Below are 72,089 nucleotides of genomic sequence, written 5' to 3'. Positions count from 1 at the left end.
TAACCCCCTTAGCTCTTGTACTAGCCAATCCTTTTACTAGTACGTAGGTGCCGACCTACTGAATGCTGCAACCTTCACTTGTTTTCCAGCTGCTACTGGAAGGGAGCTACCACCCCCTTAGCTCTTGTACTAGTTGATGTACTAGTACGTAGGTACCGGCCTACAGAAGGCTACAACCTTCTCTTTCTTCCTCCAGGTACCATGTTTCATAAATTTTCAGATTGGATACTCCTGAAACACAACAGCATAATATGAAGGCTACGTTTCATCAAATTTTCATACTGGACCCATCAATATCATTGAAGCACACAATCAATCAACACTAGCATCATCAATCTCTGAATCACCCAATACTGAATCACTGAAACCCTGTCAACAAACTGCAGTCACCAGAACACAGAGCAGAACACAGAACTCTGCAACAACATTCAGATCTAACTGTATCATCAAAAATCATGCATCAGAGTGCATACGCTACTTGGAAGAGCCGAACCAGCATGTATACGCAACTTCACCAAAGCGAACCAGTGTATATGTCATCAATTACTTACTTATAACTTCGCTGCACTTCCTGACTTCAGACATACCCAGATCATTACATATACAAGGATAATACATATGTTAGCAACCAAATCTAGTCCATCAGATCACATAAAGATAAGTCATTATGATCCTAATCCATTATAGATCTCATCCATCAACACTGAAGCTAAACACAATCAACCAAACTGAATATGCAGAATACTGACACCAGTAAACAGTCATCAGAACTCATCAACAACCAGGACCACCTGTAACTTCAAATATGATAGCCCATATGGTATACGCTACTTAGATGTATCTAACATGCGAATGTATGTGCTTTTATCATAGTCAACCAGCGTATACATCTGTAAATATTCATTCATGATTTGCAGCTATTCCAAACATGAGTTATACCCAGATCATAATATATACAGAACATTACATGCGTCAGTATACAGATCTAGACTTAACAAGATCAAACCGTATAGGGATGATTCATTCCAAGCCATTAGATACCGATCTATCCTTAGATCTTGTTCTCCATCAACCACTGAGATTCTTCGTTAGCTCAGATCAAGCAAAGCATCATGAACCCATAACCTGCATACTGGATCTCATACTTCGTCAGACATTCAAGATTTTCTTAATGACTTTGCCTAATTATCTTCTTCTCCTTTTATAGTCTTAGGCCTTACTCAATACATGGTCCAAAACCATTTAGAACCAATAATAGGAACCCAATACCTGGGTTCAATACTTCAGATGCAATACCAAGGTCCAAAACCATAGGTCCAAATACCACGGACCTAAAACTTAGTTTTCCAACATGTACATGCCTTTCCTTGCGTGAAAGTGCATGTGTACGATATACGCGCCTTCGTATATAGTGAACCTGCGTGTATACACCACTTGGTATATAGCAAACCTGCGTATATATGCGACTTGGTATATAGTGAACCTGCCTGTGTACACGACTTGGTATATATTGAACCTGCGTATGTACGCGACTTGGTATATAGTGAACCTGCGTATATACTTTTCTTTCTTCATCACACCTCCATTCACAACTCCAACACTTCACCGTTTCATCATGCATGACACAACCTACCCAGGTCGTTCGTCCGCACGATTCTTCATTTTGCCGTGCACGACGCGCCCTCGCCTGGCCACCCATTCGCACATCCACCCGCGCCTTCACCCAAAATCGTTCACCTGTGTTGCCACATGACTTCACCCATGTCACCCGACAACCTCACCCGATTTTCCTGAACGACTTCACCCGGGTCGCCCGATGACCTCACCTGGCTCACCCGAACGACTTTGCCCAGGTCGCTCGATGACCTCACCCAGCTCGCCCGAATGACTTCACCCGGGTCGCTCGACGACCTCGCCCAGTTCGACTGAATGACCTCACCTAAGTTTTCTGCCCGATGACCTCGCTTGAGTTTTTTTCCCAATTACCTCGCCTGAGTTTCCTGCATGGGTTTTTCGCCCGAGTTTCTCACCCGAGTTTCTCACCTGACTTTCCCAAACAAGTTTTTCACCTGAGTTCTTCCCATCGTGCGGGCTCATCAACGCACTGTAGAACTCCTTGTTCGAACTCATGTTGGCTGAATGATGATTGAATGATGGTTGTTTGCCTCCAAACGCCCTCCAATATATATGGGCGGGTGGCGGGTTATGTCACTCGACCGACCCACACCCAATGCCCAAGTTGACTCATTCAACATGTTGCCTTCGCCCAAGTGGAGGGTCGATCCACCCAACTCATGGGACCGCCCTCTCAACTCGCCCAACATCATATAAACTTGTCTCTTCGTCATTCACTTCGCATTTCGCACATCCTTCGCATGGTGGAGTCGCCCTACCTGTCGCACAGACCGCAGGTCCTTACATCCTCCCCTGCTTGAAGTCATTGTCGTCCTCGACAATATCTCATCCCGACAACCACATGTCACCAGGATATCCATACCAAGGCATACACCCCACCAGTATGTCATACATCGAAAATCATCTCAATCCATGATCATCAACCACCCTGTCACAATCTCCACATGTTGCTCCCCATCGTGGAAGGTTGGCCCCTCCATCTCAAGCTACATGCCCACTACTACATATCATATCGACCACATCATGTGTTGTCATCGTGTGAACTGCTGCCATCATACTCCAACATAATGCTAACACATCTCTGCACACTACGCGTCCCCATGTTTGAAATAGTTGGGTAGCTAATCCAACCGTCATGTCCAAATCATGAGAGTGAACATCCTCATGCCATCATCAGTCGTTTCTCAGAACATCCTATTACATCCTCAACTTGATCAAGAATCCATCTTCATATAAGTGTAAGCCATTCTCAGGTCCATGAATTAATCCTCATCTCATCTGCAACATGCTTTCCATGATGTTTGGTGTCAATGTGCTGCATGAAATCAGCCGCATCTATCCCAACATCATCCATCTCAAAACATCCATCTCCTCAAGGTGAAGAGATCCTCAAACTCCAACTCTCTCGATGTGCGACATCCAGGTCCATGAAGCTACCATCATCACATCTATAACGTGCCATCCCTCAAGTATGCCATAGAAACAAGTACACACCTGTCTCATCTATCCATGTGCTGCCCATGATCATAGATCAATCAGCTCCCATGTGTCAAAAGTGGTTAAGTCTCGGCTCAACCCATGCCCAACTGTTGCCACCAAAGCATCATCATCATAGTAACTCCATCACTTCAAAGTGTCTCATATCGATCCTCCACATCAAGTCACTCTTTCAAGCCACACCCATACATGTACTCGAAAGTATGCACCCCATCCTGCATCAAAGTCTTTGACCTCAGCTCCTCAATCATCATGAGCTCCATGAGTCATCTCCAACCAACATCTAGCAAGCATACAAGTCTCGGCCCAAAGGTCTCTGCAAGATGCCTCAGCTCTCCATGTAGGAGGAATGCTCCATAGTCTGCTCACTACTCCATCCAAGTCCATGGCCTTGTTGTACTGAAGTGGACAACCTCTCCATCGGCTCATAATTAAAACATCCCCATGTCACACCAGCAAATCCACCTGCACAACATCTCTACCATGGCATGCCTCATTGGATGCCCATAAGTGACACCTCTACAATGTCCCTGCATAAGACTGTCATGCTCCATGTCTCCAACCTGATGTCCATGACTAAGTTACCCATGTAGTCCAACTAAGTAGACCCATCAGAACAATCAGTCATCCTCATCCAAGTCTGCAATCTTCAATCTAGTGAACTCGGTCACCCAACCATATCATCATCACATGAGTCTTCTCATCATATCTCCCCCACTAAAGGTTCCACCAAGACTATCTCTTGGTCTCGGCCATGAGAAGTCCACCCAAGCAACTCAAGTGTGTGCCCTCCAATCTGTCCATGAGTCATGACGGGCACTGAGCCAATCCTTCATGTGGCTAAAGCATGACCCAATCGTCCGCAACAATCATCATATTCCTCCCTTGTCATGGGCCCTTGTACCTTCTACCATAACAAACAACCCCAACAAGTCCTATAACAATCAACAGTCCTTGCTTCTCCATACAAGGTCTCATCATAGACATCCATGGTAAGATCCTCCCTAGCATCGACAAACTGCTTTTGCTCTTCCCAGCATATGGTTCATCTCCAAAAAGCTCAAATGAAACACAAGTATCAATAGTACTTACATCATCATCATGAGGCTCCTCCATGTGAGTATCCCCATCCATCCATGTCTACAAACTGCACAATCCTGGTCCACCTTGATCAATCTCAAGTTCATCCTCCATCGTTGTCACATTTGCAACATCCTCGACCATCAAAACTTCCTCTTCCTTGTTAGCACAATTTGCAACTTCATCTTGCTCCATTGTCCAACCAAGTTGAAGAAGTTCGTCTTCAACATTCCTTTCCAAGACTTCAAGTTTCTTTCGAATCCGGGGATTCTCTTCTTTAATCTACTTCAACCTGTATAAGGTAAGCAAGAGCTTCCCTTCACATTCTTCCAAACTTGCCATATCTTGTTGTTCATCTTGGTCCAAGCACTAAGCTTCACCTCTGCTAAACCTGTTTCACCATTCACCTGAATCACCTTGATGTTCCACCTGTCACCTGCAAAACTTGAACTTCCTTTCAAGTCTTCGGTCTTCGTAGAATCAGCTCTTTGATTCAGTTCACAAGCTCTGATACCACCTGTCACGATAGTGCAGTGGGATCAACACTTCATCGTCAACCCGATCAACTTCCTAATCATCAGCTCTGATACCAACTGTCACGTCCCCACAACTGCGGTAGTCTTTCAACCACTTATGGCGAGGTGTAGCACCACCAAACACTTTCATTTCACCAATACTTATGTTCATGGACTACGCCTTAACATTCAATACTTAGTTTATTTTTCTTCACCAAGTATTATTATTATTCCTTTATACTAATGAACACCCATACACATTCATTATCAATAAGATTTAAAACATATACAATTGCACAATAGTATAAAGGGAGGGGCAACTCCCTGCAATATGAGTCTGCGCGATATCAATATATATAATTTTCCACTTTTACAAAGTATAAGTTAAATCTTGGGAAACCCCAAATTTACACTTAACCAAATTTCCAACTTCGGCAAACTTGGTTTCCCAACTCGTCGGTGCCTCCGCACGGTCGCCGCATGACTCACGAACCCTTCGTTCACCTCGTCACACGATCATGTTGTTTTCCCAACTTGGGCGCACCTCGTCGTAACCAAGTCGCCACACACGGGTGTGTCCGCACAAGTCACACCTCTGTTCACAACTCCAACACATCACTGTTTCATCGTGCACGGTGCGCCCTACCCGAGTCGCCCGTCGGCACGATCCTTTGTTTCAGCATGCACGGTGCGCCCTCACCTGGCCACTCATCCGCACGTCCACCCGCGCCATCACCTAAACTCATTCACCCGAGTCGCCACATGAATTCACCTGGGTCGCCTGACGACCTCACCCGGCTCACCCGAATGACTTCACCCAGGTCACTTGACAACCTTGCCCAGTTTTCCTGAATGACCTCACCCGAGTTTTCTGCCCGACGACCTCAACCAAGTTTTCTGTCCAACGACCTCGCTCGAGTTTCCTGCACGAGTTTTTCGCCTGAGTTTCTCACTAGAGTTTCTCACCTGACTTTCCTAAACGAGTTTGTCACCCGAGTTCCTCCCATCGTGCGGGCTCATCCACGCGCTGCAGAACTCCTTGTTCAAACTCATGTTAGACGAATGATGACCGAATGATGGTTGTTTGCCTCCAAACGCCCTCCAATATATACAGGCAACTAGCGGGTTATGTCAACCGGCTGACCCACGCCCAACGCCCAAGCCAACTCGTTCAACATGTTGCCTTCATCTGAGTGGAGGGTCGACCCGCCCAACTCATGGGACCGCATTCTCAACTTTCCCAACATCATATAAACTCATCTCTTGGTCATTCACTTCACATTTCGCACGTCCTTCGCATGGTGGAGTCGCCCTACCCGTCACACGGATTGCAGGTCCTTACACACCCGAACGAGTTTACATGGGCGCCCACACGACCGAAACGAAGGGACAAGGGAGAGTCAGGCAAATGAGCTACACAAACGTGCACAAAGCCCACCCCAGGTCACAACTTAGCATTTTTGATACGGGCTCGTGTGCCCGGGCATGCCCTCACACTGAACGACCCGACCGAATGAGTTTACACAGACACCCTCGCCCGACCCACCCGAACGAGTTTACATGGACGCCCTCACCCAAACCCCACTGAACGACCCACCTGAACGAGTTTACACGAACGCCCTCATCTGACCTGCAGTGTAAGGACCTGCGGTTCTTGACTCGTCTGCCAATGCGAAGTGTGAAGGTTGAGCACACAAGCTAATGAAAGATGACCAAGCGAACACTTGGAGCACACGTACAAGTGAGGAGCGAGTCATATGTTTATAAGGTGGACAACATGGGTGTTTATCAAAATAAGCCAACGGTGGAGAATCGCATTTGGAGTGTTGGCCGATAGGTCGACCAAATAAAAGGGCGAAGGAAGGGCGTTGGTTGATGTTAAGCAAGGGTCGGCCGAGAGGTCGCACGACCACACGAAGAGTGTATATATTAGCATGTTGACGATGGCATTTGAGGCAATGAACTTCGCTCATCATCCAACAAAGAAGAAGTGCGCAAGACTAAGTGTAGCCACAACAAATAGAAGGGAAGGCACAGAACAGTGATGCGCGCACTCTTGGGCAAGGCCACAAGGAAGTAACGCATTGTCTCGGTTTTGGGTGAGGGCGCGGGTAGGAGTACCCACTGGTTGGTGAAACTGTGCAAATTTGGTGAACGGTGGAACGTTGGTGACGCCGGATGTGAAGGAAGAGGGTGTCTTGGTGACTTGGTGGAGTCAACCGCCCATCGTGCATGAAACAAAGTTCGGTTGTGAAGTTTGGTTGGTAGCTTGTGTGAGGGCGCGCCTGCCCGACTTGAGCAAAGGATCTTGGTTATCACACGGACGTGTGATGAAGTTGTAATTTGGCTAATATGAAACTTGGTGTTTCCAAGTATACTTGTAAAGCTTTGTAACATTGAAAGATTGTATAACATATTGTATTCGGGCAGACTCATTGTTTTGGGAGTTGCCCCTCCCTTTATACTGTGCAATTGTGTTCTCTTGTATAATTTTTTATGATAATGAATGTGTATGGTTGTTCATTGGTATAAAGGAAACATAATAATTACTTGGTTGAGAAACACAAACTAAGTAGGACAAGTGGTTAGGTGTAGTCCATGAACATAAGTATTGGTGAAAAGAAAGTGTTCGGTGGTGCCGCACCTTGCCAAGAGTGGTTGAAAGACTACCGCTGGCCTATGGGCATGACAGGTGGTATTAGAGCAAGTTTTAACACTTGGAAGAGTCTTGCCAGAAGCTGGGTGAAGTAGGTGTGTAAACACTTGATATTTGGTGTTTGAGCAGGGTTGCTCGTGACAGGTACTTGCAAGTGAAGGAAGCTAATTTCACATACAAGTGGAACAAGAGCTAGTTCATGTCTTGCAAGGAACTTGGAGAAGACTGAAAGGTAAATATGGTGGATGAACCTATGACAGGTGAATCTAGCCATAATGAAAGTGAAGTCTTCCGGTACAAAGTGTTGGAACAGATGGGTCGACAGAGTTATAACTGGGTTTCGATGAAGGCTGAGAACATGAAGATTCCGGAAGGCTGTTTGGAACTAAGGAAGGAACTTAAAGAACTCAAAAGCCAATGTGGAAGTATGATAGATGGTGAACACAAGGAACTTGATGAGGAGCTCCGACAAAGTGGTCTTGGTCTTCAAGAGTTCTTGGATGAAAGAGCCTGGTTAAGGAAGAAAAGTGCCATGGTGGAAGCCTAAATCAAGCAAATTGAGGAGGAGATAAAGAAGAAGCTTCTTGGTAAGAAGATCGTTGTAATTGAGCAGGAAGAGCTCGACTACATTGACAGTCTGGGAACTCACTACCGAGACAATCTAGAGGATGTTAGGAAGCTTAGTTCTATGGAGGTAGTTAATGGATACTTGGTTGGTGCACTTGAGCAGAATGCAATGGAGGACAAGCTTGAAGGGAATCAAGCTAGACCAGGATCGAGTTGCTTAGAAGAGCCAAGCAAGGAAGTGAAGTACCTTAGGAGGAATGTCAGATTGGAGCACAAGCCAATGGACACTTCCAAGGCTGAATTCTTGAAGAAGGTTGTTGATGTGAGACACAAGATAAAGCCAACAGAAAGAGGTGATGCCTTGAAGCTTAGTTTTGTGCAGGTGACCGTGAAAGTCAAGAGATTTGCAGCTTTGGTGGATATGGGAGCTACTCATAGCTTCTTAAGTAGGAAAGCAGCAAAGTCTTTTGGGAAGAAAGAAAAGATGGAGAGGGAATGGAGTGCTTTCAAAGTAGTCAACTCTACCATGAAAACTGTTATTGTTGTGATGGAAAACGCTCAGGTGAGAGTGGGATCGTGGTTTGGAAAGTTGGACTTGAGGATCGTGGACATGGATGATCATTCTATGGTGCTAGGGAAAGATTTCATGAGGCTTACACAAGCCATACTAATGGTGGACCGAGACATTCTCTTGATCACAGCTGAAGGAAGAACTATGATGGTTCCAATGAATAGAAGGAGTTGCTTGGGGTATAGACTGAGGATGAATTCTATGACTTTGTATCCCAAAGATCCAAATGTAAAGCATGAGGATGTGGAGCAAAGAGGACTTGGGAGTATGACTCAAACAACGAAGGAAGGAAAGTTGATTGACTTCGCTGCAAGAGCGAGGAAGGATGAAGTAAGTGGTAGATCAATCTCAGGAACCTTGGAGCACTTGACAGAGACATCTTCTACTGATGATCTTCACAATGGAGTTGTGAAAGAAGGGAGTCTGAGTACTTCTTTAGAGGCAGCGGTTGGAGAGGATTATGAAGGTAGAGGTACGGCTAGTATAGTGGATTTTTTCGGGTATGCTATGGGCATATATGACTTTCAGTTGACAGAGGAAAAGCTTAGAGAGCTTGGGTGTACATGTGAGGAGATTGAGGTTATGCGTAGATACTTGAGGACACAACATCAATCTGATACATGGGTGGACGAGAGTCATGGAGGAAACTTCTTGGCCCTCCTTTCTCTATAGACAACCTTGGAGATGGGTTGGTGCAGGGACCTTGATTGGAAGGGGCTGCACCAATGTAGCAAGGGGCCTTAGAAGGAGGCTTCTTTATGATAGATTGTAGACTTTGATGCAGATGGACAGATGTTAGGATGAAGTCTACATGGGTTGGACATCATGGACAACTAGAGTCATGGACATGAGGTTGGAGACATGGAGCATGACAGTTATGCAGGGAAATTATGCAGGAGCATGCGTAGAGGTGTCATTCATGGACATCCTATGAGGAATGACGAAGCAAAGGATGTTGTGTAGATGTTGTTGTGACATGGAGATGTATGAGCCAGTGCAGAGGTTGTACACTCTTGTACAACAAGGCCATGGGCTGAACATGTTTCAGATTGGACGGAGTTTCCATGGACCTGAGCATGGAGGACTGGATAGATTCTTGATGAGTCCAAGATGTAGTAGAAGTCAAGGGAAGACTGATGGGGACATAAGGATGTGCATTATTGTGGTTTGGGCGCATGGTTGGATTATTTACCCAACTAGTTTGAGTCATGATGGGTACTAGTGTATAGAGAGATGTGACTATCAGGTCTACACTTGACGATGAGCATGTAGAGGTGTGTTCGTATCAGGCTGATCCGAGGAAATGTTGACAGAGATGTTGGTATGGTGGAGCATCTGATGAATGACTACAGGATGAGGACGACACATGATGGATATGGAAGTTCTACATATGTTGCAGGATGTTTGAAATATGTGGAAGAGTTGATATCATGGATTAGATTGTTCGGATATAAAAATCTTGATCTTGGTGAATGGCTACCAAGATGGCATGTTGTCGAGGATGACAATGACTTCAGGTGGAGGAGGATGTAAGGACCTACGGTTCTTGACTCATCCACCGGTGCGAAGTGTGAAGGTTGAGCACACGAGGTAACAAAAGATGACAGAGCGAACACTTGGAGCGCGCATACAAGTGAGGAGCGAGTCATATGTTTATAAGGTGGATAGCATGGGTGTTCATCGAAATAAGCCGACGGTCGAGAATCATGTTTGCAGTGTTGGCAGATAGGCCAACCAAATAGAAAGGTGAACGAAGGGCGTTGGTTGATGTTAAGCAAGGGTCGCCCGAGAGGTGGCACGACCACACGAAGAGCGTATATATTAGCACATTGATGATGGCATTTGAGGCAACAAACTTCGCTCATCATCCAACGAAGGAGAAGTGTGCAAGACTAAGTGTAGCCGTAGAAAATATAAGGGAAGGCGCAAAACGATGATGCACCCACTATTGGGAAAGGCCACACAGATGTAACGCGTTGTCTCGGTTTTGGGTGAGGGCGCGGGTAGGAGTACCCACTGGTTGGTGAAACCATGCGAAGTTGGTGAACGGTGGAACGTTGGTGAAGCCCGGTGAACAGTGGAACGTTGGTGAAGCCGGGTGCGAAGGAAGAGGGTGTCTTGGTGACTTGGTGGAGTCACCCTCCCGTCGTGCATGAAACAAGGTTCAATTGTGAAGTTTGGTTGGCAGCTCGTGTGAGGGCGTGCCTGGCTGACTTGGGCAAAGGATCTTGGTTATCACACGGAGGTGTGATGAAGTTGTAATTTGGCTAAGTATGAAATTTTGTGTTTCTAGGTATACTTGTAAAGCTTTGTAACATTGAAAGATTGTATAACATATTGTATTCAGGCAGACTCATTGTTCAGGGAGTTGCCCCTCCCTCTATACCGTGCAATTGTGTTCTCTTGTATAATTGTTGATGATAATGAATGTGTACGGGTGTTCATTGGTATAAAGGAAACATAATAATTACTTGGTTGAGAAACACAAACTAAGTAGGAAAAGTGGTTAGGCGTAGTCCATGAACATAAGTATTGGTGAAAAGAAAGTGTTCGGTGGTGTCGCACCTCACCAAGAGCGGTTGAAAGACTACCGCCGGCCTGGGTGCGTGACACGCCCGAACGAGTTGACACAGACGCCCTTGCTCGACCTGCCCGAACAAGTTGACACGGACACCCTCACCCAACCTGCCCTGTCATGCCCCCAGGCCTACAGTAGTCTTTCAACCATACTTGGCAAGGTGCAACACCACCGAACACTTTCGTTTCACCAATACTTATGTTCATGGACTACGCCTAACCATTAGTCTACTTAGATTGTTTTTTGCAACCAAGTATTATTATGTTTCCTTTATACCAATGAACACCCATACACATTCATTATCATCACCAATTATACATAAAGTACACAATTGCACAGTATAGAGGGAGGGGAAACTCCCTGAACAATGAGTCTGCCCGAATAATATATTATACAACTTTATAACAGTTACAATGCTTTACAAGTATACTTGGAAACACTAAGTTTCATACTTAGCAAATTTTACAACTTCTCACACCTTCGTGCAATAACCAAGATTCTTTGCCCAAGTCGGGCGGGTGCGCCCTCACACGAGCTGTCAACCAAACTTCACAATCGAACCTTGTGCCGATGGGTGGGCAACCTCACCTGAGTCACCCTTCGTTTACTTCCGCACAGTGGGTGGGTGACCTCACCCAAGTCCCCTTCTCCACCTTTGCGTTTGTCTTTGCACAGCTTCACCAAAACTCCACCATGTTATGTTTTGCACGACGGATGGGCGCTCACCCGAGCCACCCAAGAACCTATGTCAACCGGGCACTCGGCGCCTTCACCCGTGCTCTTCCCGAACACCGGCGCCTTCACCCGCGCCTTCACCCGAATGGCGGTCAACCTCTACCCACACCTTCACCTGATACAAATTCGTGTGATGTTCACCGTGCGGCCTCGTCCAAGGATGGGCACATAGAGCTGCACCTCCTCTTATGTTGCGGCTTCACCTTCCTATTTCGCACTTTCCCTTTGTATGCATTTTGATGTCCGAATTAGTGCCAAATGATCCATCCATGCATTCAATATATACGCATTGTTATGTGGTCATGCCACCCATCGCCCGACCCGCGTTCATCATCAATCGACACCCTCGTTTGGTCTGCCACACGGTCAGCTCATCTGCCAACACCCCAACCAACACTCTTCACCGTCGGCTCACCAAGGATGAATGCCCTCTCTCATCCTTTTATAAATACATGAATTTTCTCCTTCACTTCTCGCACGCATGCTCCAAGTGACCATTGTACCATTTGTTCAACCGTGTGCTTGTTTGCCTTCGCTAGCTCGTCGCACATCTCGTGGCGATCGTGCCTCGGACCGCAGGTCCTTACATCCTCGCCCACTTGAAATCATTCTCGTCCTCGACAATATCTCGTCTCGGCAACCATCTGTCACCAAGCTATCCATACCAAGGCATACACCCCATCAGTATGTCATATATTAGAAATCATCTCAATCCATGATCATCAACCACCCTGTCACAATCTCCACATGCTGCTCCCCATCGTGGAAGGTTGGCCCCTCCATCTCAAGCTACATGCTTCCTGCAACATCTCATGTCGACCTCATCATGTGTCATCCTTGTGTGAACTGCTGCCATGATACTTCAACACAATGCTAACACATCTCTGCACATTGAGCTCCCTCATGTTTGAACTAATCGGGTGATCAATCCAACTATCATGCTCAAACCATGAGAACGCACATCCTCATGCCACCATCAGTCGTTTCTCAGAACATCCTGTCCCATCCTCAACTCGATCAAGAATCCTTCTACATACAAGTATAATCCATGCTCAGGTCCATGAAGTACTCTCCATCATGTCTGCAACATGTTTTCCATGATGTTTGGTACCAATGTGCTGTATGAAATCAGCCGCATCCATCCGAACATCGTCCATCTGCAAAACATCCATCTCCTCAAAGTGAAGAGATCATCTCATCAAACTTCCGACTCTCGATGTGCCACACCCAGGTCCATGAAGAAACCTCCATCATATTTGTATGTGCCATCCCTTAAGCCTGCCATAGAAACAAGTATACACCTGTCTCATCTATCCATGTGTTGCCCATGATCATAGATGAATCAGCTCCCATGTGTCAAAAGTGGTTAAATCTCGATTCAACCCATGCCCAAGTGTTGCCTCCAAGGCATCACCATCGTTGTAACTCCATCACTCCAAAGTGTCTCATATCGATCCTCCACATCAAGTCACTCTTCCAAGACCCATGCATGTACTCGAAAGTATGCATCCCAATCTGCATCAAAGTCCTTGACCTCAGCTCCTCAATGCATTAGATCCTCCAAGTCCACCATTTATGAAGTCCCTAAAAGTCACAACCTCATGTCATCATGAGCCCCATAAGTCATCTCCAACCAACATCCTAGCAAGCATACAAGTCTTGGCCCAAAGGTCTCTGCAAGATGCCTTAGCTCTCCATGTAGTAGGAATGCTCCATAGTCTGCTCACAACTCCATCCAAGTCCATGGCCTTGTTGTACATAAGTGCACAACATCTCCATCGGCTCATAAAAAAAACATCTCCATGTCACATCAATAAATCCATCTGCAAGAAATCTCTGTCTCGGCACTCCTCATTGGATACCCATAAGTGACACCTCTACAAGTGCTTCCTGCATAATGTCCCCGCATAAAACTGCCATGCTCCATGTCTCCAACCTAATGCGCATGATTAAGTTCCCATGTAGTCCAAATAAGTAGACCCATCACAACAATTGGTCATCCTCATCTAATTCTGCAATCTTTGGTCTAGTGAACTCGGTCACCCAACTATATCATCATCACATGAGTCTCTCCGTCATAGCTCCCCCACTAAAGGTTCCACCAAGACTTTCTCCTGGTCTTGGCCATGAGAAGTCCACCAAATTATACTCAATAGTGTGCCCTCCAATCTATCCATGAGTCATGCCGGGCACATAGCCAATTGTCCATGTGGCTAAAGCATGACCCATTCTTCCGCAATGATCATCATGTTCCCCCCTTGTCAGGGGCCCTTGTACCTTCTACCATAAGGTCAAAAACAACCCCAACAAGTCCTACAACAGTCAACAATCCTTGCTTCTCCATACAAGGTATCATCATAGACATCCATGGTAAGATCCTCCCTTACATCAACAAAATGATTTTGACCTTCCCTGCATATGGTTCATCTACCAAATGCTCAAGCGAAACACAAGTATCAACAATACTTACATCATCCTCATGAGGCTCCTCCATGTGAATATCCTCATCCATCCACATCTGTGAACTACACGATCCTAGTCCAACTTGATCAATCTCAAGTTCATCCTCCATCATTGTCACATCTGCAACATCCTCAAACATCACGGCTTCCTCTTCCTTGTCAGCACAATCTGCATCTTCATCCTGCTCCATTATCCAACCAAGTTGAAGAAGTTCGTCTTCAACATTCTTTTCCAAGGCTTCAAGCTTCTCTCGAATATGGGGATTCTCTTCTTTCATCCGCTTCAACCTGTATAAGGTAAGCAAGAGCTTCCCTTCGCATTCTTCCAAACATACCATGCCTTGTTGTTCAGCGTGGCCCAAGCACAAAGCTTCACCTCTGCTAAACTTGTTTCACACCTCACTTGAATCACCCTGATATTCCACGTGTCACCTGCAAAGCTTGAACTTCCTTTCAAGTCTTTGGTCTTCGTAGAATCAGCTCTTTGATTCAGTTCACCAGCTCTCAAGTGCATCCACACCTACAATTTGTCATGAACAATCCTGCTCTGATACCAACTGTCATGTCCCCAGGCCTACGGTAGTCTTTCAACTGTACTTAGCGAGGTGCGACACCACCGAACACTTTCTTTTCACTAATACTTATATTCATGGACTACGCCTAACCATTAGTCTACTTAGTTTGTTTTTTTGCAACCAAGTATTATAATGTTTCCTTTATACCAATGAACACCCATACACATTCATTATCATCAGCAATTATACATGAAGAACACAATTGCACAATGTAAAGGGAGGGGAAAGTCCCTGACCAATGAGTCTGACTAAATAATATATTATACAACTTTACGACAGTTACAATGCTTTACAAGTATACTTGTAAACACCAAGTTCAATAATTAGCCAATTTTACAACTTCTCACACCTCCATGTGATAACCAAGATTCTTTGCCCAAGTCGAGCGGGCGCACCCTCACACGAGCTGCCAACCAAACTTCACAACTAAACCTTGTGCCGATGGGTGGGTGACCTCACCCGAGTCACCCTTTGTTTACTTCCGCATGGTGGGCGGGTGACCTCACCCAAGTCCCCTTCTCCACCTTCACGTTTGTCTTTGCATGGCTTCACAAAAACTCCACCCTGTTATGTTTTGCACGATGGGCGGGCGCTCACCCAAGCCACCCAAAACCCGTGTCAACTGGGTGCTCGACGCCTTCACCCGTGCTCTACCTGAACACCGGCACCTTCACCCGAATGGCGGGAAGCCTCTACCCGTGCCTTCACCTGATACAAACTTGTGCGATGTTCACCATGCGGCCTCGCCCAAGGATGGGCGCATAGAGCCGTGCCTCCTCTTATGCTGTGGCTTCACCTTCCTACTTCACACTTTCCCTTTGTATGTGTTGTGATGTTCAAATGAATGCAAAATGATCCATCCATGCATTCAATATATACGAATTTTTATGTGGTCGTGCCACCCCTCGGCCAACCCGCGTTCATCATCAACCGATGCCCTCGTTTGGTCTGCCATACGGTCAGCTCATCCGCCAACACCCCCAACCAACACTCTTCACCATCAGCTTACCAAGGATGAACGCCCTCACTCATCCTTTTATAAATACATGACTTTTCTCCTTCACTTCTCGCACGCACGCTCCAAGTGACTGCTCTACCATTTGTTCAACTGTGCGCTCGTTTGCCTTCGCTAGCTCGTTGCACATCTCGTGGCAATCGTGCCTCGGACCGCAGGTCCTTACACGCCCAAACGAGTTGACATGGACGCCCTTGCTCGACCTACCCTGTCACGCCCCTACACCTTCGGTGATCTTCCAACCACTTGTAGCGAGGTGCGACACCACCGAGCACTTTCTTTTTAACAATGCTAACACCCGTGGACTACGCCTACTTCAACATGAACATACTTAACTTATGCTTTTACAACTGAATAAAACATTATCCTTTATACTTTAGTGAAGACCATTCTCAATTATTAACCATGAACAATAAACCGAGAACATAAACAATAATCAAGTACAAAGGGAGGGGCAACTCCCAGAAAGTCTGCCCAACAATGTATTATAACAGCTTTTCTTCAATAGTACAAATACAAGTGATGCTTGACAATCTTCAAGCCAACACTTAGAATAATTTTACAACAAGGCATAGAACAGCCTTTTACATCATTTTATGCACCTTTGCATAAGAAGGAATGCTCACCCAAGCCACTCAACCTTCCTACCAAATCCTGCATAAAACTGCACACAACTCCCACCTCGACACGCTTGCCTCACCCAAACCGCACTTAAGTCAAAACTGCACCTTAGAAGTGCTGCGCATGAGATATGCGCAATCTTCTTTACCCCTGCTGTTTTACCCCTTGTGCGTATGAATTGTGCGAAGATGTGTTGATACAAATGAGCTCCAAGTTCACATGTTTATACCCACTCTAACGTAGGTCTACAAGGGGGTGTGCAGCCCCATGGCCGACCCCCTTAACTCCATGAACATACGCCCACAACGCTCTTTCACAAGTTGGCTTGTAGGCTGTTCAAGTCGTGGTCTAAGTGTGCGTTCCAACACTTAGCCGAATTCTAAGTGTTCGCCTTTCGTCGCATTTCTGTCGTAGGTCCGTCACACTATCATCGCAAGTCGCCCGTTCAGCGCGCCCGTGTGCGCTCACTCGCCCGTCGTGCAGACCCGCCCGCCTGTCGTGCAGACCCGCCCGCCGTGCAGCCTCGCCCGCCCACCGTGCAGCCTCGCCCGCCTGTCGTGCAAACCCGCCCGCCTGTCGTGCAGCCCGCGCCCGCCCGTGAGCCCGCGCCCGCGCCCGCCCGTGTGCCCGTGCACGGTGACTTTGCCCGGCGCCCGAACACGTCCGTAACCAAGGACCTTACATCCTCCTCCACCTGAAATCGTTGTTGTCCTCGACAACATACCATCCCGGTAGCCATCCACCAAGATCATCATCATCCACGATGTCTACCTTTCCACACAAGGCAAACATCCCTGCAACATATGTAGAGACTCTTTCTCCACTATGTTCCAGCCTAGTGACCACTGCCACCAAGCTCACCATACCAAAGTATGTATCTCCATAATCCATGCTCAGGTCCATGGAAACTCCATCCATCTCATCTGCAACATGTCATGATGCTTGATGCCAAGCCATTCCTGCATCATCATCCATATGTGTGCCTCCTCAACGTGAAGAGACCATCAGGGAAAATTTTAAGAACCCCCCCTAAATTTATAAATATAATAAATGGGCGAATCTCCATGGTACATAGGAAAAATGGAAGGCGATTTTATCAATAATATAATATGTATATATAATTTTTTGGTGAATCTCTCACTAGGCATGGCGAATATTTTACTCAATTATAAAATCTTGTAAGATCTTGGCGAGTCTTTCACTAAATAATAAAACTTTGTAAAGTCCTAGTGAATCTTAGCATAGGCTACATGCTGGTTTAATTCCCCCATTTAAATAGGCTACATTCCAGGTGAATACCATGGGTCAATACCATGTGCCATTTTGGTGAATACCATGGGTCAATACCATGTGCCATTTTTATTTTTATTAATTCTAATATTAGGGTTAATAATCGTTTTTTGCATGGTATTAATAACAATCTAGTCCATGGTATTTGTCCCATAGTATTTTGGCCATAGATTTCACCTAAATATAACCCATTTTTTTAGTGTTCCTAAATATAAGGTGACTTATGGAGTAAATACAAAAAAATGTTTTATTTGTTTACCATACCTCTAGTTTATTTATATTTTTATTAATTTACCATACCTCTTTTACAAATATGATATTTGGCCCATAGGATTCACTTAAATAAAACCTCTTTCTTGAGCCTTCATAAATAGAACGAGGGTTATGGACTAAATATAAAAAGATGTTTTATTTATTTACGATACGTCTAGTTTATTTATATTTTTATTTATTTACCATACCTTTTGAGTAAGTATAAAAAGATGTTTTATTTATTTACCATACCTCCACTTTACTTATATTTTTATTTGTTTACACCCTTACATGTATATAAAGTGACTTATGGAGTAAATAAAAAATGTTTTATTTATTTACCATACCTCTCATTTATTTATATTTTTATTAATTTACCATACCTCTTTTATAAATATGGTATTTGGCCCATAGGATTCACTTAAATAAAACCTATTCTTGAAAATGGGCGAATGGATTCACTTAAATAAAACCTATTCTTGAAAATGGGCGAATGGAAAGTTGTAAGTCCTAATTTCAAGGGCTAAATTTACCTTTTTTACCCTCTCCCTTAAAATAAGGTGGGCTATTTGAGGTGATTTGTAAAAATGTCAAATGATACAAAATATTTGCCCACTAAAAATTTAAAACCCCTTAATTTCGCCAAAGGGTGAACATTCGCCCCTAAAATTATCCTTGGAAACCATCTCATCAAACCGACTCTTGATGTGCCCCATTCAGGTCCATGAAGCCTCTTCATCATCTGCAATGTGCCATCCTCAAGTCTCCAATCTTATCAACTCTTGATGTGCCCCATTTAGGTCCATGAAGTCCTCTTCATCATCTGCAATGTGCCATCCTCAAGTCTCCAATCTTATCAACTCTTGATGTGCCCCATTCAAGTCCATGAAGTCCTCTTCATCATCTGCAATGTGTCATCCTCAAGTCCCCATGTCACACTAGCAAGTCCTCCTGCGTAACATTCCTGCCTGAGCACTCCTCTTTGGATGTCCCTTGACATCTCTACAAGTGCTTCCACACAATGTCCTTGCATAGGTCTGCCATGCTCCATATCTTCAAGTCTCCAACCTGATGTCCATGACTAAGTTGCCCATGTAGTCCAACCAAGTAGACACATCACAACTTCTGGCCATCCCATCCAAGTCTTCAACTTTCGGTTTAGTGAACTCGGTCACCCAACCATTTCATCATCATGTCATGAGCCCCTTCATCATAGCTCCTCCACCAAAGTGTCCATCAAGACTACCTCTTGGTCTCGGCCATGAGAAGTCCACCCAAGCATCATCAACCCCAAGAGTGTGCCCTCTAATCTGTCCATGAGTCATGCCGGGCACTTAGCCAATTCTCCATGTGGCTAAAGCATGACTCAATCATCCACAATGATCATCAAGTTCCATCCTTGTTCCAGGTCCTTGCACCTTTCATCACAAGGTCACAAGTAACCCCAACAAGCTTTCCAACAACTGACAATCCTTGCTCTTTCATACAAGGTTCCATCATAATCATCCATGGTAAAATGTCCTCTTGCCTTGGCAAACTGGCTTTGCCCTTCCCTGCACATGGTCCATCTCCCAAATGCCCAAATGAAACACAAGTATCATCACTTACTTTATCATCATGAGGCTCCTCCATGTGAGTGACCTCATTCATACATGTTGACAAACTGCACGATCCTGGTTCAACTTGATCATCTTCAAGTTCATCCTCTATCGTAGTCATGCCTGCAACATCTTCTTCTATCACGGCTTCCTCTTCCTTGTTGGCACAATCTGCAACTTCACCTTGCTCCATTGCCCAACCGGGTTGAAGAAGCTCTTTCTCAGCTTCAGCCTTCCTCTTCAAGGCTAGGAGATGCCTCTCAAGAGCTAGGCAATCCCACTTCTTTTGGTTTAATTTCTGTCTTATCTTGAGCTCCTTGAGTTCTGCTTCAATCAAGTCTGCTTCCCTTGCAAGTCGAAGAGCTTCCTCTCTATTCTCATCAGAAATCCCTTCCTTAACCAAGGCACGAAGAGCATCCTTTGTTTCAAACAACCTTTTGCCACATTCTACAAATCCTTGTTTTACTCCTTCTGACTCTTCAAGTAGACTCCCTTCGAATTCTTCGAAGGATGTATAACCTAATTTCTGCAAGATAGACATCTTCACCTGCAACCTGAACCGGCCCTTGTTCCACTTTGTGTGAAACGGTCTCCTTCACCTGCAAGTACCTTTGTCACTGTCATGAGCAACCTTTGCTCACCAGCTCCGACCGAGCTCTGATACCAACTGTCACACCCCTACACCTGCAGTGATCTTCCAACCGCTTGTAGCGAGGTGCGGCACCACCAAGCGCTTTCTTTTTAACAATACTAACACCCATGGACTACGCCTACTTCAACATGAACATACTTAACTTATGTTTTTACAACTGAATAAAACATTATCCTTTATACTTTAGTGAAGACCATTCTCAATTATTAACCATGAACAATAAACCGAGAACATCAACAATGATCAAGTACAAAGGGAGGGGCAACTCCCAGAAAGTCTACCCAACAATGTATTATAACAGCTTTTCTTCAATAGTACAAATACAAGTGATGCTTGACAATCTTCAAGCCAACACTTAGAATAATTTTACAACAAGGCATAGAACAGCCTTTTACATCATTTTTTGCACCTTTGCATAAGAAGGAATGCTCACCTGAGCCACTCAACCTTCCTACCAAATCCTTCATAAAACCGCACACAACTCCCACCTCGGCACGCTTGCCTCACCCAAACCGCACTTAAGTCAAAACTACACCTTAGAAGTGTTGCGCATGAGATATGCGCAGTCTTCTTTACCCCTGTTGTTTTACCCCTTGTGCGTATGAATTGTGCGAAGATGTGTTGATACAAATGAGCTCCAAGTTCACATGTTTATACCCACTCTAACGTAGGTCTACAAGGGCATGTGCAGCCCCATGGCCGACCCCCTTAACTCCATGAACATACGCCCACAACGCTCTTTCACAAGTCGGCTTGTAGGCTGTTCAAGTCGTGGTATAAGTGTGCATTCCAACACTTAGCCGAATTCTAAGTGTTCGCCTTTCTTCACACTATCGTCGCATTTCTGTCGTAGGTCCGTCGCACTATCGTCGCAAGTCGCCCGTTCAACGCACCCGTGTGCGCTCACCCGCCCGTCGTGCAAACCCGCCCGCCTGTCGTGCAGACCCGCCCGCTGTGTAGCCTCGCCCGCCCGCCGTGCAGCCTCGCCCGCCTGTCGTGCAGACCCGTCCGCCGGTCGTGCAGCCCGCGCCTGCCCGTGCGCCCGCGCCCGCCCGTGCGCCCGCGCCTGCTCGTGCGCCCTTGCACGGTGACTTCGCCCGGTGCCCGAACGCGTCCGTAACCAAGGACCTTACATGCCCAAACGAGTTTACCTGGGCGCCCACACGACCAAAATGAAGGGACAATGAAGAGCCAGGCAAACGAGCTGCACGAACATACACAAAGCCCACCCCAGGTCACAACTTAGCATTTTTGATATGGGCTCGTGAGCATTTTTGATAAGGACGGTAAATAACTTGGCATTTTTGATATGGGCTCGTGATCATTTTTTATAGGGACGGTAAATCCCTTGTTATTGTTGAATGTTTTATTTATCCAATGTTTTATTTATAAAATCTATCTCTAACCTTCTATACATTATTACCATCTCTAACCTTCTATACATTATTACGTTATATCTCAATTCTCACCAACTCTTATCCATTATAGTTACAATCTTTAACCTTCTCTAACCTTCTATACATTATTATGTAATATCTCAATTCTCACCAACTCTTATCCATTATAGTTACAATCTCTAACCTTCTATACATTATTATGTAATACCTCAATTCTCACCAACTCTTATCCATTATTTGTATAATATCTCCTTCGAAGGCACAATCTGTCACCAAATCCAACACAAACCTGTATACTTCCTTTATTTTTCTTTAATTAAGAACCAATTACTTTCTTTTTCTTTAATTAAGAACCAAGATGAGGATATCACAGAAAATGGCCATTTCCGATGAGCAAATGTAACCCGACACCCTGAAAGAGAGCAAGGGATGAATCACATGATGTAATGGAGAAGGTTTTCTCCCCTATGAATTTGGGATAATATTTCTCCCAAAGGCCCGGAAACCAACTTCGGTTGCTCACATAGGACGCCAACCTCATGGCTTTCCTCAACATAATTGATAAGGTGGATGGCTGCACAAATTAGGATTGCTTATCATGCCAAGCTCAATTGAGCAAGACTAATCAGAGCGATGAACAATTTGGGCAGTAAGAAATAAACAGAATCAACTGAAATGGGCATTATAATATTGTGAAGCAGCAACAACAGGATCGACCGAAATGGGCATGATAATAGTGTGAAGCAGCAAAAGCCATATATGTCTTATATAGGCGACGGTTCTGATTAGGGATTTTGCAGGGCTAGCGACGGTTGTGATTTGGGGTTTTGCAGGCTTGCAGAAATGTTTTTCGAGAGTGATTTTCACATCGCTCTTTACCACGCCAACGAGTTGTCCATGGTTTTGGTTTAGTGTTTTTCATACCTGCACCACAAGTGCGTTATGGAATGCTTATTGCATAAGCGTAGATACCCCATGTCAACCACACCCGAGAAAGTTTCGATCTCAGAGTCTATGTTGAAGTCATGGTTAGGTCCCTTAAGTGTTTGTCTAAATACCTTATCTCAACAGCCTGAGAAGGTTTTAATCTCAGAGTCCGTTCAAATCATGGTCAGGTCCCTCAAGTGTTTGACTAAACTCCTTGTGTTAATCACACCTGAGAAGGTTTTTATCTTAGAGTCTATGTTTAAACAATGGTTAGGTCCCTCAAGTGCTTACACAGTATGTACTGTATGCAGGGAGGATTTGATTGTCAGTGACAGTATGTATTGTATGGAGGGAGGATTTGATTATTAGTGGCAGGCTGCAAGAAGTTGAAAATTGTGTTCCAACTGCAATAATTAGTGGCCATTGCAGAGATACGATACATGGTTTTGTGCAATTAGAAGAAATAAATCATGCATATATCATGCTGAAAATCATGGAAAGAATATTATGGCGCCCGCCATAGTTTCAGTGCCTCAAAGAATGGTTCAAAAAAAAAATAGATGACAGTGGAAGCCATTGCAGAGCCAGTCAATCCTCCTTATACTATTGAAGGATCGACTGCCCAAAATGCTAAGTACTCAGTTGACTAGTCAAATTAATGGTATGCCGGACCTAAGCTCGTGGATGTTTAAGAAGACACGGGTGTCACATAGCTGTATTGCAGAAATACATCATCTAAATATCTACAAAAAGGGTTGAAAGAAACACCCTACCCTCACATTTCCAAAACCACCACCGATATCATCACAAGGTGAAAGTTTCCTTCCACCTTCCCCACTCTTTTCTTTTGCACCTCTCCCAAATTTCTAGTTTTAAACAAATGAAGAATTACTTTATAAACCTTTAGAGAAATGGTAATAAATAACTGAATTTTTTTTAATAAAATGTGACTGATATCTAAAAAAGGTGAGGGAAAAAGATTCGAAAGGGATATCAACTACGAAGTTCATGTATAAACTAAAATATGACACTCTTTTGAAATTCTAAATCATTCCATACTCTAGGAATTCCTAATTATTGACATATTTCAAAAATATGGTCTATTCTGTTTTCATGATTAATGAGTTATATTTTATTAAAAAAAATATTCGTAAAGAGTTAAAGAATCAAAGTGTAAATTTCAAGTTTCCTCTATGGATCTATATATTTGCGAAGCACATTGATATCACAAATATCAACAATCACCCTATACCTTTTTCTAAATGAAGTAAATTTAAAATTCTAAATAATTATAAGAAATTCATTGATAAATTATCCACTAACTCTTTTATAGTTTTCTTTTGATAAGACATATTTTATGCAACTATATTGGCCAATGAAACATTGTTCAATGCAATTCTCTTGAGATTAATTTATAAAATTGTAACTTACTATCCTCTAACCACATCCTTACAGTGAGATGATTGGGTCTACAAAAAGACAGGAATGGTCGTGTAGTTAGATGAATGGGTTTATGGAAAAGCAGTGAGATGAACCATACCATTTTACATAAGAGGTGAATGGATCAGCAACGCGGAAGATATGAAGTGATGTGGAAGACATTAGGATTTTTTTTATTGTTGGAAAATTACTCCCAATCACTCATTAAACAAACTCACAACAACGATACTTATAGTACACGAGCAAATCAACCAAATAGATCTTTATTGCAGGTTGTGAATTTTGTTTGCAGGGTGAATGAAATGGATTAAGTGAAGTTATGAGACTGAGTAGAAAATTCCCATTTCAACAACACATCATATAATTAAAAAGGAATGAACATTTAATACAGGATTGGTAAGACATATGGTCCAGACATTTATTACGACTCGGCAAAATAAAAAATTATTTTTTGTACAATCGCCCATCTGGTGTCCTAACACTTTGACTTTGTCATATATTAATATATTAAAAAATCTATTTATATATAAAATATAGAAGTCTTTTGTTTAGTCTAAGAAATGTAGAGAGAAACTCGGAGGGAATTTTGGTGGGCGCATAAAACAACCTATTAATGTGTCTAACTGTATGTTAGTGCGCAAGAAACGGAAACAGGTAAATCTATGTTAAATTCCTACTTTTACTGGGCAATGGAACTACAACCTCCATTAGCCTATTATTGTGTTTTACTGTATGTTAGTGTGCAAGAAGAGACAGGTAAATCTTTGTTAAATTCCTATTTTTACTGGGTGATGGAATTGCAACCTTTATTTCTCATGTGAATGTATTTTCTTGTATTTTGAAATCATAATCTAAAGTATATTTTTTTGCAATGTTTTCTGGAAATTTCACGTTTGATTTTATGGTCTAAACATTTTTTTACTATGTTCTATCGTGCATAAAGTTTGAGTTTTAATTATGTCTTAGTTGCTCAAGTTGCGGTGTGAATTAATCTCCATGATTGTTGTGTGAAAGAAATCTCTCTTCATTGACTATCACTTAGTATCAAAGATGGTGCAAAAGTTTATTAATTTAGAAATGGCAGTATCAAGCACAAGCTTGACTAATTCTCAATACCTCAATTTAATGGAAAAAATTATGGTTATTGGGCTATTACAATGAGGGCTCTATTTTCTTCTAAAGATATTTGAGATTGGTGCAACTTTTCTGCTTAAGAAAACTTGCAGTTGTCACACAAATAAACTTTCAAGCAGAGGTCAAAGATGAAAACAGGTTATGGCATTTGAGATTTGGTCATCTTAAATTTGGAGGTTTGAATTTGCTGCATAGGAAATGCATGGTGAAGGGATTTCCACTCATAGAAAAATCAGACAACCTATGTGAAGGATGCATCTTGGGCAAACAACATAGAGAATCATTTCTAGCATGAATTTTAATAAGGGAAAAGGCACCCTTAGAGATTTTCCATTCAGATTTTTGTGTACCAATGTAAACACCATAAATTGGTAGCAACTATTATATCTTGGCTTTCATAGATGACTACATGAGGAAGACATGGGTCTACTTCTTAAGGTAGAAAAGTGAAGTTTTTTATCGCTTCCGGCAATACAAAGCTCTTGGTGAGAAGCAAATTGGACAGTACATCAAAGTTTTGAGCACTGACAAAGGTGGCGAATACATCTCAAATGACTTCCTATGTTTTTGTAGGGAGCATGGAATTCACAAACAATTTACAACAAGGTATACACCTTAACAAAATGGTGTTATGGAAAGGAAAAATAGGACCATTATGGAAATGGAAAGGATTATGTTGAAGGCAAACCATTTTCCAAATGACTATTGGGTTTAAGTTGTCACTTGCGTAACATATATCATAAATAGATGTCCAACCAAAAGTGTCAAGAATATGATTCCTGAAGAGGAATGGAGTGGAAGAAATCATAGTGTCATTCACATGAAAGTGTTTGGGTGTGTGGCATATGCACGTCTCAGATGAATTAAGGAAGAAGTTGGACATCAAAGGGGAGAAATCCATATTTTTTGGATATATGATGAATCCAAGGCATACAAACTCTACAATCCTTTAACCGAGAAGGTCATAATTAACATAGATGTGCAGTTCATAGAAGAGGAAGCATGGGATGGAAGTTTGGAGAAGACAATCAATGTGAAACCATGCATACCACAGGAAGACAAAGAGGAATTGACCGCAACAAGTAATTCCTCAATGGTGACTCCTCCTACTCCTATTCAAGCTCAACAAAGCAGTCAACATGTGACATCATCAACAAATAATAGGACTATGTCACGAAGTCAAGCAAATACTACTCCAAGTACACAACAGATACCCACAACATCATCTACTTCAAGTGCAACATTAAGTGACATGTCAATCCCAAATTCCGCAAGAATAAGAAGACAAAATTTAGAAATTTAAGTGAAATTTATGAGCAAAATGAAGTTGATAGTAGCGCAAGTCTGAATTCCTTATTTTCATTATTTTGTCATGTATATGACCTAATCTATTTTGAGGATGCAGTCAAAGAAGAAAAATGGGTAGCGACAATGGATGAAGAATAGGAGCAATAGAAAAGAATGACACATGGGAGTTAGTGGAGCTTCTACCAAGGAAAATAAGTCATTGGAGTGAAGTGGGTTGATGAGACCAAGAGTAATGTTGAAGGAAAGATTGAAAGGCATCAAGCAAGGCTAGCTTTTAAAGGATACAAAGAACAACATGGAAGAGATTATGTGGAGACATTTTCACCACTCGCCAGGATGGAAATAGTGCGCACACTTTTGTTAATTACCACGCAACATAAATGGAAAATGTATCAAATGGACGTGAAGTCAATGTTCTTGAATGGAGTGGTAAAAGAGGAAGAATATGTTGCAAAACCACCTAGTTATGAGGTAGAAGGACAAGAAGACAAATTGCATAGGTTGAAGAACTCTTTATCAGTTGAATCAACAACCACGTGCATGGTACAGTAGAATAGATTCTTACTTGATGGACAATGGCGTTGACAAATGTGACAGTGAGCCTACTCTCTACATCAAAGAAAGTGGTGGTAAGCTTCTTATTGTTTTTTTATATGCAGATGATTTGATTTTTATAGGGATTGATGATTTACTCATTTTTTATTTAAAAAAATTCATGAAAAGTGAGTTTGAGATGATAGACTTAGGGATGTTAAGGTATTTTTTGGGCATGGAAGTGAATCAAACAAAAAATGTTATTTTTATTTCTCAAGCAAAGTATGTAGCAGACATTTTAGAGGGGATTAATATGCTGAACAACAAGCCCACACCAACTCCAATTGTTGTGGGGTTGAAGTTGAGCAAAGAAGGTCACAACAACAATGTCAATTTGATATTATACAAAAGTATGGTGGGTATTTTGATGTATTTGATAGCAACTAGGCCTGATATAATGTATGCAGTAAACTTGGTGTTAAAGTTCATGGAGACACCCAAGGGGATGCATTGACAAGCAACCAAAAAAAATTAAAGGTATGTCAATGGGACAAAAGAATATGATATTTTGTACATCACAACAAATGATTTTAGGTTGCTTGGTTACACTGACAGTGACTAAGCAGGAAGTGTTGATGATAGAAAGAGCACATCACGATATGTTTTTCATTTGGGTTTGGGAGTTATTCCATGGTCCTCCAAGAACCAGTGGATAGTTTCATTGTCAACAAAAGAAGTTGAATATGTTGTCGCAACAACAACAATGTGTTAAGAATTTTGGATGAGAAGAATGTTGAGGGATTTATGGAAGGAACAAGAGGGAACAACAACTATTTATTGTGACAACAATTATGCAATTACATTATCAAAGAATTTTGTTTTTTACATGAGCAGCAAGGACATTGACACTAAATATAGTTTTATTAGAGAATTTATTAACAATAATGAAATTACATTGCAGCACTACATGTCGTAGGAACAGTTTTCATTCTATTCGAACTTCTTCGTAGACTTCTACGATGGTGCACCTGAATAGTTCATGGATTACATTGGCATAGTAAGCCATAGCTTTTCTTGCAATAGTTTGGAATTGAATTTGTGAGGAGGACGATGGAGTGGGGTCTAGGCTCGTAGAGGAGCTTGCATTTCCCCTTCTACCCCTATGTCTCCTAAGGATAATCTCCATCTAGTCGTTATAGACCAGGAAGGGACTAACAGGGCAAAATTAGGGAGAGCGAGATTTGAAGAGAAGATGGAGCTTCAAGCAGGAGGCATTGATAGAATAACGGGTACAAGAGTAGGCGGTTAGGCGACGAGTAAGGGGAAACTAGATAGGGGAGGAAAATAGGGATGTCCAAGAGGGGATAGATAGGTGAAGGAGGAGTGTGACAGAGAACTAGAAGTGGGGTAGGGCAGTAAAAGGGCTAGAAAAGTAAACTTGAAATTGTTTATAAACTGAGGGGTTGCCAAGACATAGAAATTCCAAAGATTTAGAAATTGTAATTTACATCTGAAAATGAAAAATTCATTGTAATATTGATGGATATCAAGGTTACCTTGAGACCAAAGTTGTGAATTTCTTCTCATCCAGGCCTTGCCTTGATAGTATCGAAACCATAAGAAACTGTTAGAATTCCATAGGCTCAAGATATGCTTGTTGCCAAGGACATCAATGTTAACATAGAATTTTTGGGCTAGTTTCCTAGAACATATTTTCCACCCAAACCATATATCTCGTAGCTTCCAAAAGTAGTGCCAAGAAAAGGAGTAAGAAATTAGAAAAATCAAACTATAATGAATTGTATTGCTAACAAATAACCTTCTATGTTGTAGTTTCCATGACTCATGAGTCCAATTTAAATGATGTTCTCTCTTCCTCAGTGTTTTCCATGCCTCTTACTGTAATTCCTCCACTCTCTGGAGGATTATGACTACATCTTACTCAGATAAGGCTTCAATGTTGTTCCATGGTGTCGAGTTACTTCCATGGGAATAGACTCCCCTAGATTCATCATGAAACTTTGTTTGCATGAATAAACCTTTCCTTTCACCACCAAAATGTGTTGTCAAATACATGTAGTGTTCCATTTGGCTAGCCTACAACACCCTTCATAAATGATATTGGCTTTCATCCCATTGCTTAGAAGTGTTGCTTCCTTTTAGGCACCCTCACTGGGAGAGTGAATAGTAACATTATTTTCTTTATTAAATATTCTTTATTTATTTAAATAATAAGATTCATTTTGATGCTTAATTTACTAAGTGTCTAAGGAGATCAAATATCTCAAAATGCAAACATTTTTGTACTACAAAATTTGAAGAATGGTTCGCACCTTGAAAAGTTTGATTCTCTATACACTTAATAAATCTAAAATTAAGATATCTTATTATGTTAATAAATATAATAATATTTTGTAATAGAAAATAATATTGCAATTAACTAATTTATTTCTCTTTTTATTTTATATTTTTTCCCCAAGGAAAAATCACAATTTTATTCAAAAGAACACATTTACATTTTGTAGATGCTAAAAGGTGTTTGATAATAAGACCAACCTACCCGGTATCCAATAAAAAAATAAAAAGAAAAAAGCATTACTCTTTTCTACCATTTTTTTTTCTCCACTTTTCGCCAACCACTAGAGTTGGGAGGGAAGATACAATAGCCATTTGATTTTGTGTTACATTTAAATAAATTTCTTTATCAAAGTCCAATCTCTCTTATGCATGAATTATTTTGCTACCACTTGCCTCTCTTTCAGATATAGTCTTTGCATTTTGCTGCTAGAAAGTTGAGTTTGTTGTTATTTGAACAGTTGAATCACTAAACCTTCCTCCTCAATCCCCCTCTTCTCTATGATTTCTTGGTCATTTAGTTCAACAATATTTGTAGCATGCACTGGGGTTTCTTCCTCCTCTATTTCGACATCCTAGGAATTTGAGAACTACCATCCCTTAGGCTTTTGGGTTTGTCTCTTTTTTATTTTGGGATTTTTCTTGGCCTGAGGACACGAGTTTTGTAAATGTCCCATTTGAAGATAACTACGACATCTAAATGCAATTTTTTCAAAATATAGAAGTTGGGACCAATGCATACAATTATGAATCAAAATAATATGATCTGGTAAACCTTTACTGAGGTCTACTTCTACACATTACTTGGCAAAGGTAAAAAATCCTTTGGTGGATTTATTTGAGCCCACCTCTAGGAACTTCTCCAAATAATTGTCGATTCCTTCTAACACTTTGTGATGCCAAAAATGTATAGGGATATTATGTAACTTGACCTACACTGACATTTTGGAAAGCACCATGGTATTAACATTGAAATTCGGGAACCATGGAATCATAAAAAGGCTTACATTGCTCCAAAACCATGGTCCTTCATTTAAAATATAATCCATATCTTTTGTTGTATCAAATTTTACTGTAAAAAAATGATTTGGATCTTAGGAGAGACCCCCAAGATCTGAAAAATTGAAATGATAAAAAAATATTAGAAGAACACACTGTAAACAAAACCACAAAGGAGTTTTGTATTGAAACAAAGAATAATTGTAAAAGCTACATTGTGGTCTAGAACATGTCCTTTTACAAAATGCGACTTGTTACTTATAGGTTTTTTTGGTTACAATACCACAGGTAAATACCATGGGTGAATGAATACTATGAGTGAATGTCACTTACAATACCATGGGTAAATTCCATGAATTGATGAATAACATGGGAGGATGAATACCAAGGGTGGATGGCACTTACAATACCATGAGAAAATACCATGTGTGAATGAATACCATGGGTGGATGACACTTACAATACCATGGGTGGATGTCATTTTTCATTCGGGTCATTCCTCTCTCTTTAAGAAGCAATGATTCTCATCGCATGAAGTTTCATCCTAAGAAGCCTTTGTTGAATATGAAGAGCTGCTAAAGGGAAGAGTTTTGTGTGGTTAACCCATAACCATGATGAACGAAGATCTGAGGATAGAGATACCTTGTAATGCTTATGACCAACAGTGATACTAACAATGTGCAGGCTAGGAAATGGATTTCGATGAAGCATGGGTTTGTGGATGATCCATAACCATGAAAAATGAAGATCTAAGGATAGAGATATCTTGTAATGCTTGTGACCAACTGTGATACTAACAATGTGCGGCCTAGCAAATGGACTTCAATGACAAGGGTTTTTTGCATTTGACCCATAACCTTGGGCTTTTGGGTGACTCTTAACCATGTTGCTTATCAGTCTACTTGGGAAAATCATGGTGGATTCTCTAGTAGATTTTCCTATCCAATGAGATGTAAATATTTCTTTCACATTATAGACCTTTTTCTTTCACTTTTCTATAGGTGATGAAATCAAATTCTTTCAAAGATACATTTGAGGTATTGAAAAGATATTTCCATTGATATAAGACACTTAAAATTTGATGACATGTGGAGTGAGAAAATAATTCCAGAAATTCATGGTACGCTCAATCGTGCAATGTTCTAGACATGTGTGACTTCAATTGCTCATATCTCTCAAACGGGGAAACGAAATCAAATTCTGTAAAAAAACATTTGAACCAATAGAAAATAATTTCAAATGAACTATTTTACATCTTCTAGAATTATCTTTGGAGGTCATATTACTTGCATGAAGTTCTTTGAATTTGCTACAAAACTTTGAAACTAAAATATGCTTCAAACCCTCATTCCCATGGCACCGTAACATGAATATGATACCACTGATCTAGATCTTGGTTACAAATTGTTTCTTGTTACTTCTAGTCATTTTTTATTACAATGCCATAGGTAAATTCCATGTGTGGGTAAATACCATGGGTATATGTGAGTTACAATACCATGGGTAAATTCCATGAGTGAATGAATACCATGGGAGGATGAATACCAAGGGTGGATGCCACTTACAACACCATGGGAAAATACCATGGGTGAATGAATACCATGGTTGGATGCTATTTACAATGCCATGCGTAAATTCCATGGGTATACCATGGGTGGATGCCATTTTCTATTCTGATCAAAAACCCCTCAAACAAGATGAATATCGCAGTTTTCAGTCCAAGTGGAGAAGATCCATTTATATAGGTCCTTCATTTTGGGCCAAAAACCATTATATCTGCATATGACTACTCTTGAATGGAAATTATAGTAGAATTCATTAACCTCTGGTAGGTTTACTATCAGAGCCAACACTTGATTCACTTGTTCCACAATAAAGGGACTCGGAAAAGTGGAGGTTTGATCATATTTGATATTAGATTCAACCCTTCTTTTACTGCATCCTTGAAAGAAGTTGGACCATTGATGAAAGAAGTTGGACCTTTTGTGTTACTAGATCCAAGACAACCTCCTCCTTTTGTGTTAAAATAATGGATGAATCATATTTAATGCCATTATTATGCATATTGGAATCATCTTTCATTGATTTCCATGCGTAAATCAAACTTTGGAGGTTAACTGGAACACCAAGGTTAGCTTGAAACTGATACTTAAGATCTTGAACCAGATCTCCAACCCTAACTTTTATTATTAATGATTTTCCATCAAGGGTTTTGACAAAAATTTGAAGGTCTTCTCCAACAACCAGATCTAGCTTTTTCACTGTCAAATTTGGTGAACGAGTATTGTTTTCCTTCATTTCTTTTTGACATATTCCACAAATTCAAAGATTTCGGCGGGATCCATGTAGACTCTCCCAGATCTAGCGAAAGGGCATGTTTTCCTAGATGAACCCATGTAAGAGCTTACAGATCCTTGACGTCGGCATATTGATTTGAGGTTTAACTCCATACATTTGCAGGGGGAAGGTTGCACATAAGACAACTATATCTGGATGATGAACTGTAGGTAGCAGGGGGAAGGCTGCACATAAGACATCTATATCTGGATGATGAACTGTAGGTAGCAGTCAAAACTACTTTCCATATATGTAGATCCAACCAAAAAACCCTTGATTGAAGAAAGTTCGGATCAACCATTTTCACTCCGCTTTGATCCAGGGTCTTTTGCCTCAATTCGAGCCCCAGTTAATTCCAAAAATCGCTTGTAGAACTGCACACCCAATCTGGGATGAGTTGTGGTAGGCTCGTGCTAGTAGCCCCTAGGAGAATTTGAATCCTTAATTGGAAAGCTCCGAATTGAGTCCATAAAACGACGCCTTTGTAGAAAAAACACAATGGTGGATTTGCCTTTAATGACCTTCGAAGCCGATTCGGCACTCAAAGATGGTATCTCAATGGGTCCTGCAACTTGACAAAAAAATCGTAGCTTCAATGATCGTGCCTCCGAACTCCACACTCCTCAGGTATCAGGTTCAACTTTAACACATTATTACTTTACATCCCTTTTTTTAATTTTATTTTTATGTGGTTTATTTTTTAATAAGGCTTCGAGAATTTCTATTTTTTAATATATATATATATATATATATATATATATATATATATATATAAAAGATATCTAGATTTAACAATATCATAACATTCTGGGTTATATATATAATTTCATAGATGAAATCAAAAAGTCTACGATGGGGTTACAAATTCTCAACTTTACATAAATAGGTATTAAATTAAATAAAATATAAATATTTTAATTACAAGCCAATATAAAAAATTATGGGGATGGGTGCAAAAATCTAAATGTTGTCTCAATTAATAATAAAAAGTTAAAAGTAATAAAAATAATAAAATTCAATTTGTTATATTTTGATTTTGTTATTAACTTATGAATAGGTTTTGTTACAGTACCATCGTGTATCAATACATCAATCCCAAAAACCATAACTTATTTCACAACCAAAATATTTTATAACAATATGAAAAGATTCTTAACCATGGATATTCACCCCACTTTACAGTGGATATTATTAACTTGTAAAAATATGGCTTTGTTATAAGACCATGGGCCAATACTATGGCTTATCAATACCACATGCCCAAAAAAAAACTTATTTCATACCATGGATATTATTAACCTGTAAATAGACTTTGTTACAATACCATGTGCCAATACCATGGCTTATCAATACCACATGCCAAAAAACCATAACTTATTTCAAAATCAAAATATTTTATAAAAATATATTCTTAATCATGATATTCACCACTGCTTTGTCATTGATATTATGAACTTGTGAATAAGCTTTGTTACAATAGCATGGGCTAATACCATGACTTATCAATACCACATGCCCAAAAATCATATCTTATTTCACAATCTAAATATTTTATAACAATATGACAAGATTCTTATCCATCAATATTCCCCCCCACTTTACCATCATTGGATGTTATTAACTTGTAAATAGATTGTGTTCCAATACCATGGGCCAATACCATGGCTTATCAATACCACGTGCCAAAAAATCATAACTTATTTCACAATAAAAATATTTTATTTTAATTTAATTTTATAACATTTCTTATTTGTAGCTAATAGGAAAATGGTTATAATTAGTTTTGAGATATATATAAACTCTCTATCATATGACTACTAAAAATATTCCCATATAAATTAAATTAAAGTTTTAATAAAATAAAAAATGAAAATATTTTTATATTTAAATATGTGAAATTTGTATAATACAAATATTAGTAAGAACCAACATAGATCTATCTTAACTAAGGATCCAAGTGATGATAGCAAGCAAATTCAAGGGAAGAGAGGGGGAGGGAGGAAGAGGGAGGAAGATAGTGACAAAGATGGATGGTGGAGAGAGAAAGAGAAAGAGAGAGTGAGAGAGTGGTGGGGGGAGACAGAGAGAGGGAGGCGGGAGAGAGAGGTAGGAAAAGAGAAAGGGGAGGGAGAGAAGAAGAGAGGCAGCGAGAGAGATATGAAATTGGAGGGGGAGAGAGAGGGAGGAAAGAACAAAGACATAGGGAGATAGAGGTGGAGAGAGAAAGGGAATAAGGGATAGATGGATAGAGAGAGAGGGAGAGAAAAGAGGAGGGAATAGAGAGAATAGATGGGGATAAAGATAGGGAGAGAAGGGAAAGAGAGAGAGAGAGAGGGAGGCACATAGATGGAGGAGAGAGAAAGGGAGTGTGTGAGTGATGGGGGTACACAGAGGGAGGTGGGAGAGAAAGGGAGAGAGAGGACTCAAGAGAGAGTGTGTGAGTGATGGGGGGAGACAGAGGGAGGTGGGAGAGAAAGGGAGAGGGAGGACTCAAGAGAGAGGAGAGAGAGATGAAGTTGGAGGGGGAAAGAGAGGGAAGGAAAAAGAAAGACATAAAGGGAGAAAGGTAGACAGAGAGGGGAAGTGACAACGAGAGAGGAGAGATAAAGGGAAGAGAGAGAGGCAAGAGGAAGAGGGAGGGAGAGAGTGTGAATGTTTGGGGGTGAGATATAGAGAGAGAATAAGAAAGAGACACATAGATGCAAATATAGATATTATATAACCAGCCTAGATCCATCTTAACTCTGATCTATCAAACCCCGAGAGGGATCAAATTTCTTGCGGTGCAAACTTTTCCTCAAATTTTACACTCAAAAAAAAGTTTTCACATCTATAAATTAGATCCCTCTCAGTACTTAATAAATCCAGATTAAGTTGGATCTAAGCTGATTTTAAAAAAAATAAAATCCATATATGGTTTACCGACCAAAATAATTATGTACTTTAAAGTTTACGGTAACTAAACACGTTGAGAGCACAGAATTACATACAGAGGAAACATTTGAAACTAGCGGTACTGCTTTTTTTTTGCCATTTTGCTTGCCGCGATGAAAGAAAAACAAGTTCAATAGGTTTTGCACTAGCCACACAAGTCTCGATTGTTCAATAAGATAATTTACAGATACTGTGACAATTTGGGTTTGAAGGCCGCTTTCAACCGTCTTTAAAATGGCGGATAACTGAACTTTTAAAGATTTCTAAATGCCCAAAGGGGCTAATGCTCTGTTAGAGCGTACAATTCCGTCAGCCTATGCATCCCACTGGATTTAAATGATGTGCTTCCCTAATTCCCCTGATTTAAAGATTTTTATAACATAATTCAAAAGCTAAAATAACGTCGTCTTATACTAAACGAAGATAAAGATAATACTGAGAGGCCTTGCTTGTCAGTCATCTCGCGTCCAGAACGCATGACGAAGGGTCAGCACCTCCAGATTGGGTATCGGAAGGTCCGGTTGGAGAAGTTGCTGGACTGCTTGATGTTTTGTCTGGGTCTTCGGAGTAGTATTTACATTAATTCTAGGACGTTTAACTTGGCCATGTACCGGCCCCACCACACTATCCAAATCTATGAAAGCAGGCTTTGTGGGAGAGGGAAGATTTTCTCACTCATTTTACAGGCTTCTCATTCGTACTTTTGAGATTAGAGAAATATTTCCTCCTCAAAATCACCATGGCAGCAATTAATCCAAGGATACCGATGGCTACTGCGCCCAGAATTATCGCAAGTGTCTTAGATTTTTTACGTTCTGCAAAATTGCACAAATATTCTCAGTAGGTTTGTGTGTTAGTTGCCAAGAATTAAACTACTAGATTATTTATCATCCTAAAGTAGGTGAAGAATATACCAGAGGATACGGGAGGAGTTTCTGCTGGAGGTTGCGAGATAACGGAATTGTCGAAAAATTCATAAACCTCGTAACGCAAATAGCAGTTCTGAGATCCGAATTGTGCCCCAAGAGCTCCACTTTGGCATTTGAATATATTTTCTAAGGCATAAGTTAGGCACGATCCGCAGCTCGTGCGGGAGAGATCTCTCCAACACTGAGCTAAGCTGTAGATCTTCCCCGTTAAACTAGAAGGCTCATCGGCTGCATCTGCAGCGAAAAGTTTGGGACTCTGAGCAGCTTCAAGGGTAATATTTGAGAGGCGGGCCTTAATAGCATCTGTGAACTGCTGTGGCCGACTGCTGTTACCAGTGTTGCAGAGAACACTTATTGGTGTATTCTTCCTACTCTCAAGGTCATTGTAAAAGTTATGATTGTCATAACGCAAGAAGCAGCCGTCTAGTTGAATGAATCCAGAAGCGTTGTGGCATGCCCGAACAAGATTTGCCCTGGCCCGTGGATGCGCACTGTTTGCAATCGGCAGAATCTAAATCTCCTCTGCACTGGACAAGCCCATAAACAGCACCATTGCTGTTTTGGCCTTCAACACTAGAGGTATTGAATCCGGTGGCATAAACATTGTTCACCAGCGAATCCAAAAGCTTGTTTAGATTAAGCTGAAACGCGCTACCATTTCTATATGTATAATTGCCGCTCTCTCCACACTTGCTCCAGACGGTGGGAGTCTCTGGATCAGCAACTGCCAAGCGCATACACGTACCAGCTAGAGTCACCATAAGTAACACACTGCCAAGCACTGATTTCATATGCGTCGCCATAACCACGTCTGTGCCGAGTTCAGCTGTGCCCGGAAAGCATGGCCTTATATAAAGTTGAACTTGTAGAATTAATTTTCTGATTTTCTAGTGCGTTGAATACTGTCACTGAATGAAAATTAGAAGCGTGTCCAACTTGCCTTCACCAGAAAAATCTTATCCTGGTTGCTGTTGTCGTTTGTGTGTATGTTTCCAACCCAGTGACTGTGAGCCGCTGCCTACTCCTCCACATATTTCCATGATACAGATTGGTTAGGTTCCCGGATCAGATTTTATGATAGCAGAGTCGGATTTTTATTTGACAGGTCCGGTGCAATGGTTGGTTGCGACCGCATAAGGGTTACAATTTTCCTACGTAGAAAATATGGAACGGAGAGTTGATTGCGACAACACCACTTAAGAATAAGTCAAAATAGACTGCCTTTTGTCGTTGCATAAAATCTTAATGAATCTACACAACGAAAGACGAATAAAATCGAATCATATTTTAAGTTGAAAGAGCTTATTTTTGTTGCTTTTTGGAATGAGGGAGTAAATTTATTTATTTTTCACAATTACGTACCTTGTCCATCTCAATTTTTAATTTAAGTAATCAGATAAAATAGTAAATTAAGATTAAAATTTAAAATTAATATATATATAAAATAAAAATGAAATAAAGAGAAAATATTTTTACTTTATTAAAAGGAAATATATTAAATTATAGATTGAATTTAAATTAAGAGATAAAATTTCTGAAATTGATGTTTTTTTAGTTTTAAATTTGAGAAAAGAGTTTTAAATTTGAGAAAAGTTTTGCATCGTAGATATTAGATTCTTTTCAAAATTGGATAGATTTAATCATTAGATATGATTTTTCTTTAAATTAGGTAGATTTGAAAATAAATTTGGTAGATATGAAGATAAAAAAGTTCTATGTTTGTTTTTAGGAATACCATTTATATTATTTATTAGCACAACCACATTAATAAATGTGGTTTTGGTTGATAAATGTCCATAGACATATATCAACCATATTTATAAATACACATTAATATTTATATACATTTATATGAACTTCCATATACAATAATTGTCCATTTAATATATGAAGTATACATTATTGTCCATATTAGAATGTATATTAATGTATTTAAATGTAAATTAGTATATTAATGTATTTAAATGTACATAATTGTGCATTAATGTACTTTAGTGTATTTACATTATTGTTATGCACACTAATGTATATTAATTAAAGTACATCCATGTATAGTAATATATGTTAACATACATTAATGCCTTAGCAAAACCACATTAAAAATATTAATGTGGTTGATATAACCAAAGGCTTCACTTGTATCTACCAATGATAAATTTATAACAATAGAAATAAGGGATTAATAGCAAAAACCCTGAGGTTTATAATCCCTTGGGTTTTTACTAATAATCCCTTTGGTTTACATTCCCTTGGGTTTATAATACCAATCCCTTGGGTTTAATACTAAAATCACAAGGGATTATAAACCCAAGGGATAATATAAGGAATTATGCAAGGAATTAATACTAAAACCCTAAGGCTTTTAATCCCTTGGAATTTTACTATTAATCCCTTGGGTTTAATAATAAAACCTCATGCATTATAAACCCCAAGGGATAATAAATCCAAGCGATACGTGGAAGGCTTCATTTATATCTACCATTAATGAATATATAATAATAGAAATAATATTTAAAAAACACTATTAGAATAAAAATATTGTTATTTTCGTTATAATTAATAATAATTATTATTATTCTCATTAATTTGTATTAATTATTATTTAATATTAAATGTAATTTAATAATATTTAATTTTAAATTATGTAATAATAATATTTATTTGATAATCTCCCTATCAGGATGAGAGATGGTGTCAGAGGCGACAGGCTTCGATGTGATATGGATTGTACACAGACAATAACTACTGTTGTCCCCCGCATGCTCAAGGCTGGGGGGTGCATTGTCATTAGCCATGAATGCATGGACAGTGGGCTAGAAAGGTGGCAGAGGGAGGAATAAGGTAGGGTGGCGGAGATGGTTAAGGCATTCGACATGTTGGGCATGTGAGAATTGTAGTGGAGACGGAAGGTGAATCAGAGCTGAAGAAGGGCGAAGGCACCTTGGCTGTGGATAAGCAACGATTCTCTAGTATGTAATTCAGTCTTGTTCCTGCACCAATTACATGATCTAGTGGGGGTTTCTCTACGAGGGAAGGGAGGGGCAAGGGGTCGTCCCAATGGGGATTAATGTTGTATGGGAGAAACATGGGAAGGAACGGGAGGGCCATGGCCTAGCTCTGTGTTTTGTTTTTATCACATTTGAGTCAGAATCTCAGTAGTTGCATTAGTAATGTTGGGTCGAGAAGAGACGTCGACCCTTACCTAGTTTCTCACACCAGGGGAATAGGGGATAGTGGGCTTGCCATTTCTGAGCAGCTGAGTGTTGAAGGGAGAGGTAAGAAAGAGTTGCGGGTAGGGGGTCGGGATATTAGCCATGACCATAGAACACCAAGAAAACCCTGGGAAAATGCGCATCTGCATGGTAGAAAGGGTGCAACTAGGGACCCTGGGTGGTATATGGGACAAAGGGGCAACCATAACCATGACGGGCAGCTCTTGGCTGAGGGAGTTGAAAGCAGGTATGAAAGCAAGCGTCAAGTTAGGCTCCGGATGGGCCTGAGGGATTGGCTCCAGCTGGAGTGGGATGATAGGAATTGCACCATGGCAAGGGGGAGGGGAACTTTGAGGAGCCTTGGGAGGCACGTTCAAAACCCAATTCCCTTGGCCACTTGTGGGCTTTGGGCTACCTTAACCTGCAGATGGTGAAGCAAGGAAGAGAGGGATTGTATGAACAACTGCATTGGGATGATACACAAGGGTTGATGGACCTAACTTTGTTGGACTATCCATAGGGCATAACTTGACAAAGGATGGCTCCAGCAATGAGAGTGCATGGTCATGGTAGAAGAGGCATGACCCACTAGGAAAACAAGAGGCCGAGCATGATGGAAGGCCACAGGGGTTGTAAGCTTGTCGAGCACCTCATAGCAGAGGTAGTAGCGACATACTGGGATGAAACGGGCGAAGGAATTCAGAAGCTTATTCACGACTGGGAAGTGAAGATAAAATAGGAAAGTGAACCAGAGGAGGAGATGGACGACTGGAGGACGATGGTTCCTGATCCAGGGAATACCCAAGGTAGAATTACATAGTTAAAACACACCCTTTACTTGTATTTCTTGGTGAAAAGTCTGCTTGGAAAAGCGATGGAACAAATATCTACGGGGATGGCAGTCACAATGCAAGGCCTGCCCAGTTTTAAAAAATGACATGGAGAAAATCCTCTTTCAGTTGCACAGACAGGACATCATGATGGATCAAATTGACCGTCACATCCCTTGCATCCTGGAGCTGTATGGAATTCCAGGGGCAACTGTTGAAGATCTTGCTCCTGTAGCCTCTGTCTCTGATGAGAAGAAAGAGAAAAAACACTAGATTCCTCGAGCTTAGATTTTGTTTATGTGGGTAGCTTTTAAATTTCGTGTTGCATATGTTAGTTATTGCAGTTGTGTAGTATTTGGACATGAGACTGAGAATTATTTAGCTTTGATAGAAAGACGGAAGCAATTTTGTTTTTGGATGGCATGTAATGTTGATTGGTGGTAAGTTGAGGCCACCTGGTCAATATGTGTGGTGTAAATTTGCCTAATATATAATAGAAAATGGATGGACCTGCCAGGATTTCAACAAAAAAAAATATTTATTTGATAATAATAGTAATATTAATAAATAATAATAACTATTTAGTAGTTACAATAATTATTTTAAAATTATAATAATCTTTAATTATTAACCTTTGAGACAATTTTTGTCACAATGTGACATTGGACCATGGTTGCGCATGGTTGAGAATGGTTGAATAATATTAAAACCAAGGGACTAATATTATAAATCCAAGGTATATAAACCCTAAGATAAATATTATAAACTCTAAAATAAATATGGTAGACCGTGGTTTATTTTCATGATGAAAGAATCCTTGTAACAATGTGACATTAGACCGTGGTTTCCCATGCTTGACCATGATTTATTTTCAAATCAACAAAATATTTGTTACAATGCTACATTGGACCATGGTTGACCATGTTTGATTCTCATATTGAGATAATATTTGTTAGAATGCGACATTAGACCATGGTTGACCATGATTGATGTTATAAAATATGGTTGACAATGACTGATATCATAAACCCTAGGGACTAATACTATAAATCAAAGGGATTATAAACCTAAGGGAATAATATTAAAACCTAGGAATATGAATTGCTAGATTAATAAAGCTAAGGGATTGATATTATAAACCCAGGGGAATAATAACCCAAGGGATAAAAATTAGAAACCCAAGGTATATAAACACTATGATAAATATTATAAACCCAAGGTATATAAACCCTATGATAAATATTATAAACCCAAGGTATATAAACCCTATGATAAATAATATAAACCCTTAAAAAAACATGGACGATGGTTGATTTCCATGCAACGTTGGACCATGGTTGACCATGCTTGACTATGATTGATTTTCATATTGAGACAATATTTGTCACAATGAGACATTGGACAATGGTTGACCATCATTCATTTTCATATTAAGACAATAATTGTCACAATGTGACATTCGATCATGGTTGTCTATGATTGATATTATAAACCCAAGGGATAGATATTATAAACCCAAGGGAATAATATTAAAAACAACGGACAATATTATAAACCAAATGTATATAAATCCTAACATAAATATTATAAACACTAAAATAAATATGGTTAGCCATGGTCTATTTTCATATTGAGACAATCCTTCTCATAATGCAACGTTGGACCATGGTTGACCATGCTTAACCATGGTTTACCATGATTGACCATAGATGAGAATGTTTGATTTTATAAAACATGGTTGAACATGGTTTACTAAGCTTGACTATGATTAGCCATGGTTGATCATGGTTGACCATGATTATCATATTGAAACAATCTGTGTCATAATGCAACATTGGACCATGGTTGAAACAATGATTGAATTTTACATTGAAACAATCTTTGTCACAATGCGACATTGAAGCATGGGTGACCATGATTAACCATGGTTGACCATGATTGATTTTATAAAATAGTGTTGAAGATGGTTGACCATGATTGAATTTATAAAACATGTTTAACCATGATTGACCATGATCGATATTATAAACCCAAGGGATTATAAACCTAAGGGAACAATATAAAACCCCGGGAATATGAACCCTGAGATTGATAAACCTAAGGGATTGTTATTATAAACCCAAGGGATTGTTATTATAAACCCAAGGGATAAAATTATAAACCCAAGGTATATAAACCCTAAGATAAATATTATAAACTATAAAATAAACATGGTTGACCATGGTTGATTTCCATTTTGAGACAATCCTTTTATGAAGTTGGACCATGGTTGACCATGCTTGATGATGATTGATTTCCATATCCTCAAAATCTTGTCATAATGCGATGTTACACCGTAGTTTACCATGGTTGATTTTTTATTTGAGACAATCATTGTCAGAATGCGACATTCGACCATGGTTGACCATGGTTAACTGTGGTTGGCCATGATTTACCATGGTTCAACATGATTGATATTATAAACCCAAGGGAAAAATAAGCCCAAGTGATTGATATTATAAACACAAGGGAATAAGAAACCCAGCGGATTGATATTATAACCTAAGGGAATAATAAACCTAAGGGATTAATACTAAAACCCCAAGGGATTATGAACCCAAGGGACTAATATTATAAACGCAAGGTATATAAACCCAAAGATAAATATTATAAACACTAAAATAAACATGGTTGACCATAGTTGATTTTCATATTGAGACAGCCCTTGTTAGAGGTCAACATTAGACCAGTGCTAACCATGCTTAACCACGGTTGATTTTCATCTCAAGACAATCTTTGTCACAATGCGATGTTCCACCATGGTTGACCATGTTGACATGGATTTTATAAAACATGGTCGAACATGGTTTACCAAGGTTGAATATGAATGAACATGGTTGATCATGGTTGACCATGATTATCATATTGAAATAACACTTGTCATAATGCGACGTTGGACCATGGTTGAAACAATGATTTCTTTTCATATTGAGACAATTCTTGTCACAATGTGATATAGGAGCATGGTTGATCATGATTTACCATGGTTGACCATGACTTATTTTATAAAATATGGTTGACGATGGTTGACCACGATTGAATTTATAAAACATGGTTGACATTTGTTTTCCATGATCAATATTATAAACCCAAAGGAATAATAAACCCTATGGATTGATATTATAAACCTCAACGAATAATCAACCATATGAGTTATTACTAAAAACCAAAGGGATTATAAACCTAAGGGAATAATATTAAGCCCTAGGAATATGAACCCTTTGTCATAATGTAATGTAGGATGATGGATGACCATGGTTGACCATGATGGATATAATAAACCCAAGGGATTGATATTATAAACCCAAGGGATTAATATTAAAACTCCAAGGGATGAAATTAAACTAAGGTTAACCATTATTGGCCATGGCTAACCATGGTTAACCATGATTGTCATATTGAGATATTGTTTGTCAAAATGAAATGTTGGACCATGGTTGAGAGAATGATTGATTTTCATATTGAGACAATCTTTCTCACAATGCGACATTGGAATAGGGATGACCATGATTAGCCATGGTCGGCCACAATTCATTTTATAAAATATGGTTGACCATGGTTGACAATTATTGAATTTATAAATATGGTTGACCATGCTTAATATTATAAACCCAGGGGAATAATAAACCTTAGGGATTAATACTAAAAACACAGGGGACTATAAACCTAAGTTAATAATATTAAAACCTAGTAATATGAACCCTTAGATTAATAAACCCAAGGGATTGATATTATAAACCTAAGGGAATAATAAATTCAAGGGATAAACATTATAAAATTAAGATATATAAACCCTAAAATAAATATTATAAACCCTAAAATAAATGTGGTAGACCATCGTTGATTTCCATATCAAGAAAATCCTTGTCACAATGCGACATTCGACCATGTTAACCATGGTTGATTTTTGCATTGCAATAATATTTGTCAGAATGCAACATTGAACCATGGTTAACCATGGTTTATTTTCATATAGAGACAATCTTCCAAAATGCAACGTTCGACCATGGTTGACCATGTTTGATTTTATAAAATATGGTTGACCCTCATTGACCATGGTTGGTCGTGGCTAACCATGACTGTCCATGGTTGACCATCATAGGTGATTATGATGAAACATATTTTAATCAAGGTTGAGCATGGTTGATGAAATTCAACCATGGATAATCATGGTTGATGATGGTTGACCATGGTTTAATTTCATATTGAGGAAATCTTTGTCACAATGTGATGTTCGACCATGATTGACGATGTTTAATTTTATAAAATATGGTTGACCATCATTGACCATGGCTAACTGTGGTTGACCATGATATTATAAACCCAAGGGATTAATATTAAAACTCCAAGGGAATAATATTAAACCAAGGTTGATCATGATTGGACATGGTTGACCATGGTTAACCATTATTATCATATTGAGACATGGTTTGTTAAAATGCAATATTGGACCATGGTTGAGACAATGATTAATTTGATATTGAGACAATCTTTGTCACAATGTGATGTTGGAACATGAATGACCATGATTAACTATTGTTGACCACAATTCATTTTACAAAATATTGTTGACCATGGTTGACAATGATTGAATTTTATAAAACATGGTTGACCATGATTGATATTATAAACCTAAGGGAAAAATAAACCCTACGGATTAATACTAAAAATCCATACTAAAAATCCAAAGGACTATAAACCGAAGTTAATAATATTAAACCCTAGGAATATGAACCCAGGGGATTGATATTATAAACCCAAGGGAATAATAAACTCAGGGGATAAAAATTATAAATCTAAGAAATATAAACCCTAAAATAAATATTATAAACCCTAAAATAAAGACAGTTTACCATGGTTGATTTCCATATTGAGATAGTCCTTGTCACAATGCGATGATGGACCATAGTTGAACATGATTGATTTTCATATCAAGACAATCTTTGTCACAATGCAACATTGAACCATGGTTGACCATGGTTTATTTTCATATAGAGACAATCTTTGTCAAAATGCAACATTCGACCATGGTTGACCATGTTTGATTTTATAAAATATGGTTGACCCTCATTAACCATGGTTGGTCGTGGCTAACCATGACTATTCATGGTTGACCATCATAGGTGATCATGATGAAACATATTTTAATCGAGGTTGAGCATGGTTGATGAAATTCAACCATGGCTACTCATGGTTCATGATGGTTAACGCTGGTTTATTTTCATATCGAGGAAATCTTTGTCACAATGTGATGTTCAACCACGATTGACGAGGTTTAATTTTATAAAATATGGTTGACCATCATTGACCATGGCTAACTGTGGTTGATCATGATATTATAAACCGAAGGGATTAATATTAAAACTCCAAGGGAATAATATTAAACCAAGGTCAATCATGATTGGACATGGTTGACCATGGTTAACCATTATTATCATATCGAGACATGGTTTGTTAAAATGCAATATTGGATCATGGTTGAGACAATGATTAATTTTGATATTGAGACAATCTTTGTCACAATGTGACGTTGGAACATGAATGACCATGATTAACTATGGTCAACCACAATTCATTTTATAAAATATCATTGACCATGGTTGACAATGATTGAATTTTATAAAACATGATTATGATTGATATTATAAAACCAAGGGAAAAATAAACCCTACGGATTCATACTAAAAATCGATACTAAAAATCCAAGGGACTATAAACCGAAGTTATTAATATTCAACCCTAGGAATATGAACCCAGTAGATTGATATTATAAACCTAGGGGATTGATATTATAAACCCAAGGGAATAATAAACTCAAGGGATAAACATTATAAATCTAAGATATATAAACCCTAAAATAAATATTATAAACCCTAAAATAAACATGGTTTACCATGGTTGATTTCCATATTGAGATAGTCCTTGTCACAATGCAATGATGGACCATGGTTGAACATGATTGATTTTCATATCAAGACAATATTTGTCACAATGTGACATTGAACCATGGTTGACCATGGTTTATTTTCATATAGAGACAATCTTTGTCAAAATGCAACGTTTGACCATGGTTGACCATGGCTGACCATGTTTGATTTTATAAAATATGGTTGACCCTCATTGACCATGGTTGGTTGTGGCTAACCATGACTGTCCATGGTTGAACATCATAGGTGATCATGATGAAACATATTTTAATCGAGGTTGAGCATGGTTGATGAAATTCAGCCATGGCTAATCATGGTTGATGATGGTTGACCATGGCTTATTTTCATATCGAGGAAATATTTGTCACTATGTGACGCTCGACCATGATTAACGAGGGTTAATTTTATAAACTATGGTTGACCATCATTAAGCATGGCTAACTGTGTTTGACCATGATATTATAAACCCAAGGGAATAATAAACCCAAGGGATTAATATTAAAACACCAAGGGAATAATAGTAAACCAAGGTTGATCATGATTGGACATGGTTGACCATGGTTAAACATTATTATCATATTGAGACATGGTTTATTAAAATGCAATATTGGAACATGGTTGAGACAATGATTAATTTTCATATTGAGACAATCTTTGTCACAATGTGACGTCGGAACATGAATGACCATGATTAACTATGGTTGCCCACAATTCATTTTATAAAATATGGTTGACCATGGTTAACAATGATTGAATTTTATAAAACATGGTTGACCATGATTGATATTATAAACCTAAGGGGAAAATAAACCCTACAAATTAATACTAAAAATCCAAGGGACTATAAACCGAAGTTAATAATATTAAACCCTAGGAATATGAACCTAGGGGATTGATATTATAAACCCAAGGGAATAATAAACTCAGGGGATAAACATTATAAATCTAAGATATATAAACCCTAAAATAAATATTATAAACCCTAAAATAAACATGGTTTACCATGGTTGATTTGTAGAAATTCCCACCTGTAGATCACCTGGTAATGCAATGTACTGAAGCAAAACACATGATCTATTTCTACAAACAATTTCGTGGAAGCTTAATCGAACATGAGCAACATCAAGCATGAAAAAATAACTGAGAATGAGAAGTAATCAACCATAACACAGAAGATATATCACTGGGGAAAGAACTAGCCTAAAACCCCAACTCTGTATTATCATACAAGTGGAAATCTTGTTCAAGTTACAAAAATAATTAGCTCTCAAGCTATCCAGATCTCTCTGCACTCAAACAACACTGCTCACCTACTCAATAGACATAGAATATATCTTCCTCAAGCCCTCCAAGCCTCCTAATTCCTTGCGCAGTTTTGATTGGGGTCCAATGATATCACATGTGTGAATTGGCCTCATCACACTCACTGTAAGCTCAAGTCCAACTACTCAATCCATAAGGAATAATATTCATTCTACATGCAAGGAATATTCACCAACGAATATCCTAGCAACTGTTAGTACATTGTCCCTCCATCTGATCTGAACTGGGTCTCTGAGTGAGCTGACATGCATGAGTTATCCATGAGTGAATACTCAGTTATCTGAATTACAGTAGTTACATGCATGCAAGCATTAACTAACTGAACTCTCATTAATTTAACAAATTGTTAAATTAATCTAACTTGACTTGACTAAGTTAAACTAAGTCAACTAATTACAACTCAATATTACAACTCATTCTTATCTCTTTAAGTGAAGGTTAACTTCCTCAATTAATGGAGAAACTATTACATGTCTCCACATAGACTTCAAATTTGATTTTCCTTAACTAATTAACTCAAGATGAATTAATTAATTAATTTCCAAACTGTTGTTGATATCAAATTCGAATTTTACTTCCTATGTTTAGTCCAGGGACTGACTAAAATAAGAATCCATCCTGAACTACTAAAAATAGAACTTCTATTTTTAGCACTTCCATTTTTCATTCCCTGTTGCCCAATCCAGCACTAGTACCCAAACTGCTATTTTTAGAAGTTCTATTTTTAGCACTTCTATTTTTAGCATTTCTTGTTGCACACTTTTCAACACTCCCTCTCAACAAGAAAGGCTTCCACTTGAACCCGATCCTGTACCTTCGGAATGTTCTGCATGCAACACTTCTACCAAGTGTAGTTGTTTGAGGAACTCTCGGAACAAAAAAAAAGACTCCCAACTGACCTCTCTGTTGGGCTAGAAACATACTCTGAGGTTGAAGCTCTACCTACTGCTGACAAGTGATCCCTCTCTAACCTCTGAGTTGCTGTAACACTCCAGGCATCTCGCACCATTTTAGCCTCCTAGCTCTACACAATCCTGGGACTCCTGCACTATAGCTTTCTCTGCCACTCCATCCGCATCTATCTCTACCCAATCAATCAGTCCTACTACTCCTCATTGAGGCTCCTATAGCAAATTTAAATCAAAGAGGTTGGGTACCTCAAGGATCCTGCCCCTCCTCCTTGGGATGATCACTCCACATTGCCCCACCTCTTACTTGGAGGTATGGCTGTATGTGATCCCTCTCCCTATGAGAAACCTCAGGCAACAAACCTTGCCTCGTGTTTCTCAACACTGCCATCAGCTGCCTGCTTTACCATGTAAAGCCATTGAGAACTAACCACTGATTTGTCCGCAGGTCTAGGGACAACATCCCACACACTGTTCTACACGATATCAGCCTAGACTAGTTGCTACATTGCCTCCTGAAAAGAAGAAGGTTCGGTCGCTACAAACCGCCAACCAGGGCCATGTAGCCAGTGTATCTCTCAGGAGATCTCCTCTGTCTATGATGAGAGGATGGAAGCCCCACATTCTCTCTCACATCGTGCATCAATCTGTCAGCTGCCCACGAGCGTTTCTGCCCGTCTCTGGAAGACTCTCCAGGAGTGGTGTTCTCCACTACTGGATCCTCTACATGTGGCTGATCCACATCGTCAGGAGGGTCCTCCTCCTTTGGAACTAAAAGTTCCTCATTGCCATGCAACTTGAGCTCCCTCTCAAGTGACACTCGCATGGCTCTCTACTCGTCGAACTTTAGATCCATGCACACTACAGTCCTTTGACTGGCAGGCAGAAACACATGATAGTTATGGGGTGTATCTATGTACCCCACTAGTATCCCCAACTCAACTGTTGGGTCTAGCTTCTTTCGAGCATCTTTGGTCACATGACAGAAAACTGGTGATCAAAAGATGCGGAAGTGACTCACATCTGGTCGCTTCCCCGAACAAGCCTCCATAGGTGTCTTCATCCCCAAAACACGATGAGGACTTCTGTTCTGAAGGTACAATGCTGTATTGCATGCCTCAGCCCACAGATGAAGTGGTAGGCCTTGGTCATGGAACATCGCTCGAGCTACTCCCACAATAGATCTGTTCTTCCTTTCGACCACCCCATTCTGTTGTGGGTTATGAGATGTCGTCAGTTCCCGTTTAATTCCTTCTGCAACACAGAATTCTTTAAACTACTGGGAAACATACGCTCAACCATTGTCACTATGCAAGGCTTTTACTTTCTTCCCAGATTCTTTCTTTTCCGAGGCTTTAAACTCACAAAACCTCAAGAAGGTCTGATCCTTCTTTTGCATAAAGTAGATCCATCATCTACGAGAAAAACCATCAATGAAAATAACATAATACCTTTGTTTAGCGGTGGAGGCTGTAGAGAATGGTCCACATACATCTGAGTGAACTCGGCCTAGGATTTCTCTAGCTCTACTATCTCGATCGTGAAAGGAATCTTTCACATACTTACCCAGGGTGCATACTTTGCATGTATCTGTTTGCTCTATTTATCCTTTGGGTAAGCCGGTAGAAATTTGCTGCATGATCTTTAAGGCCCCATGATGCAAGTGGCCTAGTCTCCTTTGCCATAGCTTGCAAACATCTTGGCTTTGCACCACTTCTGCTTTGGAACTCAGTGCAACACAGTCATCTACCTCCAGCTTGTAGAGATTCTTTACTCGAATCCCTATTCACTTGGTCTGTCCAGTGCCGATATGCCTCAGGAACAATTTTCCTTTACTAAAGACTACGTTATAGCCTTTATCTTCTAGCATAACAACAGACACAATATTATTTTTCAAACTTGGTACATATTTCACAGCAGATAGGGTGAGAGGAGCACCATGCTCCCTCTAAAACACAACTATACCCAAGGATAATTTTAGGGGTGAATGTTCGCCCTTTGGCGAAATTAAGAGGTTTTAAATTTTTAGTGGGCGAATATTTTGTATCATAGTACATTTTTACAAATCACCCGAAATAGCCCACTTTATTTTAAGGGAGAGGGTAAAAAAGGTAAATTTAGCCCTTGAAATTAGGGCTTACAACCTTCCATTCGCCCATTTTCAAGAATAGGTTTTATTTAAGTGAATCCATTCGCCCATTTTCAAGAATAGGTTTTATTTAAGTGAATCCTATGGGCCAAATACCATATTTATAAAAGAGGTATGATAAATTAATAAAAATATAAATAAATGAGAGGTATGGTAAATAAATAAAACATTTTTTATATTTACTTCATAAGTCACCTTATATACATGTAAGGGTGTAAACAAATAAAAATATAAGTAAAGTGGAGGTATGGTAAATAAATAAAACGTCTTTTTATACTTAATCAAAAGGTATGGTAAATAAATAAAAATATAAATAAACTAGACGTATCGTAAATAAATAAAACCTCTTTTTATATTTAGTCCATAACCCTCGTTCTATTTATGAAGGCTCAAGAAAGAGGTTTTATTTAAGTGAATCCTATGGGCCAAATACCATATTTGTAAAAGAGGTATGGTAAATTAATAAAAATATAAATAAACGAGAGGTATGGTAAACAAATAAAATATTTTTTTATATTTACTCCATAAGTCACCTTATATTTACGAACACTCAAAAAATGGGTTATATTTAGGTGAAACCTATGGCCAAAATACTATGGGACAAATACCATGGACTAGATTGTTATTAATACCATGCAAAAAACCATTATTAACCCTAATATTAGAATTAATAAAAATAAAAATGGCACATGGTATTGACCCATGGTATTCACAAAAATGGCACATGGTATTGACCCATGGTATTCACCTAGAATGTAGCCTATTTAAATTGGGGAATTAAACCAGCATGTAGCCTATGCTAAGATTCACTAGGACTTTACAAAGATTTATTATTTAGTGAAAGACTCGCCAAGATCTTACAAGATTTTATAATTGAGTAAAATATTCACCATGCCTGGTGAGAGATTCGCCAAAAAATTATATATATATATTATATTATTGATAAAATCTCCTTTCATTTTTCCTATATACCATGGAGATTCACCCATTTATTATATTTATAAATTTAGGGGGGGTTCTTAAAATTTTCCCTGACTATACCTTCACATGAGACATAATATTTTTCATCATTACCCATCTCGATCCGCATCTAGAGATCCTTCAACTCCAATGTATTGAAAGCATTCTTGTCACCCGACATGTGGAAGGAAACTCCATTATCCAGGTGCCAAACACATCTCACCATGGATGAAACCATGCATGCGATAAGCGAGAAATCCAGCTCAAATTGTGAAGCTAGTGCATCACCATCAGATCCCTTTGAGGAACCCTTCTTGGATTTCTTCTGTGGACAATTCATAGCATAATGGCCCACTTGATGACAGTGAAAGCATCTCACCTTCGACTTGTCAGCCTTCTTCCCACCATGAGAAGATTTAGATTGGGACGCCTTCCCTTTCCCTTTCTTAGCTTTACTCGCTAAAGCTAGATTTTCTTCATCATCTTGTTTTGATGAAGATCCATCCCTGGTGCTTCGCCTTATCTCCTCCTGCATCAGATCCGACCAAAGTTGTTCCCAATCTGGCAGTTTCTCTCTTCCATTAACTGAGTCCTAGTAGCTATGCTAACTCTTTGGAAGACCGAGAAGTGTTAGACTCACCATGTCATCATCAGCAGTCACATCCCCTACACTTGCAAGCTCATCCCTACAGGTGTTAAGCTTGTTCAGGAACGTAGAGATTGTGTCGCCCTTTTCACACTCGATCTTGCGAAGTTTGTCCTTCAGCACCAGCTTCCTCTGATCGCTGCTATTATGATAAAGATCTTTCAATGTTTTCTACATCGAAAACAGAGTCTTCTTCCCATGGAGGCGCGAGACAATGTGATCTCGAACTCCCTCTAGGAGGATTCTCCTTGCTCTAGCCACACACTTTTTCCATTGCCAGTTGAGTAGCATCGGTAGGATTTTGGACTTCTTGATCAATGAAGTCCTTAAGACTGTTATCTTCCAATACTGCTTCGATGCGATCCTTCCAGGCTATATAATTCGAACTGCCATCAAGGGCATATTCGAGTCTTAAACCACTGAACGCCATCGGTGAAATAGATGTGATAAGAACTCAATTCAATATTCAGAAACCAAACTTCGTACTTCTCCTGCTTGTATATTGTTCTTCCTTGATCACCTTTGCTGTGATACCATGTAGAAATTCCCACCTGTAGATCAGCGAGTAATGCAGTGTACTAAAGAAAAACACTTGATCTACTTCTACAAACAATTTAGTGGAAGCTTAATTGAACATTAGAAACATTAAGCATGAATTGATATAACTAAGAATGAGAAGTAATCAACCATAACACAGAAGATATGTCATTGGGGAAAGCACCAGCCTAAAACCCCAACTCTCTATTATCATACAAGTGGAAATCTTGTTCAAGTTACAAAAAGAATTAGCTCTCAAGCTATCTTGATCTCTCTGCACTCAAACAATACTGCTCACAGACTCAATAGACATAGAATATATCTTCCTTGAGCCCTCCAAGCCTCCTATTTCCTTGCGCAGTTTTGATTGGGGTCCAATGATATCACATGTGTGAATTGGCCTCATCACACTCACTTTAACCTCAAGTGCAATTGCGCAATCCATAAGGAGTAATATTCCTTCTCCATGCAAGGAATATTCGCCAAGGAATATCCTAGCAACTGATAGTACACTATCCCTCCATCTGGTCTCAACTGGGTCTCTAACTGAACTAACATGCATGAGTTATCCATAAGTGAATACTCAGTTATCTGAATTACAGTAGTTACATACATGCAAGCATTAACTAATTGAACTCTCATTAATTTAACAAATTGTTAAATTAATCTAACTGGACTTGACTGCGTTAAACTAAGTCAACTGATTACAACTCATCCTTATCTCTTTAACTGAAGGTTAAATTCCTCAATTAATGGAGAAATTGTTGCATGTCCCCACATAGACTTCAAGTTTGATTTTCCTTAACTAATTAACTCAAGATGAATTAATTAATTAATTTCCAAACTGTCGTTGATATCAAATTCGAATTTTACTTCCTATGTTTAGTCCAGGGACTGACTGAAATAAGAATCCATCCTGAACTACTAAAAATAGAAATATTTTTATTACTTCCATTTTTCATTCCCTGTTGCCCAATCCAGCATTGGTACTCAAACTGCTATTTTTAGCAGTTCTATTTTTAGCATTTCTTGTTGCACAATTTTCAACATGATTTCCATATTGAGATAGTCCGTGTCATAATGCGATGATGGACCATGGTTGAACATGATTGATCTTCATATCAAGATAATCTTTGTCACAATATGACATTGAACCATGGTTGACCATGGTTTATTTTCATATAAAAGCAATCTTTGTTAAACCACATTTGATTTGATAAAATATGGTTGACCATCATTGACCATGACTGACCATGGTTGACCATGGTTAACCATCTTAGGTGATCAAGATGAAAGATATTTTAATCAAGGTTGAGTATGCTTGATGAAATTCAAACATGGCTAATCATGGTTGACCATCGTTGACCCTGGTCGATCATGGTTGACCATGGTTTATTTTCATATCGAGGCAATATTTTTCATAATGTGAATTTTGACCATGGTTGACCATGATTGACCACATTTGATTTTATAAAACCATTGACCTTGGCTAATCGTGGTTGACCATGATATTATAAACCCGACGAATTAATATTATAACTCCAAGGGAATAATATTAAACCAGGGTTGACTGTGATTTGCCATGGTTAACCATGATTATCATATTGAGACATTATTTTTCAAATGCAAAATTGGACCATGGTTGAGACAATGATTGATTTGATTTTCATATAGAGACAATCTTTGTCACAATGCGACATTGGAACATGGATGGCTATGATTAACCATGGTTGACCACAATTCATTTTATAAAATATGGTTACCCATGATTGACAATGAATGGATTTATAAAACATGGTTGACCATGGAAATCCCTAGGTATATGCACCCTCAAATTAACAAACCCAAGGGTTTGATATTATAAACCCAAGAGAACAATAAACTCAAGGGATAAACATTATAAACCTAAGATCTATAAAACCTAAAATAAATATTATAAACCCTAAAATAAACATGGTTGGCCATGGTTGATTTCGAGACAATCCTTGCCACAATGTGACGTTGGACCATTGTTGACTATGATTGATTTTCATGTCAAGACAATCTTTGTCACAATGCGACATTGAACCATGGTTGATTTTCATATATAGACAAACTTTGTCAAAATGAGATGTTCAACCATGATTGACCATGATCGATTTTATAAAATATGGTTGACCATCATTAACCATGGGTGACCATGGCTAACTATGATTGTATATGGTTGACCATCATAGATGATCATGATGAAAGAAATTTTAATTGAGGTTGGGCATGGTTGATGAAATTCAATCAGGGCTAATCATGGTCGACCATCATTGACCATGGCTGATCATGGTTAATGATGGTTGACCGTGGTTTATCTTCATATCAAGGTAATCTTTGTCACAATGTGACGTTTGACCATTTTTGACCATGATTGACCATGTTTGATTTCCTAAAATATGGTTGACCATCATTGACCATGGCTAACCGTGATTGATCATGATTGTCCATGGTTGACAATGATTGTTATAAAATGATGCTCATTAATTAATTTTAGTAATCAATGTATTATAAACATTCATTCTATTACATAGAAACCAAATTTAGTAATCAATGTATTATAAACATTCCTTCTATTACATAGAAACCAAATCTTATAATTAGTTTAACTACCTACTATGTTATCTACTACCTAGTTTTACTCATTTTTCTTTATCATTATTACAATAATTACATCAAAAATATTGATACATTCCATTTAAAATGTCAAAATATTCCTAACATTAATTATTCTCAATATTATTTTACCATTATGAATTGTTGCAATAAATCTATTTTAAATATATATATATATATATATATATATATATATATATATATATATATATATATATTTGTAAACATTGTAGAGCTCTCTGTATTTACTATTTCAAAAAGATTTTAACATCCATATCCTCCAGTTAGTCACCTGCCTGAAGGAAACCAGGTGACCACCAATCAGCCTTATAACCATTCCAAAATTTAAATAAGTTCATAAGAATCCATCCACTTCTAGATTGCTTGTCTCTACTAATGTTTCTAAAGATCAGAACATAAATACTTATTTCTTGCATCTAAAATTGAGTTCAAAAAAAAAATATCAGACTCTAAACTAGTCCTCATCAGAGGATGCTATCTGAACTGAAGCCTTTGCACCAGGGCCTGAAGCCTTTACCCCAGGGCCTGGAAGCTCGCGTCCCTGTGTCAGTTTCCATTTGATCTCTGTCAGGGTCTGCTCGATCCTGCCCAGTGCAAGATTGTTCCTGTAGGTCTGGATCTGTATAGTCACAATATCTTTGAGAATTTCCACCCGGACTGGGTCTTTCTCCTTGCTACTTTCCTATTTGTCTAGAACTTCTCCTTCCATGTGTTCATGGTGAAGAGTCATAGCCCGGGCTATGACGTGTTTCATGATCTAGTATTGCTGCAGGGTATTTCTAAACAGCGATTGCCTACCATTTGTTGTCCCCGGGTCCTGCAGCATTCCTTCCCATTCTTCCATGGGTAAGTCTCTGCACCTGAGGTTGTTTCTTAAATCTCGCTCCCAACTCCAAATTTGGTCTCTCACCTCCTTCGGGTTTCCTTCCATGTAGGAGTCTATGATCTTCTTCATTTGCTCTCCGTCGGGCTTCCTGCCCCTTTTCTTTCCCTTACTACTAGTGCCTTCTTCTTTCTTTATCGTCCTCTTACTTCTCCTGGGGGCCATTCTTCTTTCCTTTTGGCATTAAGCTCTCTTTTACTATTTCTTTGTATTCTGATGCACAATCTTGCCTTGTGCTGAAGCGAGACCTATCACAGAATGAACACAAAAGTCAGTTATGTCATTTAAGTTTACATATTTTTCATGGATTTTCTCCCCCCTCCTCTTTTTTCCAATCCTTTGGTTTCCCACCCTTTGATTTGCTGACCTCTGGCTTCCTTCCCTATTTTGAATGGCTATGGCTGCAATAGTTATTTTGGTCTTGGGGTACCCATGTTTACTTTTCTTAGCCCAATTCGTGTAAAAAACCCACTTCTAGTTCGGTTGCCTTTTCTCGCTTGAGGGTTCGCTCCTTGTGCGAATTGGGTTGCAGTAACCTCCCCTTAGCTTGGTTTTTTCAGCGTGGCCAACCGGGTTTTGGCTAGCTAAGGTTTCTCCCCTCACCTTAAGGTGCAACTCGATCCCCCCGGGATTTTGGAGTTTCCTATCCCCTCTGTCGTCATTCAACGCAACAGGCGTTCTTCCTTTCCCTAGACTGTAATTTACCAGGGCCTCTATTCTAAGGTGGGGGTCGGGTGAAATTGGGTTTTGCAAGCCATTACTCTCATACTCCTCACCCTTTCTCTTTACTTTCTCTCCATCCTTGGCACCCAAGGACTCTTCACGATAATTTCCATTCGGACCTCTAACATTTCTATGACAATTGAGATTATCAAACCAGATCTGCGTAACTTTCTACATTCCTAACCTATGTTTTAGACTGATTACTCTTTCATAGATTGGGATGAGAGATGTCACATACCCTTTTACCATGCTGCACCTTGCTTCCTCCTTCTGCTCCCGCTTGCTGTGTGCTCTTTTATTCTCACCACCTTTCTCTTTTCTTGTCTGCATGCAAAATGCCTCTTTCCCTTTTTCCTTAGACTTTATCCCTTTTTCCATGCCTCCTCATGATTTTACTGCCAGCTATCCTATTTTCACCTTGGCACGCCTCCCTTCCCTCTTGCCTTGGGATGCTACCCTCCTGTCCTGTCCACTGTCCTTCATTTATGTCTTTCCTCTCTCGGTTTCTCTTTCCGTCGGGTCGCTGACTCCACCCTGCCACTTGGCCTTAATTCACTACTTGTCCTCAGATTTGCTGTCCTACCCTCTCCTCCTCCCTTCCTTTCTATCTCTACCCCCGTACTCTTGGGGGTTGTCCTTCCTTTGCCACCCTCCATCATCCTACTAAGCTCCAATCTTGCATTTATCATGTACTATTCCACGTCTGTCCTGTATTGTTCCTCTTACGTCTGCCATTGTCCTTCTCCGCTCCCATCATGTCCGGGTGAATTCTCTAGATGCTCACTCTGGAGCTTGTCTTGTTCTATCATTTGGAGCAATTGTTCCATATCCTCTTTCTGGTGGAGCTCTTCCGCGCTCACGTCCAGTTGCTGCTCTCCTTTCCGACATCCCCAATTCGCAAGGTAATCTGCAGGAGCATTTCCTTTGCGTCTCACATGGGAAGGTATGGTGTAGGCTATCTTCCTCAATTGGTGGCTTATTTCTGTTACTATCCATGCCGTCCGCCAACTTTGACTCAGCTTCTCTGCTGGTACTCCCTGCTGTAGTTGTTTGATTGTTTCTATCACGAGCATCGAGTCTCCTTCTATCTGAAGGTTTTGATACCCTTCCCTGATAGCTATTTCTATCCCCCTGTTCAACGCGTGGAATTCTGCCTCGTTATTTGAGGCATTTCCACAATCCATCGCATAGACCCAGCGGGTTCTCCCTCCATCATCTCTGAATATCCCTCCTATGCCCGCCTCCCCTAGATTGCCTTTTGCTGTGCCATCAAAGTTTAGCTTTGTGAATCCCTGTGGTGGGTTCCTGTAGCGATCTTCGACTTTTGCTTTACATGCCTTATGTTCTCTTCCTGCCATGCATGTGGTGCTTACTTTAATTTGCAAGTGGTTGAGTATGCATGTCTCTGTTGGGTCTATCTTCTAGTCTTCGTTGTTCCATTTCTCAAGGATGATGGTTTCTCTTATGTTTTCTATAGTTTGACTCCATATTTCCTTGGCTTTTTCGTCTTCCCTGAATATCTACCGATTTCTTGCCTTCCATATCTTCCATAGGAGGAACCCTATGGAGAGATTCCAGGCTCGGTTCAAGAATATGTTACGGTGCAGTTTTCTCCTCCATTTATCTACTGTTGTAGTGATGCTGCCTATTTCTCCGTCACTAATCTCAAAGAGCTAATGGTGGTTCTGCCACAGGGTATTGCTGACGCTACAGGAGTTTGTCAAGTGCTCCATTGTTTCTTCTTGTTCCTAGCATAGGGAACAATGTGATAGTCCATGCGTTCCCTTCCTTCTCAGCTGGTCCCAGGTTAAGGCTCACCCATGGGACAGTATCTAGGTACATAATGCTACCTTTGGCCAAGGTTTTATTTGCCAGATTCTATACCATTTTTTAATGTCTGGGTTGCTGGTTCTTCCAGCCTTTATATAATATCCTTTTGTTATTGTAAACATTCATTTGATGCGCTTCCCCACCTTATTATGTCTGAACCATCTTTTACTGCAATTTTCCTTATCGTCATTTCCTTTTTGTAATTTACCCATTGTTCTATTTCTGGTGCTTCTTGCTAGTCGTTTTTCATTTTCCATTTTCTCCAGTACTCGTCCTTTTCGGGCAGCCAGTAGTTCCTGGCTGCATCTTCCTCCATTTGGGTGGTGAACTGTTGAATATCTTGGAGTTGAGGTTGCTAGTTGAGGGTTTCTCTCTGCTGCCAAGCCTCCTTCCAGAAGTTTGCTTTGTCGCCCTCCCTAATTTCCCAAAAACTGTGTTCTCTTATCAGGTCCCTATTTGACCTTGCTAGGTTCCAAATTGTTGAGCCTTTCTTTTCTAATTGGCTTCGCAGTTTTCCTTCAGGGGACCTTGCCATCTCGTATTTCTTTTCCCATAACGTTTTCCATAGATCTTCTCCTCCTTGAATCCACCTCCACCATATTTTGCACCCATTACTTGGTTTAGTATATATGGATCCCGCAACCCTAACCCTGCTTCTGTTATAGGTTTGCTCAGCCATTTCCATGAGAGAAGCGCCCAATTTTTAGTTTTGCTTATTCCTTGCCATATAATTTTTTTGAAAATTTCCAGCAATTTTTGGCATATAGTTTTTGGGATAGCTTGAATGGCCATTTGTTATATTGGCATAGCTTGGAGGACTGACTTAAGGAGGATGAGGCGACTCGGTATGTTCAGTGTTCTAAATGTCCAGTTATCCATTCTTTTATGAATTCTCCCTATGAGGCCTCCTCAGTTCGCTATTCTATTTTGCTTGTCGCTCAACTGCACTCCCAGATATTTGGTGGGGAACTTCCCAATTTAGAACCCCATTGTTCTAGCTAGGAATGCTTGTGAAATCATTGGGGTATTGAAAAAGAATATTTCTATTTTATCCTTATTTATCTCTGTTGCTGATGCCTTTGTAAACTCTTCTAGGATTTCCAATAGTTTCTTCGCTTCCTTCAGATTGGCTTGACTATACATCATTACATCATCTACAAATTGTTGATGTGTAATGGTTAGTTCTTCTCCCCATAATCTAAGGCCTTTTAGTTTCCCACTGTTTACTCTTGCTTTTATTAATCTACCCAAACCATCCACTACTATTATGAACAGGAATGGTGACAGTGGGTCCCCCTGTCTAAGCCCACGGGACGGCTTGAAGGTTTCTATAGGTGTTCCATTTAACAATATGGACATGCTTGGAGTGGATATCATAGACATTATCCATTCTATCCATCTATCATCGAACCCATAAGCTTTTAGGATTCTCTGGAGGTATTCCCAGCTTAGCTTGTCATAAGCTTTTGCTAAGTCGAGTTTGATCATCATTCCTTTGTGTCGCAAATTCTTCAATGAATGAATCACTTCTTGTGCAACTATGATTCCATCCACTATTTGTCTCCCTTTCTAGAAGTATTGATTTAATCTTTTCACAATTATGGTGGCTAGGATTTTGTATATTACATTACATAATGCTATTGGTCTAAAACCTTGGGGTTCATCAGCCTTTTCTAGCTTCGGTATCAATGCCAGGAAGGTTGTGTTCCATGCTGGGTGCATTCTTTTCATGCATCTTGATTCTTCCACTACATTTACAATGTCTTGCTTCATAAAACTCCAAGTTTCTTGGAAGAATTATGTTGTGTATCCATCCGGTCCTGGGGCTTTGTTCTTTGCCATTGTCTTCACTGTCTCCTCTACCTCTTTTTCAGTGATTACCCTTAGGAGTGCCATGTTTTGCTCTCGATTCACCTTTTTAGGAATGTATTGACTTATTTTTGCTATCTCCTCTTCTCTATTGCTTTGTGTCTCCATCAGGATGCCTTTGAAATGCTGTATCAGTAATCTTTCCATATCCTCTTTTTGAGTTAACTTGTTGCCTTGGTTATCTCTTAGGGAAAAAATTCTATTCTGTTGCCTGTGCTGCTGCATGGCTCTGTGGAGGAATTTTGTATTTCTTTCCCCCTCTTTCAGCCATTGTACTCTTGAATTTTGTCTCCATAGAATTTCCTCCTGTTTTCTTCTTTCCTCCAGTCTATTTAAAACCCCTCCTTCTTCCTGCGCTAGTTCCTTTGTTCTCCCTTCTTCTATTATTTTTTGTTGTATCCTTTTCATGTTTGTCTGAAGCTTTTCTTGGTCTTTTTGAATATTTCCAAATTCTTCTCTATTCCATTTCTTAATTTTGCCTTTTAGCTCCTTTAATCTTAATTGGAGTGTGTGCATCTTATTCCTTCCTTTTATTTCAGCCTCACTACTCTGCCACCAGTTCTCCATTTTTTCTATGAAGGTTGGTTCTCACAACCAAAAGGCTTCAAACCTGAAAGGTCTATTTTGGTTTTGATTGTTCATGGCAATTTCTAGTTTTATGGGCTAGTGGTCTGATCCTTGGCATGGGAGGATTGTTGCTTCATAAAATATGTCTTTCCCAAGAAAGTGTTCTGTTGCTAGGAACCTATCCAACCTGGAAGCTATCTGCCTACTGCCTCCTCTTCTATTATTCCAAGTGTATTTTCCATTATTGGTATTTATATCAATCATTTTTAGAGTTGACTGTGTTTCCCTAAATCTTTCCATGTCTGCATCCTCCCGTTGTAGTCCCCCCTTCTTTTCCTCTTTTGAAGTGATCATGTTAAAATCGCCTGCTATCAACCACAATTTTTCTGTGTGCATGTTTCCCAACCATTGTAGATGTGTGAGGAAGTTCTCTCTTTCCACTGTTATATGGGGTCCGTAAACCGCCGAGACTAAGAACCAGTCTTTGTGGCCTATCAGTCTGAATCTCCCTAAGAGGATCCTCTTCATTCCTATCTAGTAGTCTACAATGACTTCTACAGGGTTCCACAAGATTGCAATTCCCCTCGCGCTATCTTTTGCATCAATTGCCATACATTCGTAAGTAGGCTTTATTTTTTTGAGAATCTCCTCCATTTTGCCCCCTATTATTTTTGTTTCTTGTAGTAGCATAATTTGGGGTTTTTCTCTTTTAATTCTTTCTGCTAGGTATCTCTGCTTACCTTTGTTGTGAGGACCCCTAATGTTCCAGGATGTAATTATAATTGAGTAGGTGGGGTTGCTTGGTGGAAGACCACTGAGAGTGGTATTACTCTTCTCATATTAATTAGCATTTCTCCCATGACTTGTATTGACTCTTGAAGATTCTTTCTTCCTCTTTCTTTCTCGCCTTTCCCTTTACTTTGTTGTTCTTGGTTATTTTTAGGTTGTATACCTAGTTTCTCATTCATTCCTGTGTTTCCTTGCTCTTGTTTTTCTTTATATTTTTGGAAGATTTCCTCGTACAATTTTTTATCCTCTTCTGGGATAAACCTTTCATCCAAATGTCTCCATTTGTTCGGAAGTTTCCTCAGAATTTCTTCTTCTATTGTAGGGTCTTCCCCTTTGCTGATATCTATTTCCATTACCTCATTTTCTTGTTTATCCTCTTTTTCTTTTCCTACCTTTTCCCTTGTTTCTCTTTGGGTTTTTTTCTTAGTGCTAGTCATATCTTGACTTGGTCTACTTTCCTGTTCTTTTTCCTCCTGGTAATCCATTACTCGAATCTATGTATCTTCTTCTACCTGTAGGATTTCAAACCGATTTGCCTCATTTGTTTTGACTGGTTGTTCTTTTTTTCCGTCCTTGGGGGTTTCCTTTGTGGGTATTTTCCTATTTTTTATCTCGTGGAACCCTTCATTATATTATGTGCTTTTTCTCTGTTTCCTTGTAGAGGTGGCATTCCTTGTAGAGGTGCCCATATTCATGGCATTTTCTGCATCTAAAAGGGATGTGTTCGTAGTCCAGTGCCTGCTGCCACACCTCTTCGTGGTATTCTAGTTCTACTACCCCTGGGATAGGGTTCACTATGTTCATATATATGCAGATTCTTGCATAGGATGTATATCTCCCTTTCTTGGTTGATTCAACTATTTTGACAAAGCTGTCTATGGTATTCCCTATTCCTTTTAGGATTTCTGGATCCCAAAAATCCATGGGTAATCCAAACGTTGTTACCCACACTAGCGCTGTTAGGATTTTTTTCTTTATTAGGGTTATAACATTCCTCCCAGTACCTCATAAATAAACCTGCATTATTATGAAAATATGGACCATTTTCAAACACTTTTTCTTTATCTTACAAGTTTGAGAAGATTACCGTAAAAAAGCCACGTGTGCCTAGCTTCAACTCTATGTGGCCTCGGGGTTGCTATTTCTGATGTATCCATCTTGTTAGGTCTTTCTTTGACGGCTAAACACCAATGAAATTGCATATTAATGCGTGGTCCTTCATGTAACTTCTATAGCGCTCGAGTTTTTTTCATAGGAATAACAAATCTCAATTTTTCTGTTGCACATGGTAAGCATTTTCCTTTTCTTCCTGCCTGCCATCTTGTTCCGAGGACTGGTCCTATTGTCCTTATCTCTTCCTCTGGTTTTTTGTTTCTTGTTCCCTCTCTTGTCGCTGCATCTCTATAGGAGGGGATCTCTCCCCTCCTGACTTCCTCTCTCATTTCTATGCCGCTTGTTTTCTGTGCCACCTACCTCATGTTCGTGTGACCATTAGGGTTGCAGAGCTCCAAGAAACCTTCATCATTTATAAATATTTAAAAAATTATTACATACATATAAATTTTAAAAAATATTTAATTTAAAAATATTTTTAAATTATTTAATATTTAATACATATAATTTGAATACAATTTTCTTTTTTTAAAACTTGGTATGACTCTCTCATTTTTTATTTCACCCCGCAACAAGAGAGGGTAGTACAAGATTCGAACCCAAGGAGGGTAGTACAAGATTCGAATCCACGATCTCCGGTTTGGTGAGACTTCATTCCACGGCCATCACCATTTGAGGTACTCCAGGTGGACAATTTAAATACAATTTAATATTAAAAAAATTTTAAATTTTAAAAAAAAATTAATATTTTTTGAATATTAAATTATATGTATTAAAAAAATTTAATTTAATTATATAAATTATTAATAATCTTAACTTAGTTTAATTTAATAAATAATAATTTATATTTTTAAAACTTATATCAAGAATCGAGATGAAGAGTAACATGTATTAATAGCAATTCGAAGTGTATCTTTTTAATGGATACTGTTTTAAAGTATGAAGACACTTTGCACATCTAAAAATGTGTATAGAAATGAATAAATCAACGCATGCTTATAACGACTTTAGGTTTCGACGCATCTAACTTATTTCCACCTTTTAATTAACCGTTCAACCATTGAACACTTTGATCAACTTTCATAAATCTTCACTGGCTAATCCTCAACTGCCACGGTACCTGACCAGAGTTACCCATCTTAACGTCAAAGTCCATTAAAAATGGAGTTCTCGGTCGCGAGTTCGAATTCACCTGTGCGGTGAATCTCGCTACCCAACCAGATGCTTGGATTAACATCAAAGTTCATGAAAATGGCATCCTTGGTCTCGAATTTGAATCACGGCAAAATCTACTATTTCTTCTCTGATTTTATTAAGGGTTTTCTTTCGTTTTGGTGGTTTTAACTCTTATGAAAATAATAATTTATATAATGAATAAACTATAATACTATCTATAAAGTGCTAAAAATATAATCTTGTCAATAAAGTTATAAGAATTTAATTATACACAGAAAACATAAACAATTTATATGCTAATTTTCCAAACAGATTTCCAATAATAAATGTTATGAAACTAACTCACAAAAAGATAGAAAAGACAGTTGAACACCTTAGAATTCAGCCTCTTCGAAGGGGCAACCTCTTTTATATTACACAAAAGAACAATTCTTGGATGATTCAAATGACAAAACCTCCTTTTTGTATATAGGAGTTTAAGGGGTCACAATATAACCAAGCCAACCTAACAATAATAACATAAAGACACAAAAATAACAATAGAGGGATTCTATGGGGCACAATAATAACAACATGGGGACAATAGGGGCACAACAATATTAATAAAGGATACAACTACAATATTAATGGGGGCATCACTAGTATTATAGGGACGTAACATGCCCCTCTCCTTCAAAAAGCTGTTGTCCTTAATGCTTGAATAGTTCTGGATGCTTTTATATAAAATTCTCATCCTCCCATGTGGAATCTTCAACGGATAAGTTCTTCCACTTGATGAGATACTCTGAAATGGATCGATTTCATAGTTGTCGAGTTCTTGTTTCTATGATTGCTTCCGGTTCCAATATAATTTTTCCTTCCTCATCAAGTTCTGGCAATATTGTTTGAAATGGGAGCTTGTTACCTATAACCTTCTTTAAACATGAAACATGGAAAACTGGGTGCACTCGAGAAGCTGCAGGAAGCTCCAATTTGTATGTCATAGTACCAATCTTTTGCAACACCTTGTACGGACCATAATACCTTGGTGACAATTTGTTATCCTTCTTAGCTTGCTTGAGGGGCATTTGTTTATATGGTTGTAGCCATAGGAATACCCAATCACCTACATCAAAAATTCTTTCACTGCGATGTTGATCTGCTTCTTGTTTCATTCTATTCTGTGCCAACACGAGGTTATCCTTTAAGAGTTGGAGAACTTGTTGTTGATGCTTGATGTGATGTTCCACTACTTGAACCTTAGAATTTTCTCTTAAATATGATGTGATGGATGGTGGCTGATATCCATAAAGTGCCATAAATGGGGACATTTTTGTTGTAGTATGAAAGGAAGTGTTATACCACCATTCAGCCAGAGGCAACCATTTGACCCATTGTGTCTGTTTATCATATACAAAGCAACGAAGATATCCTTCCAAACATTTTTTTACTATCTTCGTTTGCCCATCAGATTGAAGATGATAAGATGAGCTATGAGCTAACTGAGTACCAAGACAAGAAAATATTTTGTCCAAAAATTTCCTGTAAAAATGGGATCTCTGTCACTTACAGTAATCTTTGGGTTTCCATGTAGATTTTGAATTGTTTCCATAAATGTCGTAGAAACTATACTGGCTTTAAATGGATGTGATAATGCACAAAATTGTGCATACTTGGTAAGTCTGTCAACTACCACCATGATGACACTCTTTCCATCAGACTTGCGTAAACCTATGATAAAATCCATTGAAACCTCCTCCCAACGTTGGCCTGGAATGGAAAAAGGTTGTAATAGACCTGGTGTCCTAACTATTTCAACATTATTTTGTTGGCATACCAAACATTCCACCACAAAATTTTGAATATCTCATTTAAGGCCATCCCAAAAAAAATTCCTTCTTAACCCTGTGGTAAGTTTTTAAAAATCCTGAGTGCCCTCCTAAGGGAGAAGCATGCAATTCCAAAAGAATCTTTTATTTGAGTTGGGAATTCTTATAGAGGTATAAACGATCTTTGTACCATAATGAATCATTTTTCTAGCTAAATGTATCAGATATACTGGAGTCTTGTTATAAATTTCGAATAAGTTCCCACACTTCTTTGTCATTCTTCCATTCCTCCCTTGCTTCGTTTATCCAATCTGGTTGGATAATAGAAATAGCGCACAACAATGCTTCCACATCCTCATCCTTTCTTGAGAGTGCATCTGCCACACCATTTTGCTTCCCCTTTTTGTATATAATTTCAAAGTCATAACCCAACATCTTTGTGACCCATTTTTGTTGTTCTTCAGAGGATAATCTTTGTTCTAAAAAGTATTTAAGGCTATCATGATCCGGTTTTACCTTGAAGTGTCTTCCCATTAGGTAGGGTCGCCATTTCTTAAGTGCATGTAGTATTGCTAACATTTCCTTCTCATAAATAGCTTTGTGTAAATGATTTCCCTTGATTGGACGATTTTCAAAAGCAATGGGTATTTGATCTTGCATTAAAACAACACCAATTCCATTTCTAGAAACATCACATTCCACAATAAAGTTTTTTGTGAAGTCTGGTGTAGCTAAGACCGATGCTTGGCACATTGCCTCTTTAAGATATTCGAAGGCCTTTGTTGCTTCTGGAGCCCATGAAAATGCATCTTTCTTCAACAATGTTGTTAGAGGTGCTGCTATTTTCTGATAATTCTTAACAAACTTGCGATAATACCCTATCAACCCGAGAAATCCTCGCAAATGCTTTATGGATGTGGGGATTTCCCATTCCTTAATGGCTTTAATTTTTCTAGGGTCTACCTTAACTCCTTCATGAGATACAATATGACCCAGATATTCCACCTCTTGTACTCCAAAGAAACATTTGGATATTTTTGCATATAATTGTTTCTCCTCCAATAATTGTAGCACCCAGTCAACGTGTTCAGCATGATCCTTCCAAGACTTGCTGTACATTAGTATATCATCAAAAAATACTAACAAAAATTTTCTAAGGAAGGGTTTGAAAATGGAATTCAACAAACTTTGGAATGTAGAAGGTGCATTGGTAAGGCCAAAAGGCATGACGAAAAACTCATAGTGACCCTCATGAGTTCTAAATGCTGTTTTCGGAATGTCTTGAGTCTTCATTCTGATTGATGATATCCTAAATGAAGATCTAACTTGGTGAAGTAAATTGATCCATGCAATTCATCCAATAATTCATCAATGACAGGAATGGGAAACTTATCTTTAATAGTGAGCTTGTTGAGCTCCCTATAATCCAAGCACATGCGCCATGATCCATCCTTCTTGTGCACCAATACTACTGGAGCAGAGAAAGAACTTTGGCTAGGTTGAATTATACCAGCCTGAAGCATTTCTGCAAGCATACGTTCAATTTCACTCTTTTGGGCATAGGGATATATGTAGGTCCTGATGTTTGGAGGAACACTTCATGGAATCAAATGAATAGCATGATCATGATCACGAATAGGTGGGAGACCTTTGGGAGTCTCAAATACCTTGGAATGATTGTCCAAGACTTTTTGGAGATCTGGAGAAATAAATGATTTCGATGTGGAAACATCTAGCGAACATAATTGTGCAATTACGCCTCGTTGTTCCTTTTTTATAAGCTTTGTCATACCATTAGAGCCTATTATCTTTCCTGGTTCTACAATACCCCTTAATTCAGCTTCCTTTCCTTCTGCATAAAATTTCATGAAAAGTTCTTGAAAATTAAAAGCTATTGTACCCAAGGATTGTAGCCATTGAAATCCTAGTACAACATCAACACCTCCCATTGGAATAGAAAGCATTGGGATTTTCAATACATATTCTCCCATGGATAGCTTGATATTATGGCACTTTCTAGAGCAATTTATTGTTCCTCCATTTACAACCATCACTTGACACTTTGGTGCTGGATATAGGAAGAAATTAAATTCTTTTGCTATCTTACAATGAATAAAATTGTGGGTACTTCCTGAATCAATCAACACTATTACCTTTTTCTTCTTGATTTGTCCTTCTATCTTGATGGTCCGAGGAGTGGTAATTCTAGCCAATGCATTACAAGATATGGTCAGATTCATTTCTTCTTTATCTAGGCTTTGTTCCTGGAGTATATCTTCTTCTTTTGACCTTTCTTGCTCCTTTTCTTCTTCCTCTTCACAATCTATGTAGAATAATTTCTTCTCAGCACACTTATGACCTTTAGTGTATTTGCTATCACAACTATAACAAAGCCTTTTTGCTCTTTTTTCTTTCAATTTTTGTGGTGTCAACATTATAGGTTATGGAAGGCTAGGGACAACAACACTTCCATCTTTATAGTTGTGAGTGGTATGCTTCTTTGTTGCCATAATTTTTTTTCCATTTTTCTTGCTAAACTGAATGCCTTCTGTAATGAATCAAGTTCCCAAATGCGAACATCATGTTGGATATTATCCTTTAAAGTCCCTATGAACAAATCAATTCTATGCTCCTCTGGAATATTTTTCACGCTTATGTTCAATTTTTGGAAATCCTCAATGTGCTCCATTATTGAACCCTCTTGTTTAAGACTTATCAATTGGCTAAAAAAAGCGTTGCTTTTTGTATCCTCATAGTGTGCAGTCAATTCTTCCGTAAAAATTTCCCAAGTGATAATTTGTTGACTAGAGCAAAGCCATTGATACCATACAAACTAATTTGGTTCCAAATATAAAGTTTCAACATGTACCTTTTGTGTGTTTTGCACATTATTGAGATCGAAAAATTGCTCCATTTGTAATATCCATGTTGCGGGATCCTTGCATCAAACTTCCTCATATCGATTTTTGGAATATGGTGGGTCTTCGATCCAACATTAGAGTCTATGGAATTATGATTAGCATTTATTTTGTTCTCATCATGAGTTTCCTTTACTATCCTTTCACTATCAGTGACCATTTCTTGTAGCAATTATTCAAATTTATCTTAAATTCTTCCATCTTATCATCCATGTCATCCATTTTAGTGTCCATGCCATTCATCGTAGCGTCCATGCCATTCATCTTAGCTTCCATGCCATCCATCTTAGCTTCTACGCCTTTCTTTAAACAATCCATCTTAGTTTCTACACCCTTCTTTAAACCATCCATCTTAGCTTCTATATCTTTCTTTAAACCATACATCTTAGATTCTGTTATTTTTTTTCAAGTGACACTTGTTGCGTTTGGTCTCGTAATTTTGATATATCATGTTGCATTTCTTCCTCTTCTTCATGAGTCATGTTAGATCTTTGAGGTTGCTTACTAGTTGTTTGCATTTTCTTTCTTCAGGGCATCAATGACTGATAATAATGCTTTACTATCCCCATTGAATTCCTTCAAACTAATTTTTCAAACCAAGCTTATGCAAAAGTTAAAAAAAAATACACACATTTTTTCACTTTGTAGGAGTTTGATATTGAATCTGATGTATCTCTGTAGTTTTGGATCATCTAGTTATGAAATTGCGACTTGTAGTAGCCCTCTGTGTCCTCTATCCAATGTCACTAGTCTAATCCAAATTGGATTCTCCAAGGAAGAGTTATGCACAATCTCCAAAGATGCCCTAATTATAGACATTTCCAAAAGAGCGAACTTGTATGAAGTTCCATGTGTCATTGTTTTGACCTTTGGCCCTAAAAAATATATACAAGAAACTATAGTCAGTCCTCTTTTTATACCTTCTTACAAAATTTCAATCTGATGCTCAGAGATAAACTTATGATGATTTTCCCCAAGTCACCTGTTTGGAAGGTAATTAAAGAGTCTACAAAAAGACCAATTTCCTCATAGCATATCTCTGCAAATATAGCACGCAAAGCTCTGAAATTCAGACCCAAGGTTCAGCATGATTTCGTCTCAAATGGGTTTTTTTTTCGCTTCTGAAATGTCACAGAACAAAAGTTATAGCGAAAATTCTATGATGACCTATTTGGAGCAGCGAAACCCTAGAATCCAAAGCTCTGATACAAAATGTTATGAAACCAGCTCACAAAAAGATAGAAAAGATAGTTGAATGCCTTAGAATTCAGCCTCCTTGAGGGGGCAACCTCCTTTATATTACACAAAAGAACAATTCTTGGATGATTCAAATGACAAAACCTCCTTTCTATATATAGGAGTCTAAGGGGTCACAATATAACTAGGCCGACCCAACAATAATAATATAAAGACACAAAAATAACAATAGAGGGATTCTATGGGGCACAATAATAACAATATGGGGACAACAGGAGCACAACAATATTAATAAGGGATACAACTACAATATTAATAGGGGCATCACTAATATTATATTGACCTAACAATAAATCTAGTAATTACATTGCAACTCTAGTGCTTAACTACCATCGAAAAATCAAAAATAAAAAATATTGCAAAAAATTATACACCAATCATTAAAAATGTAAGTAAAATACTTACTTACCTGTAGATTATAGAAACACAATAACCAGCAAATATTACATAATCAAGGACTCTGAAGCAACGACACCACCACCATAGGTAACAAATATTACATACTCAATGACTCTGAAGCAACCACACCACCAGGACAGGTCCAACATTTACCGTATACACCATAGGGTAGTTTCGTTAGAGCTCTAGACTCGCTACCTTCACAGTACAATAGTGTTTAAGTTTCTTGTGCATTTCTAACATTACTATGACACGTAGATCATCTAGGGCAATCTTATTTCTCTTTGTGGTTCTCCTTGCACTGAGCACTCTAAACAATGTTGAGTACAGGGATGCAAAATTGTTGAACGAAGAGCATGTACTTTCCTTGCAAGGTCGTACAATGTGGATTGCAGGGATGAAAAATTGTTGAACGAAGAGTATTTTCTTTCCCTGCAAGACCATTGTAGTGACAAAGAGTCCGCTAATGGTGGAGAAAACAAGTCAGTGATTTCTTACCCTCTGGTTTTGGTGGTCATCAATCGGTTTCAAAAGATTGTTCCTAAACCTCTGCAAATTGTAATGTCTCTAGCTCCCATTGTAATGGAAGCACTTGATCTTTTGTTTCTTTTAGTGCTTCGGATTTTGTATCTAGTTCCGGTGGCTATCAAGGCCGCTAATCTGCTATTATCTCGATCTGACTCTGGTGGTGTTGGTCAGGGTTAATATGAATTGTTTTTGCAAATTCAAGATTCCAGGTTGTTCAGGTTAGACAGTACCAACTACCATAAAATCTCATTAATATGTTTTAATGTGAATTAATTTCTCATCAACTTTCTTTTTCGAGTCAGAATACCAACTGCCATAAAATCTTATTAATATGTTTTAATGTGAATTAATTTATCATCAACTTTCCTTTTGGATGGCAGACTCCAAATAATAGCAATAAAATTTGTATACAAATTGCGTGAAGAACAAAATTACCATACAAAT

General features: G+C 39.2%; 1 protein-coding gene across 1 annotated transcript; it reads right to left on the bottom strand.

The window, feature by feature from the left end:
- Positions 1–35,725: 35,725 nt before the first annotated feature.
- LOC149237086 (cysteine-rich receptor-like protein kinase 27) lies at positions 35,726–37,396 on the bottom strand. Its single transcript, XM_089369140.1, has 3 exons — positions 37,205–37,396; positions 36,579–37,104; positions 35,726–36,479 (listed from the first exon to the last, which is right to left on the bottom strand). Exons 1-3 carry the CDS (start codon positions 37,394–37,396, stop codon positions 36,340–36,342), a joined length of 858 nt encoding a protein of 285 aa, XP_089225266.1. The 3' UTR covers positions 35,726–36,339.
- Between the last annotated feature and the right edge of the window lie 34,693 nt (positions 37,397–72,089).

This window comes from Pinus tabuliformis, chromosome 8, assembly GCF_031772625.1.
Source record: "Pinus tabuliformis cultivar Carrire ecotype Pingquan chromosome 8, CPIR1, whole genome shotgun sequence".
Classification (NCBI taxonomy): Eukaryota; Viridiplantae; Streptophyta; class Pinopsida; order Pinales; family Pinaceae; genus Pinus; species Pinus tabuliformis.
This window is presented reverse-complemented; position numbering and strand designations above follow the sequence as displayed.

Coding starts and splice junctions, on each gene's coding strand:
- LOC149237086 (XM_089369140.1), bottom strand. CDS start 37,396: ATGGCGACGCATATGAAATCAGTGCTTGGCAGTGTGTTACTTATGGTG. Junction 37,105..37,204: donor ACAAGCTTTTGGATTCGCTG/GTGAACAATGTT, acceptor GAGGAGATTTAG/ATTCTGCCGATTGCAAACAG. Junction 36,480..36,578: donor AACTCCTCCCGTATCCTCTG/GTATATTCTTCA, acceptor GCAATTTTGCAG/AACGTAAAAAATCTAAGACA.